General features: G+C 45.1%; 4 protein-coding genes, 1 non-coding gene and 2 pseudogenes across 5 annotated transcripts; 3 read left to right on the top strand and 4 right to left on the bottom strand.

Moving 5' to 3' along the window:
- The first annotated feature begins 3201 nt into the window (after positions 1-3201).
- Positions 3202-9571, top strand: LOC123184463 (L-type lectin-domain containing receptor kinase IX.2). The gene is made up of 3 exons (XM_044596568.1): positions 3202-4065; positions 8136-8285; positions 8383-9571. Exons 1-3 carry the CDS (start codon positions 3219-3221, stop codon positions 9345-9347), a joined length of 1962 nt encoding a protein of 653 aa, XP_044452503.1. The 5' UTR covers positions 3202-3218; the 3' UTR covers positions 9348-9571.
- A 658-nt stretch (positions 9572-10229) lies between these two features.
- On the bottom strand, positions 10230-19800 carry LOC123187175 (ABC transporter C family member 4). Its single transcript, XM_044598958.1, has 11 exons — positions 17655-19800; positions 15519-15839; positions 14932-15018; positions 14019-14630; positions 13765-13929; positions 13364-13658; positions 11896-12110; positions 11484-11789; positions 11310-11373; positions 10740-10979; positions 10230-10630 (listed from the first exon to the last, which is right to left on the bottom strand). The coding sequence occupies exons 1-11, from the start codon at positions 19740-19742 to the stop codon at positions 10515-10517; spliced, it is 4509 nt and encodes a 1502-aa protein (XP_044454893.1). The 5' UTR covers positions 19743-19800; the 3' UTR covers positions 10230-10514.
- Positions 19801-23638: 3838 nt separating this feature from the next.
- On the bottom strand, positions 23639-25499 carry LOC123184462 (anthocyanin 3'-O-beta-glucosyltransferase). Its single transcript, XM_044596567.1, has 2 exons — positions 24541-25499; positions 23639-24293 (listed from the first exon to the last, which is right to left on the bottom strand). The coding sequence occupies exons 1-2, from the start codon at positions 25486-25488 to the stop codon at positions 23739-23741; spliced, it is 1503 nt and encodes a 500-aa protein (XP_044452502.1). The 5' UTR covers positions 25489-25499; the 3' UTR covers positions 23639-23738.
- Positions 25500-34930: 9431 nt separating this feature from the next.
- LOC123187174 (uncharacterized) lies at positions 34931-40341 on the bottom strand (annotated as a pseudogene).
- Positions 40342-42616: 2275 nt separating this feature from the next.
- LOC123038375 (U6 spliceosomal RNA) lies at positions 42617-42719 on the top strand. The gene has a single exon (XR_006417827.1). It is a non-coding gene; the product is annotated as a U6 spliceosomal RNA (small nuclear RNA).
- A 5017-nt stretch (positions 42720-47736) lies between these two features.
- LOC123184461 (receptor-like protein 13) lies at positions 47737-51133 on the top strand (annotated as a pseudogene).
- A 4297-nt stretch (positions 51134-55430) lies between these two features.
- On the bottom strand, positions 55431-56565 carry LOC123187173 (probable long-chain-alcohol O-fatty-acyltransferase 5). Its single transcript, XM_044598957.1, has one exon. The coding sequence runs from the start codon at positions 56556-56558 to the stop codon at positions 55512-55514; it is 1047 nt and encodes a 348-aa protein (XP_044454892.1). The 5' UTR covers positions 56559-56565; the 3' UTR covers positions 55431-55511.
- Positions 56566-71761: the final 15196 nt, after the last annotated feature.

Below are 71761 nucleotides of genomic sequence, written 5' to 3'. Positions count from 1 at the left end.
CACACATATCGCATTCGGCAAGAGCGGAAGGACCACACGGAAATCTATGGCAGACGTTCGCACGGACTAAAATGTAACATTCGGAAAATGACTTCAGGATCACACACATATTAGCGTGCTGTGTTCTTTCGCAGAATGAGGCAAGGCCCAGGCTCAGCGCAAACTAAGTTTTAGGGATTGTTTGATTCAAATGATCTTCATAGGATTTGGATCCTTAGAAATTATTTCTACATAGGTTGTTTGATCGGCAGGATTGAAATCATCCTTAGGAAAATTTCTAAAGGATTGCTTTGCACCCTATATTGAAGGGTGCAATTTCTTTGTTTTCTTGCCGGTAGCACACACTTTGATTACAAATTCTTGTGATTTTCTAATCCTATAGGATGAGGCCCTAAATTATTTTACGTAAGGCAATGCTCAGCACAATCCGTCATCTCTCTCCCAGACTGGAGAGCTCACACACCCAACGACATCTATAGCCGGCCAGCTGCGTCCATCATCTCCATCATGCAGTGTGTAAGCGCTCCTTTTTGACTGGGCAAAGGAACTGGTCAATCTTCATGCACATGAGCACGCACGTCCCTCTCTTGGACGCAGAATTCCAGCTATATTCCTCCTTACTCTTCTGGTCCATCCACGTTGCACCGTATACCTCAAAGGCTACATAACTCCTTCACACTTCCGAAGATCAGCGACGAAAAGTTGCAGTACTAACTGCATGTATTCAGAGATCTATGTATGATGTTTATGTAGCAACCAAAATTGGACCACTCATTAATAATTTGTGGCCAATGTCTATCAATAACAAAAGTATGGGCAACCACGTCACAGCCATGACCGAAACCTCACACTCTAAGAGTTAATGGCGAATAGACTCTCATTGTATATATGTCCCACAAGGTAGTGAGGATGTCTCTGCTCTAGTCAACAATTTTTTGTTGCATTAAGGAAAATGAAAGTCCCTTGCAAAAAGATAAAATAAACAACACGAAAGACGTATTCACTTACTATGTGTTCTCCAACTCACCTCCTTCTACTAAGCCGAACCAAGCAAACACATGCACATGTAAATGATAGCCTAAGTCACTATTATTATGCCAGTACCATCATTATGCTTTTTAACTTATTTTCATTGCATTCTGGGAAAATTAATTCATACTGCAATACTTGTACTCGAGTGACTTCTAGAAGGAGGTCAACAATCTCTGAGCTCACGATGATCGAAACAAAGTAGTAAGAGCAATCGTCACTTCACCTTCACATATGACCCGTTCCCTCTCGAAATCTAGATTCTTCCTCGAAGATGGTCTGATTTCAAATTAGAATTGTACGTCAAAACTTTTGAAAAATCTTCTCAAACTTTTATCATGACATATTAATGCCATATGATGACACCATCCCAAAATTTTTTTGATGAAAAGGGGTTTCTCCCCACCCCATTTTTATTAAAAACGGGGCAAAGCACCCAAGCCAACATTTTCAAAGCTCTCGGATCTAGCCAGAGTAGCAGGATCAGAAAAGAAGCTACAGCAAATAGGATCAGTCACACAGGGCCTGAGCAAACTTTTTAAGCATCTCTTCTTTGCAACTTCTAGACGAGGGAAAAAATAAACTAGGCCTATTACATCAGCTTAGCTTTCCAGAATCAGCCCGAGTGAGCTGTCAGCATGAAGCTGCCTAGTCCAACCACCACGCCATCTCCTAGTTTTCGGTCCAGGCGATTCGCAGTAGCTCGCCTCTTCGACGGTCCTGGAGCAGGAGACAGCGCCATAGTAGTAGTACTGACTGATCGCCCGCACAAAGGACCTTCCACTGATGTAGTAAAGAGCTGGCTTTTCCCAAGATCACAAGGGTACTTGTCCACGGCACGGCCTGAAATAACATATCATTACGCATGGTCCAAATGCTCCAAATGGCAGCAACGCAAGCAATATTTACAACAGATTTCTTATTATTAGTACTCCAAAAACTAGATAACTCAGCCATATCCTCGGGATACTCCCAAAAGATTCAGCAATATCTTCCCAGATTTTTCGGGCTACTATAAAATCAAAGAACAAATGTCGGACTGATTCATTTTCACCACAAAATAGACATGTCATATTATTAACAGGATGCCTTTTACAAAGATTATCTCTGGTAAGAATTTTATTATGAAAAGCTAGCCACAAAAACACTAAATATCTATGTGGGACCAAGATTTTCCAAAAGTATTTCCACACAGGGGTAGAAACCCCACCATGCCAAATTTCATGTTTTTAAAGACTTTGTTTTCATTTTCAGAATTAAAAACCATTAATCTCCATATTGTTCAGAGTCGAGTCTTGGCACCCTGAGGTTTGGAATTCCTTTCCTTTTCTTGTAGTTCAAAAATTAATTATATGCACTAAATGACTTCAATATACTATCAAATAAACCCCAAAAAATGCCAAATTTTGACATGAAAAATGGTACCAACATGCTAATCTTTGTTAAAGAGTCGGTCCCAAAATGGGGATTTCTAATGAGGTGATCTAGGAAGATAGTTGAAGCTATCATAACATGCCAATTCGAGGGGTATACATTTCATTTTCGGATTTGCTAAACATGAAGTGCCTGAAAATTTTGCAAGCATCAGTCGATTCCACCGACGCTGAAGACGGTGCCAACGTGAGGAGCCCAACGGTGAGCATCAACTCTGGCAAGGCCAAGCCAGGACCTCGCTGGAGACGGGATGACACTGCAAGCGGTAGAGACGGAGGTGAGGAGGGAGGGGCAAAGCTTAGAGGGATGCCAATTAGAGGCGGCACGGCATGAGGAAAATTGGGTGTGTTTAGCTCTCATCTAGATAAAAAATAACTATGTATCATCTGTTGGATTTCACCATAATATTTGTAGTGATTTTTTTCTTTTCTTTTTTATTCGGTTAATCAAGGAGTGTAAAAGCTAGACTAGACTTTGTTAATTGTCTTTTTTTTTTGCGGGGGACTTTGTTAATTCTCATCTAGACAAGAATTAGCAAATCCATTTATATATTCTCTTAGGCATCCTTTCATTTATTTATTATATGTATAAACGTTTGACTTGACTAATCCAAATAGTATTCCTCGTCAAGCTTGCAATTGTCTCTAGGGTCTTAGTCCACTATACTTGAATCAAACTAATAAATACTTCACCCCCAGCATCGTCCTGCATGAGCAAGCCAAATGATATGTGCTGATCACTAGCTAGCTGCAGCCATGGCCCATGCAAGAAGCATCCTCATACCCACGTACTACCTGATCAGCTGCTACATCTTATTTCTAGCCGCCTACGCGACTCCTCGCGCCGCCGCGCTGTCCTTCGACTACGACTTCACTGTCCCGAGGGACCGCAAGCAGCTCAAATTCATCAACGCCTCCTACGCCGGCCGCGACCGGATCATCCTCACCGACGACAGCTCCAACCTCACCGGCCGCGTCGTGCACCGAAAGCCCGTGCGCCTCTGGGACGACCGCACCGGCAGGAGGGCTAGCTTCACCACCAGCTTCCGCTTCGCCATCGTCCAGGACAGCGACAGGACGGACAACCTCTCACGGGGCGACGGCATGGCGTTCTTCCTCGGGCCCTTCCCGGCGACGACCCCTCCACCCGGCTCGGACGGCGGCCTCCTCGGGCTCTTCAGCAACCCCAACAGCACGGGGACCGCCGACTCGCGCCGCCCGCCGCACACCCTCGCTGTCGAATTCGACACTCGCTGGAACCACGGTTGGGATCCCTCGAACGGGGACGGCGCCAGCGGTGGCGACCACATCGGCGTCGACGTCAACGGCATCAGGTCCAACCGGACCAGAAGCCTGCCGCCGTTCAGCCTACATGGAATCATGTTGGCGAGCGTCACGTACGACGGCGAGTCCAAGGTGATGAAGGTGGCGCTTCGGAAAACCGAGCTGGCGTCCGAGTCGAGCACTACGTACGAGTTCAACGCCACCATGGATCTCAGAGACAACGCCGGCCTTGTACAGGACGCCGCCGTCGGGTTCTCCGCGGCCACCGGTGTCCTTTGCGAGTCGCACCAGCTGCTCGCTTGGTCCTTCCACTCCACAGGTAACCCACTTCAAATCTAACGATGTCACACCAGCTGCATGAACGAATTTCTAATCTTCCCATAAGGTTTACCAATATATCAACGGTAATTGTCCCCGACGAACGTTCGCTGTAAGGGGGCTGGCAAGTGAACCATTTTTACCGTCAGTTTTAGTTGTAAAACGGGATCAAATGACCGCATTATTTAGACGAAAATTGCCTTCTCGGGAAGAAAATGTCATGTCTTCTGAAGAAAATGTCACCTCTCCCCACTTCATCACAACTATAACTGCCATCGAATTGTTCGCATGTGCCACTTCCGCTGGCGAACGTTCGCCAGTTAGGAGGGTCCTATATCAAAAAGACAATAAACCTAATGAATTGAGATTATCCCCAATAATTTGTCACTTTATGTGTGTAGCCTATTTGTTGGTGCGGACGCCATTCGACTTCGCTCACAAACAGCAGACGTCACGTACCAAGAGTCCATAATTGATCGCGTGCGACAGAAATTAATAAAAACATCCTGTCATCAGCGTACTTAAGTATATATCTTTCAGTACTATAATGGCTTATGTATTAACTAACCAACTATAATCATCCCAAAATTGATGTGACATTCTCATGTCTGTAGCTGGCCTCTTTACAAATAGACAAGTTTAAAACTCACCAGCCAACTTTAAATCCTCTTAATCTGAATTTGGCTGCATTTCCCTCGATATAGCTCTCCTGCATGCTCTGCTCTATTATTCTTCTGAAAAAACATAGAACAACCCAAATAATCACATGTCAAATTTGATGTATTTTCATCTATTAATTAATCCCCCGGTCTGATATTTTATTTGATACTTCCTCCAATCCAAAAAATGGGTCGTGGCTTTGGTTCAGCCACAACACATTTTTTGGATTGAGGGAGTATTTTCTAGATTGTAGTAGTTCGATGTTTTCTTTTGCATGTGGCAAGCTAAACTCAACTAATAAACCTAACCAACTATAATCATAAATCATCCCTAATGTGATGCGACATTCACATCACTCTAGCCCCTTGGTGGTGTGGATCCCATCTGATCGAGCTCCTTCTAGAACGTTACACATCACCAAGCAAGGGTCTTGATTGCATTATTATCGATCTTATCCCTAAGTCACGAGAATAAAAACATAAAGCTTCTTTTGCATATGTACGTGCACTAGTTGGTTTCCTATTGGTGCATGACAAAACGTACGACCCTGTTAATGTTGCATGGCAACATCATGCCATTATGTGCACCTGCCCCGGCTCTCACGTCTGTACGGTCAATCGTCTTCATGCTCAATTGCCAGTCCACATCATGATTCCTAAGATCTTAGAGCTGAGATTGAGGGGACCATGATGAAATCCATATTGTTAATTAGATTGATTTTTCAATGCAATTTCCGTGATATTACTTTTTCATTTAAATTTTGTTTATGTGAGAAAGAAGAACATATTTTAAGAAAGGAAGAAATTCACTCCCAATGAAGCTACTGGCTTGGCTCACAATTCTTTTGGCTCACATAAACTATGTCTAATATTACAGTAGATTCTTGTAAATCATAATCCTGTTTACCCAACCCATTTCCTCCTATTTATAGTGGTTGTGTGGCGATAATTTCATACTATTTTATAGAATAATCACATCAAAACATCGTTTAGCTACCTAAAACTAAGCCTTAACCTCTCAAAGTATCAAACACAAGAGCAATTTTCTTTTCCTCCATTCTCACACCCATCGACTAGCTTATGTAAGGACAAAATTATAGTAACAAATCCAATAAAATTTGAAATTTTTAATACATGTAGCTTACATGATGGAGTAAAATATGTGTGCATATATTGGTTGCAAAATATTAACATTTGTGATGTAGCGGTAAATATCTTTATTTTATTTGCATAGTTTGTAGATGGTCATACGTTTTGTAAGAATATGTGTATAAACTACATGATTTTGGATTCATATCTTAACATTTTACAACAACAAATTTTCCTTCACAAAGATTGGCAACATGATGATTTAGAGAGTTTGGTGAGCCTAAAAGAATTAGCTTATATATGCGCCAAGCCAATGTTTCAGGAGGGAAAAATGGACTTCCTATATATTTGAAATTTTGTGTAGGGTAAACTGTTAGAACTATAGTTAAGCTAGATTTATAAATAGTAGGAAAAATAGCTATCTTCACTAAACCTAATAAGTTGAGATTATCCCCAATAATTTGTGAGTTTACGTAGCCTATTTGTTGGTGTGGACGCCATTCGACTTCGCTCAGTAACAGCACACATCACGTACCAAGAGTCGAGATCGCATAATTGATCACACGGTGGAGACTAATAAAAACATAAAGCTTTTGCATCCTCCTGTCATTGGCGTACTTAAGTATATATATTTCAGTACTATAATGGCTTGTGTATTAACTTCATTTTTTTCCATACCAAAACGACCCAGCACACTATAATGGCTTGTATATTAATCTAAACTTCACTAGGATAAACCTAACCAACTATACTCATCCCAAAAATTATGCGACATTCTCATGTCTCTAGCTTAGCCTCTTTACCGATAGACAATTTTAAAACTCAAAACCCAAGTTTATATCCTCTTAATCTGAATTTAGCTGTTTTTTTCCTTCTTCACTAATGTAGATCTCCTACATATTCTTCTATTTTATTTTTCTTCAGGAAAAAGATAGCACAACCCAAATAACCACATGTCGAACTTGATGTTTTCATCTATTGATTTACTCCCACGGTTTGAAATTTAATTAGATATTTTATTTTGCATATAGGCAATAACTTAATTAATAAACTTAACCAAGTATAACCATCCCTAATGTGATGTGACATTCTCATCACTCTAGCCTCTTGTTGGTGTGGACCCCATCCGATCAACCTCCTTCTAGAACATTACACATCACCAATCAAGGGTCTTGATTGGATTATTATCGATCTTATCCCTATGCCATAAGAATAAAAAAAACTTCTGTTCTACCGTATATGTATGTGGACTAGCTAGTTTACTGCTGGTCCATCACAAAATGTGACACCTTGCCAATGTTGCATGGCAACATCACGTTATCACATGCACCTGAATCGACTCTCACGTCCGTTCGGCCAATTGTCTTCATCTTCAATTGCCACACATCATGCTTCTTAAGATCTTAGAGCTGAGATTGAGGGGACCATGTTGAAATCCATATTGTTAATTAGATTGATGTTTAAATGTGATTTGAGTGTTATTACTTTTTCAATTAAAATTTTGGTTATGTGAGAAAGAGGAATAAATTTGAAAAAAAAAGGAAGAAATTCACTCCCAGTGAAGCTACTAGTTCGGATCAATTAGCTTGTGTTTGATAACACGGTGGAGTCTTGTTAATCATAATCCCGTTTACCCAACCCATTTCCTCCTATTTTAGTGGTTGTTTGAATAGTATTTTTTCTTCTTGGAAAAATTTCATAGTATTTCATAAAATAATCACATCACAACATCATTTAGCGACCTAAAACTAAGCCTTAACCTCTAAAAGTACCATACCCCGGAGTAATTTCCTCCTTCCCCAGTTCTCACACCCACCGATCGGTTCATGCAGAACAAAATTATGCTGACAAGTCCTAAAATTTTGATTTTTTAATACATGTAGTTTACAAGATGAAGTATATTTGTGTATATATATTGGTTACAAAATATTAACATTTGTGATGTACACGGTAAATATCTTTCTTTTCTTTGCATAGTTTGTAGACGTCATACTTTTTGTAAGAATGTGTGTATAAACTACATGATTTTGGATTCATATTCTAACATTTTACAACAACAAATTTTCCATCATAATGGTTGGCAAACCGGGACATGATGGTTTAGAGAGTTTGGCGAGCCTAAAAGAATTAGCTTAATATATGAGCCAAGCCAATGTTTCAGGAGGGAAAATGGATGGTGCCTCGACAGAAATTGTTTGCAGTTTTGAAGTTTTCTGTAGGGTAAATTGTTAGAATTATAGTTAAGCTAGATTTATGTTTTTGTAATGACCTTACAATTTAGCACCAAAAATAAGACAATAATCGATTGTTATTTTTCTAACAGATCCATCTCACACAGAGACAAAAATGTGGGTGATATTCCTAGCTGTTTCGGCAGTTTTATTAGCCGGTTTACTAGCGGCTCTTCTCGCTCTTCTCTATACTAAATTTATGAAAAGGCCAAGACGGTGCCTCGATGGAAATTGTTTGCAAGGTAAATATATGTATCATGGATTTTATTTATTTAATTAGAAAAGTCACTCGATCAGTACCAACTAACCATGTTATTCAATCACGGAAAAAAATCAAAGTTGCAAGAAAATTCTCCTACTCTGAGCTGGTAGCGGCGACAGACAACTTCTCGCAAGATAGGAAGATCGGCAAGGGTTCCTTCGGTGACGTGTACAGAGGGTTGCTACTTGTGCCAGACCTGCGGGAGGTGGCGGTGAAGGAGATGCGGCATCCAACATTGAAGCAGAACCGGAAGAACTACGTGCATGAGATCGAGACCATATGCCAGCTGCGCCATAAGAACCTCCTACGGCTCATCGGATGGTGCGACGATGGTGGCCGGTTGGTGCTCGTCTACGAGCTCGAACCCAACGGTAGCGTCAGCGACCATCTCCATGATGGCGGCGCTAGTGGGAGAATATTGACATGGCCGCAGAGGTACAATATCCTTCTCGGTATCGCAGCCGCCATTGACTACCTCCACAATGGTGCCTATGACTCAACAAAGAGGTACGTGTTGCACCGGGACATAAAGCCCAGCAACGTGATGCTGGGAGAGGGCTTTGAGGCCAAGCTCGGCGACTTTGGACTCGTAAGACAGGTCATCCGCCATGGAGGCGGGGGTACTCCTCGGACAACCGTTATCGGGAGTACGGACTACATGGACCCCAAGTACATCGAGCTCGGCACGCTGAGCTCTGCCTCTGATATATACAGCTTTGGGTTGGTGCTGCTAGAGGTGGCCACTGGCGTGAGACCGTCCGTCCCGGGAACGGCAGCACACCGGAACACCCTCATCGCGGCCGTCACGGAGTCTCACAGCAGAAAAGCCATCCTCGAGATGGTGGATGAGCGGCTGAGAGGGGAGTTGAATCAGTGGTGGTGGCAGATGGAGCGTGTCATGATCACCGGGCTAACATGTGTCGAGACGGCGCGTGACGACCGTCCATCTATCAAAGATGTCATCGACCTGCTCTCCAAGCACGAGCAATCTCCGGCATCTAGCCATTACCTCAAAGATACTTCAATGAGGCACAAGGATTGATTTCCTTTCATACTAACTAGGAATGTGGCTCTCGCAAATGCAAGGGAAACATCTTTAGCGTAGTGAACATGTCCGTGAAATAATATGAGTTCATAGATATTAAATATGTGGAATTTTAAATCCTATAGCTCTATAGGCGTGTACAAGGTTAAGTTAAGTAAAATATCTCTAGTGTGGCAAATATTTTTGAATCACGGTAATTTGTGGGCACAATGGTTGTAACATTTCCGAAAACACCATGTCACTGTGCTTTGAAACTTCGTCTATTCTTAAAGTAGGGAGCGCTATTGTGATGTATTTTTCCGAGAGGACGTCGAGCGCACGGAGACACCTGATACGGGCAGGTACCCAGTGCCGACTCATCCAGATCTAGGGAGAGAGAGAAATACTGGACTGGTATCACTTTCAGCAGAATTGTGTATATTGTGTCTGGGACCCTCCATGTGGGGATATATTGTGTATATTGTGTATAGAAGCTGGGCATTGGGTGTAAAAATAGAAAGCAAAAACAAGCATGCCAAGTTAGATATTCAATGGATTTTAAAATGTTCACAGATTGTATAAATAATGTTTATATAATTAAAAATGTGTGTTAACAGATAAAACTATTAATGTAATTTTTAGAACTGTTGATGATTTTAAAAAATTGTTCATGAAATTTAGAAGTGTTCACGCATCCATTTATAAAAAATCATGTATTTTGTAAAATGTTGTATTTTCTTTAGATTATCTCTGGTCAAAATTTTAGTGTGAGCAGTTATAAAACGCATGTACCCTGGGAGGAACAGAAAATGCTTCTACAGAGCATGCAAATGCAGTCATAATACCTCACAATTTATCGTCACAAAGTCAACGAACTGAATGTAAGCAAAAAGCATGAAATTAACAAATAGAAAAATATCTTCTTCATTAGAGAAAACTATGTTCTCAGTAATATATGTATATGTCTAGGAGAAAAAACACCTTTGTGTGAAAATATGCATGAAGTGGGTTTTCTTTTACTTTGAATAAGAGACATTCCTTCCTCTTTTGATTTTACACATATGGCAGCAAAACATACCACATTTTCCTCTAGAAATCATCTATCACACCCCTAATTATATGCCTAAACTTCTGCCGCTTGTATCTCAATCTACATTATTCGGCTTTGCCACCAAGACATGTGCATCATCCATGGGTTGCCTGCTCGCTAGAAGAGCGGTTCGCATATTCCTGAACCATAGCCCCGAAAACCGATGGCCTTCCCATCAGCTTGGATGGAGCATCAAACTCTTTCACTAACCCTGAAACAGTAAAATACATTCAGAATTCAAACAGAAGCGCAATTTCCTTGTTGGGAAACCACTGTGGTAGAAGCTAGAAGTAGGTCATCCGTGTAAAGCCACAGCCTACCTGCATCCAACACCAGAACTCTGTCGCTGTCCATGACGGTCGGGACACGATGAGCAATGCTGATGACGGTGCACTCCCGGAACTCCTCCCGGATGATCCTCTGGATGGCCGCGTCCGTTTGGGAGTCGACAGAAGCGGTCGCCTCATCCATGAACAAGATCTGACTGCGCTTCAGTATGACTCGGCTGAAGCAGAGAAGCTGCCTCTGTCCCACGCTCCAGTTCTCCCCCATGTCGGCAACTACAAAACAACAAGCAACAAGTATTTGTCCGCTGTTATTACCAAAGAATAGGAAATGATTGCCTAGACTGCACTGAAAATCATCAAATTTGTGCATTAACCTATAATAACAATGTCATTTGGTTCCCTGCTGCAAAATACATTACCATTTGATGGACCTGTATCTATGCAAGGATTGAATTTGTGTATTTCAAGATCAGGATCACTATAGGATCATACCACAAACGTAGTGATTCTAGATATTATAAAGCCTAGACTACTATTTTGCATTGTACTATCACTTAGTCGTATGTTCTGCATAGAATCGAGATTCCCGTGTAATTAGCATACCTGGTGCATCAAGCTTCTCAGGTTTTGCAGCTACAGTGTCTTTTAGCTGGCAGCACTCAAGGGCCTGCATAGGAACAATCACATTAAGAACAATAGAACACATGGATTACTCGGCGTATCAAATGGGAAGTTTATGTAGTGAAACACACAGCGGCTATATAACCTGTACTGTACCTGCCATATCTCGGCCTCAGAATACTGCCCAATTGGGTCAATGTTGCTTCTCACGGTTCCTTCGAAGAGCGCAGGCTCTTGAGGAATCACGCCAAAGCGAGACCTCAGATCATGAAGACCCAAAGTGCAAATATCTACTCCATCGATGACAATCTGGCCTTTTGCAGGCTCCACAAGCCTGAACAATGCCTGGACTAAGGTTGACTTGCCACTGCCGGTCCTTCCCACAACTCCTATCTTTTCTCCACTGCGGATGCTTATCGTAATGCCTTTCAAAATCAGAGGTGTGTTTGGTCGATACCTAACCTGAAAAGAATAGTATTTTGTGGCTAACTTTTATCAATCACCTAGAAAATAATAGTGATAAGAAACACTTGCTAAAGGAAGAATCAACAAAGAAAAAAAAACTGACCTCTAGATCCTTTATGTCAATATCTCCTCGCTGCAGCCAATTTGCCGAGGGGAGACAATCTGACACTGCCCATGCTGCCTCAGAAGGAAGAGCGCTGTACTGATTCACCCTCTCCACCGAGACCATATCGTTTTCTAGCATACAACTTATTGAAATTGCAAAGTACACCAAGGAATTGAGAGAAAGGCCGTAGGAAAGGGACATGCCGACAAATTCTACATCAGAAACAGTAAATATCAATGACGGGATGACCTGATGCATTTGAAGGTCACAAAGAACTAACTATACAGTGCCTGAATAACAAACATTAAGAAAATTTGTCCAGTTCCTATGTTCACCAGTCCAAAAACCATTGTTAAGGAAATCGTTAACTGGTAGCCGCTTAGTTGGCTGGCGTGTAGGGGATTAATAGGCTAATTTTCCATTTAATCTATTAATCGGACGATTTATCAGTTTATCGGCTACTCGGTGACCCTACGAGTAGGGACTAATCGGCAAGTTAACTGCTTAATCAGACGAATTCTTGAATAGGGCCAAAATCTTTGCCACTGCACCAAGCAAGCACTTCTTCACTTCTTATGGTACACAGAACAGCTAGCACTAAACTTGTCTTGTTGGTTCAAGACTTCAAGTACACCAGAAAAGGCTTAGCCCAATCATTAATTAATGTTGTGTCACAATCAACAAGTGTTAGGCTGGTTTCATATCTCAATTGGTAATTACTACCAACTAGCTAGTCCACAAACATAGCTGTTGCACGAGTTAGTTTATCACAGATATGAATGTGCTACGATTATGTGCGTTAAGAAACTCTTGTGCAGGGTCTGGGGAAGGGGAGCCTTGGTGCAGCTGTAAAGCTGTTGCCTTGTGACCATGAGGTCACGGGTTCAAATCCTGAAAACAGCCTCTTGCAGAAATGAAGGGAAAGGCTGTGTACTATAGATCCAAAGTGGTCGGACCCTTCCCCGGACCCTGCACAAGCGGGAGCTACGTGCACCGGGCTTCCCCCTCTAATAAACATTTCACATAATCAAACTAGAATAGTTCCTTTGTATAGACAATTAACGAAGTTAGTTTCTATGCTAAATGAGTTGACTTGTTCTTGAGTAACATGAGAGTTGCAGATTTAGTTTGCTCGGTTCACTGCCCATCACTTCTAAGAATCTAGTTTGATGGAATCTCTCCGCTTTGCGAATCCGGCCACCAATTGAAGAATCTAATAATTGTGATTCACTGACTCCAATTCATAAATCGGAGTTCTCTATTCGTGACCCTGGTGATTTGGACATACCCTCAATGCTTAATAAGAATTGGCACAAGATTCAATTTTCTACAGAATTGATATCAGATTCGAGAAAACAAGTAAATTTAGACCAAGAAAACATATAGAACATGATGATCATAAAGTATACTCTGTCCTATGAAATGCAATTCTATAAATACTCAATTAATGGAGACTTAATAATACCTTTCTTGATGAAATTGCTAGGCAAGCTGATCATGAGAAAAGCAGTTATGGACAACACAAGAGTGCCAATTAGCTCCAGGCGAAATCCAAACCACTCATTAGCTGCGTAGTTATGGAAGGACATACGCAAATTTGAATTAATTCTGTCCAAGTTTGTTTGGTAAAATCCATCCTCCTTCCCAAAGCACCTTATAGTTGGAGCACCCAAAATGGTCTCCGTTAAGTGATCAATAACTGGTGCATTTGTGACTCCTTGGAGACGAGTTAGCCCTCGGGATGTTTCAATATAACGATTCTGAAACATAAAGAAAAGTTAGGAATCAACTTCCTCATTATTCAGTTAGGGGCTGGTAATATGAAGAATGAGTCCTCTAAGATGTATTGTAGTAGCTGAATTATACCCGGTACCAAATGTTCAATAGCAGCAGGGGAAGCACCGCTATGGCTGACGGCCATGCTACTTGGCAGGTGACTGCAATGCTGCTAACCACCGAAATGCACATCGATACACCAATACCCATATAGAATAGAAGGGCAGTGTCTATTTTAGTTTGGTCCGCTGATACCTGCAGAAAGAATACACAAGGGTATACTTCAACAAAAGATTGTATACATGACCAGTAACAAACAAAATCTATGTCTTCACAAGACGTACCCGGCTTAGAATCCTTCCTGAAGGAGTGGTGTCAAAAAATGACATTGGAGCTCGTAGAATGCTGTTAAACATCTTACCGAAAAAGGCCTGCGCTGATTTAAGCCCCAAAAAGGCGATGAAAAGAAGGCTGATAAACTGAAATACAACCGAAGCAGAAACTATTGACGCATAGACACCAAGAAACATGGAAATGTCAAATATGGTGCCTCCTGATGTTTCATATGACAGCCAGTAGTTGCTAGCCATTCTGGATCCCTCTGTCAGCACAGATATGGCTAGAATGAGCAGAACTCCCCACCAACCCCAAGCCTGTGTGATGTATAGCTTGTACACATGCCAACTCACTTGGCCACTCTCCTTTTCCTCTTCCTCAATTAGCTTAGAAGAACCAGCTTCATTGCTCGGAGCAATAGCGGTCGTATTGCTGTTTTCTTTAATGGGTTTGGAGTTACCCGTGGCTGGAGAATTCTCTGTGTTCTGAACAGTGTGGCCTTGCACCCCTGACCCTTCCATGGAACTGTGGTGAGCAGCAACAAGAGCTAGAAAATCTGAACATGAATCTAGCAAATCGCCATAGATCCCTGACTGAATGATCGCCCCATTTTTCGTTACCTGCATAATGCAGTTTCATCTCTGTTATCTGTCAATATCATCAGCATGGTATATGAAGTATGGAAAATGTTGACAGGTAAAGAAAATTAAAAATAGATTTGAGAAATACAAATAAAGTTTTTAGGGACCATAGTTATGAACACTAGATTTGTTCTTTCCCTATCCCTGAAACAAAGAAAACATTGCCACTAAATACAAATAAAGTTTTTAGGGACCATAGTCACTTATTTTCTACAGAAAGAATATATGTCTACTCTATTTCCTCCTAAAGCAATACACGCAGTTGAAAAATGGAACTTACGAATACAGTATCCACATTTCGCAAGAAATCCACTTGGTGAGTAACAAGCAAAACAGTCTTATTCTTGAGTAGGCCCTTGAGACATTCCTGCAGAGAAAGGTTACCTGTTAGTCCTACTTAATAGTAATTGGCTAAGATACTAGCAATATTCTAGTCATAGCCCTATACTTTCAGTTTCACACAAACCTTTATTTCTTTTCGCACTGCTGTAGTGATGAGAAAGCTAAATAAATAGCATTAGAAAAAAAAAAGATTTGAAAGAACAAAAGAAACTGATATTTGATGACCGGTATCAACAAAATTATAATTCAATGGCCAAATGCAGCATCCTTTTTTGTTCAAGTAATCGAATATGTCGCACGAATGCACTTTTCTCAAGATCTCAATTTCCATATCTGCACATTTTCTAAACCATCTATACTGTGGCAGCTGGTATCATGCTTTATCATTTGAAAATATATTCTCCAGGTGCTTCCCATGAACATTTAAATTGTGTTATTGTTGCATTTATCCCAAACCTAATCAACTATATGAATTCTGAAACAGTACATGAAAAGAAACAGGACGTGCAGCAATAGATTATTTACCTTAAAGATAGTTGAGCCAGTATGAGCATCAACTGCACTAAATATGTCATCAAGGAGATATATATCACAATCTTGATAAACTGCTCTTGCCAACTGGATGCGCTGCTTCTGGCCACCACTTAGGTTGATCCCTCGCTCCCCTATTTCAGTCTGGTCGCCAAACTCCATCATTTCTAAATCTTTTTGTAAGCAACAAGCATGTATGACTTTCTTGTATGTCTCTGCATTCATCGGCTGTCCAAACAAAATGTTTTCTTGAATGGTTCCATTCCGGATCCAAGCTGTCTGAGTGACACATGCCGTGGTCCCATACACGCTAACCTATGTATATTGAAGACAAAAAATATATAAATAAGACAGATGCTGGCAAACGCAGAAAAGTAATTAAACTGATTTGAAAAGAAGATAGTGATGCTGCTGTGTGTACATGTAATTCGGCTACAATACAAGAAGCAGATAAAGGCTACTCTTGTCGATGGACAAGTTCAAGAAGCAGATGCAGTGCCATTGTAAAAATTCCATGGTTTTTCTCCTGAATACTGAAATCATCATCGGCAAAGTATGACCAAGTAGCAAGAAAAAGACAGGCTGCTTGTGGAGCTAACGATCCGTATGATAATTTTTCCTAGACAAATATCCATGCTCTCCTACTGAACGTCTATTCCAACAGAGCTTATCTGCAAACCAAAACCAAAACTGAAAATACATAGACAGAGTGTGTCCGGAGTGTCTTCTAAGTTGTACTGCAATTCTCAACTGTCCACAACAATTTTCTACAGCCCTCTTGGATTTGTACACTTTACAACAAGGCATAGCATCGTTCTGGCCTTCTGGAGTACTAGCTCTGAAGGAAGGACATATGCATGCCATATTTTACAACAGATTGCGCTGTTCAGAGGATTCCGTATGAGAACATGCGTCTGGCATATGCCTCTGTATTTAACTATTTATACATTAGTCTACGATTTCTATAGGATAGGGAATCATGCCTACGCCCTGCCTGCTTGTTTGATTCTAGGTTATCATACTACTTGTTTGATTCTTCTCGACCACAAATATTGAAATGTATTGAGTAAGGTGGACCAAGAAACAGGCGACGGAGTACAAGAGCAGGCAACAGCTTTCAGGATCCAACTAGCATCCACATTACGGGTCAAGGATGTTTGCATAGGATACATCGGAAATTCATGGGTCAAGTCTTTGGACAGATCGGCTTCTAATCTAAATATCAAATTGGTCGGATACCGCGAGAAGGCGGCACGAACACGCAGGGAAAAAGACATCAGATCCAAGACTAATAAAGCTCCCAGCTGCATCGACGGAACAAACTAGCTTTTCCTCGGTTTATTTTTAGAATTCACTCCCGCCAATCATATTAATTGGCGCTGCTTTAGTACAACTTTGATTTTGAAGCAGAAGATTCATGTAGAGATGATTAATTCCATAGGAATTTTGGGGATACGAAAAATGAGGTCCTACCTTATGTTTTCCTTTCTTATGTGTCTTACAACATGGCGAAGTGTTGTAAGGCATATAAACAATATAACACTATGTGTTGTATATTTCAATGCTAAAGGAACACAACAACTACACTGAAAAGTAGAATATCCCTTAGTTTAAACTAAGTTGTTCTCGTTTACTTTGCACTCGTGGTTTTGACTAGTCCAACTACGCGTTTTTTACCCTAATTGATACTCTTGCCCCTAGAAGAAAAATAACTTACTATATCAAGGAGTGTATCTCCCATGATGGAAATGAAATCTCAATTAAATATGTGCTTTAAACTCTCATTATATTTGTAGATCACAATGTAGACGCGGGCCCTGATACGAACACTCACTCCTATGATCCATAAACATATAAACTCACACCTTACCACTATGAGTAACTTTGAGAGACCGAGTCGGTAAATCTTGAAATTGAGAAATCATCACAGGCTCTATTATGATCTATAAACACAAAAACACACATCCTACGACTATAAATTATCTTCGAGAGACTGAGCCGGTAAATTACCGTAGATCTTTGTGGATTTTTTATAAACTCAGTCAAACTAAAAGATATTTGACTTAGGAAAATACTAGAACTTCAACTATTTTGAAATGAGAGGGAGTAGACAAGAGTACATGCACTCACCTTGCCGGAGACCTTATGCATCTCTCCCATGATGCAGGACAGCAACGACGACTTGCCGGAGCCAACCGCTCCGACCACCGCCGCGAGTTCCCCCTTCCACACCTCCACCTCGATCCCTTTCAGCACCGGCTCCTCCCCTCTGACATCCTTCTCCTCGCCATCGCCGCCCTGGACGTCCCATTCGAACACTCCACATTGCACCTTCACGGCCACCTCATCCCCGGCGGGGCCACTGCCAAGACGCTCCACCGCCATGGTGTCGATCTCGGCATCCGCCAAGAACTTGTCCAGCCTGCCGAGCGACACGAACGCCTGCATGGACATCACGATCGTCTGCGGGAAGTTGCTCATGGGTCCCTCGAGCATGCGGAAGAAGGCGGTGGCCGTGAACACCTTGCCGGCGTCGAGCTCCCCTCCGGCGGCGAGGTACGTCCCGAACACGAGAACTGTCATGGCAATGGGCCCGCTGGAATAGACCACGTTGGTAGCGCACACGAAGAGTATCACCTTCTTCAGCCACCCCACCTCGGCCCGACGGAGCTCCCGCACCTTGCCGCCGAAGGTCTCCTCCCACGCCTGCAGCTTGATCACGCGCATGTTGCCGAGCATCTCCGTCAGGGCCTTGACGCGGCTGTCGCGGGCGCCGAAGAACTTGAACTGGTAGCCGAGGTTGAGCTTGTTGGCGAACGCGGTGACCACGATGACGCCGAAGATCACGGCGAGCGTCATGAGCACGGCGGGGCCGAGGTACGCGTACAGGAGGAACAGGGCTACTGCAATCTGCAGCGGCATCAGCCACAGGCCGTGCAGCCCGTGCATGGCGCCGGACACCATCGACGCGTCCACCTGCATGTAGTTCACGATGGCGCCCGCGCCGTGCGCGCGCGCCGCGCCGGTGGACAGCCGCAGCGACTTGCGGTACAGCGCCGTGAGCAGCGCGCCGCGGATGCGCATGCCCAGGAGCTGGCCCTGGAAGTTGTAGTGGTGCGACGCCAGCGTCTGGACCGCCTTGCCGGCGATCAGGATGGCGACCAGCCGGAGGCCCTCCCATGGCGTGCCGCCCCGGCGGATGAACTCGACGAACCGGTCGATGAGCGACGGGCCGACGTACATGGCCGCCAGCTGCACGAGCCCCAGCGCCGCGATGAGCAGGAACTGCGGCCAGAAGGACAGCCACAGCGCGACGCCCACCGGGCTCCGCCACCCTCGCGCTGCCGCCGGCCAGTTGGACGCGAGAAGAGCGTACGCAGACTCGGCGCGGTGGTCTGGCGACACCGGCGGGACGTCGGTGTCGGCGAGGGACTCGTTGGCGTGCCCCTTGGAGACCAGCGGGTTGATCCAGCTGAAGGTCGCGCGCGAGAGGAACGACGCAGTCACGTACGGCGTCGCCGCCACCGCCGCGCTGGGGTTCTGGTCCTGTTCGGCGGCCTCTTCATCACGCGCTGTGCAGGTGGTGATGGCCACGTACGCGAGAGGAAGCGACACGAGCAGGCCGGCGAAGGCGAGGACGTCGTCGGGGAGGAGCGGCGAGCCGTCGGCGCAGCGGAGGGCCGCGGAGACGGAGAATAGCACGGCGCCGAGGGCGGTGGCGACCCAAAACACGCGGAGGTGCCAAGGGTGAGCGGAGGCTCGTTTCGCCGAGGCGAGCACGGTCCACGCGGCCGCGGCGTGCGCGGCGCAGTGGGCGGCGAGGAAGGTGCACCCCGCGACGCGCCACGGCGTAGTGCCTGCTGCCGGCAGGAGGAAGATCGCGAGTGCGAGGAGGACGACAGACGCCGCGGAGGTGACCGCGGAGGCACCGAGGGCAACGGCGTGCCGGCCGGTGGCCCGGACCGGCACGTCCGGCGTCGGTGAGGGCAGCAGCGGATCCTTTTCAGGGGACGCGCCGTTGGCGCCACGGCGGCAGAGGGCGGCGAGGACGAGCGATGCGGCGAGGAAGAGGAGGTCGATGGCGCCGAGAAGCGCGCGCTGCGGGCACGGCGAGAGGAGGAGGAAGGCGAGGGTTCCGGCGAAGGAGCCGGATGAAGACGGTGGCGGCGAGCACCCGATGGTGGGCAGCCACCACGGGAGCCCGCCTTCTCCTCCCATCTCGCAGGTTTCAGAGGTGTTCGACCGGAGGAACGAGTGAACCAGGAGAAGTAGTTCTCAAAAAATCTAGGAGAAGTAGTTTTTTTTTTTTTGAGCAACATCTAGGAGAAGTAGTTTTTTTTTGAGAGAGAGAATCTAGGAGAAGTTGTTGGGTGGGAGAAATCGGAGAAGGTGGCGCATGCCCAGGAGATGGCCCAGAACAGTCAAACGCGACTGGAACTGGATCATTTTTTTTTCCTTCTTTTCCGGGGGCCGGGTTGTGCATCATCTTCTATGTCTAAATAGCTAGCCCCATTAATATATTTCTCTCAACATGCAAGTATGTCACATCATCAAGCAACATGCATGGTAAAAGGCCTACCACAACATGCATTCATGCATTAATATATTTCTCTCAACATGCAAGTATGTCACATCATCAAGCAACATGCATGGCAAAAGGCCTACCACAACATGCATTCATAGAATGCATGTTGTGGTAGGCCTTTTGCCATGCATGTTGCTTGATGATGCATTCATGCACATGAAAATAGAATGCATGTTGTGGTAGGCCTTTTGCCATGCATGTTGCTTGATGATGTGACATACTTGCATGTTGAGAGAAATATATTAATGGGGCTAGCTATTTAGATATAGAAGATGATGCACAACCCGGCCCCCGGAAAAGAAGGAAAATATCCACTCAACATGCAAACATATCTTACAATCTTAAGAAGTTGATCCCCACTAATAGCAATTCTCTCTACATGCACACTATCCACATCTGCGTTCAGTTTTACAAAAATCTGCCACATCAGCAGTGGTCAACAACCAAGCTGACATGCTCTGATTCTTTTTTTTTTTCCTGAGCGCAGTCTATTCCTATTCTCTCTGCACTCAGTTTTCTTTTAAATAGCAAACCATTACTATTCACGAGCGCAGCCCATTACTCCATCAACATGCAGCCCATTATTATTCACGATGGACAATACAGGAAACTGATGAATGCGTCCAAATTTTTGTGTGGTCGTCTTCCCTTCCTATTCCTGTGTCACAGCATGCACAATCTCTTTCCCTTCCTATTCCACCTCCTCACTTCTCACAAAGAAATAATATTGTAGGACCTCGCATATTTTCCTTTTTGTGTTCCGCAGATCCTGCTACCTTCTTGCCGACGTCCGGCCAGCGTCGGCCACAGCCCACAGGCACGCGCATGCTCAGTCCAAGAAGCAGTCGCGGCTTAGCAAAGGGAGCCCGTGGCATGGGCTGGAGAGCAGGTCTAAGCGCATGAGGAGGACGCCACGGTGCTACGGGAGCGGCCCGCCATGGAGGCCGGCGGTGCCGGGGACCAAGGAGCCGATCGAGCGAAGACAACCGCAGCGTGTAGGTGTAGATGAAACTCGAGACCGGCGGACCTTCCCCGCCATGGCAGCACTCTCTGCTTCGGAAGCCAAAAAGGGAGCAGCAGTGGCAGCCGCTCCCCGGCTCTTGCGCGCGGCGCGCACCGAAAGGAGTCAGCGGCGCCAAACACGCGCGCCAGGATCTCCGGATGTCAAGCACGACGTCCTCCGGCAGCCTCGCCAGCGAGAAGGCTTCCGGGTCCCTCGTCTCATCTCCCCCGCAAGGCCGCAACGCGACGTCCTCCGTGCTCCGGCAGACCGGCAGCCTCACGATGAGAGCGCCGCGCATGCGTGTGCATGCCGCTGCTGTTACTTGCATGCACACCTCTCTACATGCAGGCAAGCATTATTATTTATTTGCTACAGTATTTACCCTATCTACGTAGCCAATGGATCCTAGCTAAAGAGGCGCAGCAACGCCATACAGTATTTAATTTTTTTACTTTGGCATGCCATAAATTTCCCGCAGCAACGCGCGGGGTATCATCTAGTATTAGATATTTTACAATACATTAATCAAACACAATAAAGCATATGGATTTGCAATTTTAGTTTTCATAGTATCACTATTCACATTCCATAGAAATCACATATCATCGAAATGTATTGCAAATATTCCCGCAACAACATGATGGGTATCATCTAGTTTTACTGAACACTGCGTACGAGCGGATCATCGTCACCTCCGAGGCCAACTCGCTCATCTTCTCTCTCCTTTTTTTTTGCGGGGGAACTCGCTCATCTTCTCTAGCGACGAGTAGCTCCTCTACAAGATATTGTCGAGTAAATACATCGTACAGGTACAGTACCACCATGGCATTGAACCTTGATTCTCATCGAACATTGCCTAGACGCACTTTTTGTTTGCATGTACTATTCTTACACTGCTGCCCACGGTCTTCATCGGCAGCCATGAATCATTCATGATCAGTGCTGGTCGGAGGATTACTTCGGCCATCAAGCAGCCCAACCGCGAGGCGAGGAAGCCATGTTCCTATGGCAAGCCAGTGTCGACCTCACCGGCAGTGGCCGGCAGTGGCGGAGCTTGAAAGAAAAAACTGGGCGGACCAAACTAAGAATAGCACAATTATTTTTAAATTCTGAATGTGAAGCCTATGTTGCAACCTGTAAGATGCAGAGAACAATTGACTAGAAAAATCAGGCTCTCTAATGAAGCAATTGTAAACAAATCTATTCTTCTCTGAGTGTGAGTGACCTTGCCCGTGGCTACCAATGCTGCAATTTATACAAGACGTAAGGAACAAGTGAGTGGAAAAATATCTACCTATTAATTATCAACTGGCAAACTCTGGAATTTACCCAAGGAAGGTGAAGCGTTTCGTGAGGCGGGAGGAGTCGACGACAAGTAATGGCTGGCGGCAGCTTCATCACCTCATCCTGTTTTTTTTTTTTTTGCGGGATAAACTTCCGATCTACACGCACGTATGCAAGGGGTTGAAAAAGTACTCGCCGGTGGCAGCTCATCATTTGCTAATGTTTGCTTTGCCCTCTGCATGCACACATAGTATGTGTCTCCCTGTTGCACGCAAGTTAATGGTGTGAATCATGCAGGTTTGATCTATGCCCATCGTTAGAAACCCGATGTTTGATTATTACTCTGAGTATGCGTTGGATCTTCTTTTCAAAAAGAAATTATACTGATTTTTCTCTGAAGCAAAGCATATTCATACGACTGCTGAGCTAATAATTGAAAGCACCTAGCTAGGTACATATTGTTGGCTCACATCAACCCGAGATCGAAACCTTTTGTGAATTGGTCCTTGCAGTAGTTTTTTCCTGCTCGTACAATTTAGGTCGGGTCTGGTGAGGTGATAATCTTTGCCAGACAACATCGTCCGGATGTGGCCGTGGTGGAGCACGTCTACGACACGATGAGTTAGAATCAGAATCGAATCAAAAGCGAGGATAGTGGCTCGGATCAAAAAAGTCTCTCCTGTTTACAACACTAACTGCTCGCTCTTTCCTATTATATTATATTATACTTATATTAGTGGGAGGATGGAGGAAGGAGGATCATTATGCAAAGAAATTAATATTTGTTCAAAGTTCCAATTAGGCGTTCTCAATCCTGTCGAATATGAATCTTACCCAGCCAATTATGATTTATGGTAATTGACGTTGGCTCCATAGCGAAGCACCGATGAACCATGTAGTGGTTGTAGAAATATATGAGCCATTGAGCTTCCTTTCCAAAGGGCCAGTGCCTCAAGAAGGGTCTAATAGGGTGGACGATTGATTTCGGCTTCAGTTTTATTCGCATTGAGCGAAGGAGCAACGGAGGAGAAGACATGCCAAGGAGAGAATATTCGAGCCTCCTTTGAGAAAGTCATCTGGAAATACTAGAAGATATGGACATATGTGCGTTTGGGAGGGATGGGTTACGACATGCTTATTGAGCTATGACTGTGTGATTCTCCCGTTGCAACATATACGTGTACGGCCAGATGCCATTCTTGCTTTGGTTCAAACAGTGCATTTCAGGCAGCAGTACACATGCATGGTAGTCTCAATCAGGGACTGACAAAATGGTGATGACATATTGACATTGTGCTGCTAGCTAGTACACCGAGATACCGGTGACGAGCAAGAAGCAAACTCAACGAGCGTCGTGCCGTTGAATCCGGCGGTTCACGAGCTCGTCCATCAGCCGCCCGACGTCGCCGTACGATGATCCACCATTCTCCACCGCGTCCCTCGCTCTTGCGCTGAGGTCTCTGGCCTTTTTCTGTATTGCGTCGCCCTGAGCACCCATCACTCTCCTAACCGACTCGGCAATCACCGCACCGGCGATCACCGCATGAGCCTCTGTGAGCGACGCGTAGTCCTTGGCACCGACGCTGACCCCCGCCCCGAGTAACTCCACGACGAGCTTCTCATTGTGGAACTGGTCGGCGTGCCGCGGCCACGTCACCATCGGCACGCCGGCGCTTAGGGCCTCGAGCGTCGAGTTCCACCCGCAGTGGGTCACGAAGCAGCCCACGGCTGGGTGGTTCAGGATGAGCACCTGCGGCGCCCACCCACGGATGATGTACCCACGCGAAGCCGTCGCGAGGCCTTCCGCCATCCAATCATCTGAAGATGTTGTGGCGCCGGTGGCGGAGATGACCCACACGAAGTTGCTGCCCGAGAGATCGAGGCCGCGGGCCAGCTCCTGCAGGCAGAGTTAAAAATTTCAACGAAATTTTGATGTAATTTCCGAAATTTCGCATATTTTAGTGGGGTCCAAAATATTTTTAGCCCCGAAATTTCAAGACAGATCCAAACTAATTCCAAAATAAATTTAAATTATGTTAGAATTCCTTCAAATTAAGCGAAATTTTAAATATCAAAATCCGAAATGATTTTTGAAATATGCAAAATTTCCGAAATTATTTTGTTTTCGAAATTGAAAACCTTGCCTGCAGCTGCTCCGGCGAGAAGGTGGCCAGCGTACCAAACGCGACGTACACCACCGAGCCAGCCGGCTTGCCGTCGAGCCACTGCAGGCAGCCGTCCGCCTCCGGCGAGAGCGCGTCGGTGCCCCTCGACGCCACGCCCATGCTGCCGCTGGCGAGCGAGACCGGCCCCACGAGCCACGCTCGGCGTCCAAGCGTCGTGCGGTAGTGCTTGACGTAGTCCGGCTCCAGCTCGCAGAAACTGTTGAACAACTCGCCGTAACTCCTCTGCTCCGTGGCGTCGACACCTCGGAAGAAGGCCCACTCTTCTGGCCGCTTCATCATCTGGCTCCGCCTCATCTCCACGCGGTGCGGCAGTCCCGGCAGCGCCACCATCACGGCCTCCGGATCACTCTCACCGTCGGTGGAGGAAGACGATGGAGACTGCAAGTTGTCCAAGTCCGACGGGTTGCAGTTACGCAGCATGCTGTGGAAGCACGAGCAGGCGAACATGCTGCTGCCGGTGAAGCCGAGCCGTGGGACGCCGTGCTCTGCGGCGACGTCCACGGACCAGTGGAAGAGGCTGTCGGACACCACCGCGTCCAGGTCGGCGCGGTGATCGGCCAGGGACCGCTCCAAGGGCTCCCGGAGGAGCCGCACCGCCTGATTGAACATGTCGCGCTCGTCCTGGGACGCGAGGCCCATGCCGCTCTCGGCGCCCGGCGGAAGCCCGACGTCCGGGAAAGGAACGACGGAGATATCGATCGACGGTGAAGTAGGGTTGTCTTTGTTGGCGCGATCGACCACGGAGCGGATGATGGAGGCTTGGAACGGCGTGGTGAGGATGGTGCACCGGACGCCACGACCCGCGAACAGCGCCGCCATGTCGGCCATCGGAATGAGGTGGCCGGGGATGAGGAACGGGAAAAAGAGTATGTGCAACGGCGGCTCGCCGTCCTTGACAGGCGCCATGGCTGCGCCGGCCGGTTCTTCTTTGGTGGTTTGCATGCTTATGATGGCGTACTCCTCTCCCGCCCGTTTCTCTTTAATTTATAGGCTGTGGGCGCTAGAGTGGTGATTACTACGGACAACAACTCACATCACATCGATCGGATGCCGTGAATGGCAATCAACTCAAAAGGACATTTGAATTTTTTGCTCCTTTTTAAAACCATTCCAGTTAATCTTATGCTTGCCACGTTCTATCATAAAATTATTATGAATATGTGAATATCAAAAGAGATACTCTGTGGCATCCAAATGTAGATGCCATTTAGAAAAATCAGCATTATATTCCGTATTCACATTATAATAACTTGATCTGCTTGTGTTGCTCTATCAAATGCTGTCACTTATATTACTCTAGCATTTTTTCCCTCCCGCATGTTTCACCCGTTGTGATCTCGCCCTATCAAGTGACGTCACTTATAATAACTTGATCCGGTTGTGTTGCTCTATCACATGTTGTCACTTATATTACTCTAGCATCTTTTTCCTCCCCGCATGTTTCACCCGTTGTGATCTCGCCCTATCAACTGGTGTCACTTATAATAACCTGATTTGGTTGTGTTGCTCTATCAAATGTTGTCACTTATATTACTCTAGCATCTTTTTCCTCCCCGCATGTTTCACCCGTTGTGATCTCGCCCTATCAACTGGTGTCACTTATAATAACCTGATTTGGTTGTGTTGCTCTATCAAATGTTGTCACTTATATTACTCTAGCATCTTTTTCCTCCCCGCATGTTTCACCCGTTGTGATCTCGCCCTATCAACTGGTGTCACTTATAATAACCTGATTTGGTTGTGTTGCTCTATCAAATGTTGTCACTTATATTACTCTAGCATTTTTTTTCCTCCCCGCATGTTTCATCCGTTGTGATCTCGCCCTATCAACTGGTGTCACTTATAATAACCTGATCCGGTTGTGTTGCTCTATCAAATGTTGTCACTTATATTACTCTAGCATTTTTTTTCCTCCCCGCATGTTTCATCCGTTGTGATCTCGCCCTATCAACTGGTGTCACTTATAATAACCTGATCTGGTTGTGTTGCTCTATCAAATGTTGTCACTTATATTACTCTAGCATTTTTTTCCTCCCCGCATGTTTCATCCGTTGTGATCTCGCCCTATCAACTGGTGTCACTTAACTCTAGCAATTGGTCTTTCTACACGTTTCACTAGTAGGTCCTGCCCGTTACTATTTCTAGTCAAAAAAAGTCCATGTATGAGTATCTTTCTATATAAAAGTTGTCGGGATTTGAACAATTAATCCGTCATTGAAAAGTTCTCAAACCACTCACCAAAGTACGATAGCCCCTGATCTCCTGAATACATCAATTCCAGCCAACGATGACACTGTGATGTCAATTTGGTCGGCCTGGATGTAGTTTGGCCGTGGGAATTGCTCTTTAGAAAATAACCACAGTTCAGTTAGGTCCACTAGGTTTTCCACTTATTTCAAAAAACTGATTTCACTCATTTAAAACATTGAAATTTAAACATGTTTGAATGTATTCAAGATTGATCTTGTTCGAAAGGTCTTGGCGCCAAGAGGTCAAAGAAAATTAAACTGCATGGACTTTTGTAGGGATAGATCACATGCGTGCATACTATTATTATTATATGGTAGTCTCTCTTGCCTTCTGACAAAAAGTAGTGGCGGCAAGACAAGCCGGGTTGACAGAATGGGAGATACAAATGAAAGCAACGTGAATACATAAAAAACAAGCACGCATATCAAAACCTTTGTGTGGTGGATGCTTCACCGGCAGCTACGGCTTCCGGTAAGAAGAGCTTTGCTAACTGGAACATCTCTCCACTCCTCTCCCACCCTCGCGCCCTTTGATTTTTCCCTGCATGGGCCGGGCTGTACATCTGCTGTTGGGAGACTACGTAGCCCATATAACCAAAATTATATATGGCCCGAAGCCAAAATAAAGAATATAACCGAGAGCAACCATTTGTATAATGTATTGGAAGTCGAGAAGTTTGAGCATTTATCCTAAATAAATTGAATTGACCATCAGTTTTGCTGCACAAGAAAATCTACACTTGCTAAAAACAGATCACAAGTACCCTTCCAATGCTTTTATTTGCACAAATACACAAAACAATTCTTAGGATTAATAGTACATAAATAACCATTATATTACCAATAAATAACTCTTGACAAAAAGAAACCACAAAAATAAAAAAAGGGATCATTTTGCCAACACATCTCAAAATTATAGCACAACTAACCATCATTTTGGCAGGTTCAAGAAAGTCACGAATATAAGCAATTTGAGCATCATGCGTGGCTATATGAAATCGAAGGCTCATGTAACACAATTTGTTTCCCCATGTAACATCATTATCTTTACCACGTTCTGTCATGCTAACATTGGTGTTCATACAGTTATTAATATAAGTAAATATGTAAGTAGTTACAACAATGACGTACTAGAAACTATTTTGAATGGATAGTCCAAAAGTATATGCCCGCTAATCAGAATCAGTATATATAATACCATATCAAACAATATTTCTCACATACATGTTCTGAAAATAAATAGAAGATCTTACTTGTAGGCCAGTTCTCAGTCTGATGCTGACCATGAGGATTGACCACAAGCTTATTTTCCTAGTGTTTGTGTCACCTAGCATTGAACACAAAGTAATTATGGAAAAGTACATTTATATGAATACAATGGATGTGATGTCATACCACACACACACACACACACACACACACACAGAGACAGAGAGAGAGAGAGAGAGAGAGAGAGAGAGAGAGAGAGAGAGAGAAATACTTATCACTAATGCACACGTAATTGCAAAAATTAATATCGAGAGAGTGCACGGAAGTCACTCCAACTAACACATCATTTACAATCTGTAAAAAGGTAGAATATGTAGTTTAGACGGTATTTATTTGTTTGGCTTTCCACAAGTTGCAGGTAAACATGTAGCTAGGTAACTAAAGTTTGTAATTAGTTGTAAGGGCATGTACAGTGGTGCTATCTTAGAAGTGCCATGTAGGCTAAATTCTCACGTGGAGGAAAGAGAAAGCAGGAAAAAAAGTTTGATTTCTCTTAATCAAGAGACGATCTCTTCGCATAATATGTCTCACCACATATTTAGAATTAGCTTGTTATTGAAGATTAACACTAAGAGGTAATCCATTGTACACCCATATCTAAACTACCGACAAGGCTGAAGATAAGACTATCTTATCAACCAATGTACATGTTCTAGCAATCTAGCGCGTTCGGAACGGTACATACTTCCTCCATTCCAAAATATGAGTTCACTACAAGACATCAGCTTACTATGGTGAGGCAAATAATTTCATGGAATAGCCAAAAAAAACATCACAAAATACACCCCAATGACGTTTTATGTGCGTCGCAAGTAGTGTCACAGAATCCCCATCACAGATTACTTCTAGTGATGGCGCGCGCACTAAACGTCATAGATTACTTTTTTACAAAAAGGACTCAATCTATTATGAAGATTCATTAGAAATACAAAGCACACAACACATAATAAAAATTACATTGAAGTCCTTGAATCACCGAACAACCATTCCTGCCATCAGAACGAGCTGCTCCTTTACTGGAGCAGGCTTGATCTTGTCGATGACAGTCCGAAAGTAAAGAAAATAGCGTGTCGAATGCATGCTACTTACATGCTTTGGCTTAATCGATTTCTGGACTAAGATACTCTAGTACCAAATACATGCACCACATAGGTATACTAGTATCTATCACGTGGTATACACAGTGATATTGATCGCACACATGTGTACGTGTATCTTGTGGCGCACTCATCCAACTTTTGTATAATGACTCATGCTTGCTCGACTCTGTAAGCTTTGAAGCCGCATCTTTAATGAGCCTGAGAGACTCTACAAAGTCATCCAGAAGATGGCGATGATCTGGAAGCTTTTCCTCATCAAACGATAGAACTACCTTGATAGTGCTGCTATAACTTTGGTAGTTCAGAATTAGGCCCTACAAAAGCAATCAAGCTTCAAATAAAATACAAACCGAAGTAAAAGTAATAGTACAATATTTTTTTGTTCATACATATTTATTTTACATTTCACCAGTGAAACTTCAGTTGTCTTGTTACATGGAACCTGCCTATGGAAAGGTACAATAATATCCTCCGCAGCATTTGGAAGGGCCACAACATTTTTCTAGATGACAAAATCCCACCACCGTCATTGCCTAGAGCATGCCCGACCGCTGATATTATGTTGGGAAACTAGCGTTCCTCCCGCTCTCTCCATGAATCTATCCTCGAAACATGGGTTGGAAGTTTTATCACGTCATGGTAAGTTGCCCTCACAACCTTACCTAGAGCCAAAAGATTTAAGTCCATGTTGTTTATAGGCACATGCCGGTAACTCTTTTCTATCTTAGACATATTGACCATGATATTTGGACCATATATGCAGTTCGATGCGGAACCACGAGGGATGGATAGTAATGATCTACCACATCAGTTTGCTACTCTCGGTATCTCCCAAGCCCTAACTGCACTCAGAACGCTCGATCTCTACACTCTCGCCTTCACACCCTAGCCTCACCAACCTTGTCATTTGCCTTACTATCCACTTCCACACCGCCATCTGCAAGTCCGACCTAGTGGTGGAGCATTGTCGTCCATGAGCCTGATCCACGCCTGCATCAATTCATGCCCAAGCCCTACCTATGACCACATTGGTGCCGTATGGTTGAATCTAGCTACCGTGTCATCTACTACCTATCAATTCCACTACCCTCCCCTCCCTGCAGCACACAATATGAGGAGTCTATGGTTACCGGTGGCATGACCACCTCTCTATACATTGGCTTCTCCATTGGCAAGTCGTACACCTGACCTCGCCGCCTCCCCTAACGGTGTGCGACATATAATATGGCCCTTCCTTGTTGACGATGTGTTGCAACTACAGTTTCGTGATGTATTAATTGATATGCCCTGATCGATTTGCATTGCCATGTGTTGATTACTATTTATATGCCCTAGCCGAATTGCATTATGTTGACTATTTGTACATTGATTCTACTATGTTGCTTAATGGATGCTAACTCTGTTATGATGCTTCTATTTAATTTTGTTTATACTGTTATAATATGTATAATGGTTCATTAAGCATTGTGTATATTAATAAAGAAAGTATATTAGAAACATACAAATAAGACATATATGTTGATAAAAACATATCACCAGCACCCTTTCTTAAATTCTTATTATCTTTCTTTCTTACCACTCACATAATCTCGACAAATACTTAGTATTGTAGTAAGTGCTACTCTTAGAACTTGTGCCAATAAAGTTGTTTTTTCCAATGAAGAAAAAACTAATAATAATATGATTGTTATGTTTTTGGTTTAGATTCAAGTCTTCTAATTATAGTATAGTGAACCCCTTAAGCCTAAGCCCTAAGCCCTATCCTAGTTTTGGTAATACCGAGGCATGTAAACTGAGTACTGCTTACAACATGTTTTTAACAAACTCCTAGATACATCAAGATTTTTTTTAGATTTTTTTCTTCTAGTGACTTAAAGTGTCATAGCTCAGTTTCAAATATGGAGTTGGTTACCACACATACCATGTGGTGATATATCAAGATTTTTTAATGGGATAAAAAATTATCAATGTGTATGCCAACTATAACCGGGAAGTCCCCCGCAGAAAAAAGACTATAACTTGGAAGTAAAAGTAGAATTTTCTCAACTAATTAGTACCATGATGACATACCTCTCCTGGCCCGTAGACGCTAGGTGCAATGAAGGTAACCGTGTGCCCCCATAAGTCTATCCGTTCAACTGGTCCAATCATGTTGGAGAACAATAATGTCGTATTTCCGAGCATGCGGTGCACGATAAAGGATGTTGCCTGCTTTGATGGATAAATGCAGTGCAAGTAGAAACATGGAAGTGACGAGATATAAACATGTTCAAAGTTTGTGCAGTTCATGAAATATACCTTTACACCAAAACATTTGAGGAAAATTTCGGTCATCTTTTGTGTCATAATAACTTCAAGTGACCTCCTTTTCCGCTCCGCCATCTTCTTTGCTTCACGGATATATGCAATTTGATCATCGTGCATGGCTATACGAAATGGAAGGATGATGTAGCCCAATTTGTTACCCCATGTAGCATCATTACTCTTACCACATTCTACCATGCTATCATGGGTCTGTCCATGTAATTATAAGAAGCAATTAAGTAGTTAGATTAATGATATACTAGAAAACTATTACAAATTAATACTACCATATAGTACTTCATATAAGAAACAATTAAGTAGTTAGAGTATCAAATAATAGTCCTCACATAAGTCATACTTATGTTAGTTAAATATAAATAGGAGTACTTGGATGTTGCGGAAGCGCGGGTAATGGCGAAGCTGGGCCTCGAAGCCGGCACGGAACAGCGGTAGGTTTAAGGGCGTGCCGAAGCCGATCATGACGACGATATAGATACCCTCCATGAGCCTTGAGGTTGGGCTCAAGGGCTCCTCCTCCTCATCCTCCTCTTCCTTCTCCTGTGTGGAGTCATCTGGCAACTCGGTTCCGACTCGTGTTCTAGGTACGCGGATCGACATCTCTCGGCTTTGCCTAACATCTTCCGAGGGGCTACTGTGATCAGCGTCCATTACCAGTTATTCTGCTGATCACCGGCAGCCCCTTAAATTGGTGGTTCTGTGGTTGACATCTCCTTCTCTCCAGCTAGGGGCAATATATAGTGTAACGACTATGTAAGCCGAGTGCCGATTGATCACGGACATGAATGCCTTTGACGGCCAGGCTGTGTTAACGGAGATGCCACGTTGTGCAGGGAAATGTGCTACGCAACAAAAATTTTATTCACGCACATCACTCCCAGGATCATTATGGTGGTGACAAAATAACGATCATCTTCAATGTACTGACAAAAGACATGTACCCTATTCGCAGAGTGACAGTGAACAGTGGCATGCGTGGAGCTAGCGACGGCCGCGCACGGTGCGTCAAGCCCGGGAGAGTGGGTGGTACGTGGAAGCCGACTGGAAGCCGACTGATAGAGAAAGAAATGTAGATGGAGCAACAGGTTGTTGGGTGTTGGATGCTGGTGGTTGACAGACAACGGTACAAAGCAGAGCGTGTGGATCAAGGATGGGCATCAAGCACTGGGGGAACACGGTGAACCTCATGAACATGAATGGAACATAAACAGGATGTGATATATTCGGAAGAGACGACTGTCAAGGGTGGCAGGACCCGAGTACATCCTAGTATTTTTCGGGAAATACCCCTTGGCTCCCAGGTGTATATGCACTTGAGACGGGAAAAAAATAGTAATTGCGGAACAAGTCAAAAACTTCTGAAACTTTCCGGAATTAAACTCCACCTTCTGTTGCAATCCTATATTTAAAAAATCACGAAGGAAAAACTCCTATTAACTTTTGGACCAAAGAAAAGACAAAATTTCAAGGACGACAAGTATGAATAGTGACTTGTGTATAGTGTTGATTTTGCCCTTTTTCATCCAAAATACCATAAAAGTCATTCCCGTCGAAACTTTTTATACAAGTGCAACAGAAAGTCAAGTGTATTTTTTAAAATTTTGACTTTTTATAATTACTACTTTTTTAAAGATCAAGTGCATATGCACCGGAAAGCCAAGCATCGGCTTTCATGGGAGGCGGAAATTTGGAACCGGACGCATGGCCCAGTCCTTTTGGTCGATTCTCCCAGAATCTTAAGAACCCAACCTCCACCCAGCTTCTCCCAGAATCTTGAACCTATATTTTTTTAACAATCCTAGTTGTTTACATTCTAACTAGATAGGGTTTTCAAAAAAATATGGGTTCAAGATTCTAAGAAAAGTTGGGGGAAGGTCCGATTCTCAAGATGTCCTGGGAATCTCCGCCGCACGGCATGTGGTCGTGATGCATGCAGCATGTTTTTGAGATAGCTCACCGCTCATATGTCATGATGCATACGGATATCCGTAAAAAGGAGCGGGTATGGCTGCATTACGTATAGGGAGATGGTGATTCCTAACCCCTCAACCATGTCACAACGGCATTGAATGTTGTTGGCGCTCTCCTAAGACATATACTCGCATTGTTACATCATGGAACCTAGCAGCTGGACTGAACTAATTGGAGGCACCCTATGACGCTTCATCATCTAGGGTTTTGCCTCCCAACCACCAGTCGTCACATTCCCTCTAGCACCAAGATTATTGAGCAGAGAGCTCACGAAATCAGGCACCACAATATTTCTGAAGTAGTATGGTCCTTGGCTTCCATATTCAGATTTAATGTGTATTATGCAGCACAGCATGTGTGAACCTTGATTAATAATTATGGTCTTATGTATATGTCTTATGCTATGTGGGACCAAGTCAAGAAATAGAGATGAGTGGCCTCAACTTCCAGCTCAGTTACTTTCACTAGATGGACTACACCAGCACAACCTCTTATGTGCTTGACAGAACGGTTTGCCACTAGCCCACTACAACTTATTACACATATCGTAGGTTAAAACATGTCAAAAGTTCGAGAGTTAATTTTTTTAGTGCAAACACTTTCCTTGAGAATGTTCATAATATTTCCACTATTACCAATGACATGGAAAGAGAGAAAAAAAAGGCCATTCTCCTTAGAGGATGGCGGTTTGGAGCCCAGGCACAGGAGCTCACGCTATCCCGTTTTTCCAGATAAACTCGAGCTATGTGCTATCAGTGTTTACAAATAGATACGGTGTATGAATGTGCTAATCCCTTTACATGAAAAGAGAACGAAAGTGTAATACTGGTGCTATGATTGTGGCCCGTCCTATACGTAGCCATGGCATTTAGCAAATTTGGGCTGGGATGTCCCACTAAATTCACTTTACCATTTAGGCCTAGTCTTGGTATTCTGATGCTTAGGCAATGAATACTTTAGTTTCTAAAATACAAGTTTTTCTCAGTTTTGTTTAGAAAATGCAGGTCAAGACTTCTTTTCAAATACAAGAAATAAAACATGGCATTAGGGATACTACAGTTTATAAAGTGTGGTATTTGTTTATGTCAAACACGTCAAAGTTTTAAAACTGCGGCTTCTAGAAAAACAATAGTATTATTTAAATACCCCAAAAGACTGAGCTGCCAAACGCAGCCTTAATAAGGTATATTGAGAATGATTAAGTTGTATGACTACACAAATCATGGAAACAGATATTTTCAAAAGATTTTTTCCTATTTTTATTCAGAACTTATACATTTTAGTTGTTGTCTATCAAGATTCAATTTCACCCGACTACAAGGAAGCTGGAAAACATCTAATTCTTCACATGTTCTCATCAATTATGTAGCTTCCGTCCGAATACAGAAGGAAAGGAGTACAGTATCAGTAACAAATGCAGTATATATTCACATTTCCTGATGCCAGTATTCCTTGATAATCGATGCCTAGTTAAAGACTACTTCACTAAACATTCCAAAGCGAATAAAACAGCTCATTGCTTTTTCTCAAATGAGTAAGCACAACTTCACAAGTAGATTGAGATCAGATGCCAGTAAAAACCTACATGGCCATGCTGTATTAGACTATCAATAGATTTAATGTGCCATCCTCTAGGAATGCTTTTTGTCAAGTAGCCTACAGAATACTTGCACAGTTTTTTTTTAAATAAATACCTGCACAGTTCACTTGCGATAAAGAATGTCGCAGTCCTCAGACCGACACAGCAAGGTCAGCAATGGTGTGCCATCAGATAATAACAGGTTGCCACTTCCCAGCTCCAGTGGTTCAGGGGTTGAGGTTGAGGACCAGTAGCTTTGGACCATATGGAAAGCACCCTTCCCTGACTCTGATCGAGGGAAGAAATCAAGGCGCTTTACTTGCAAATCTCCAGCCATCAAGGCTCTGCCCAGAATTTCAAGTTGCAGCGGGATGCCAAGTGCATATGTTAAAGCCCTCATTGCCAACATCGTTGGTTTAACATCCAGGGGGCGCACCTCCTTGTAGCAGTACTGATGCCAAAACCATAAAATTCTCAACCTTGATAGTTAACTACATAAATAAACTTTTACGACAAAGACAAAGGATACATGATCCACTAGTTGATTGTCCGAGAACAGTAGTAGGGATAAGAAACTCTAACCTGATTGACATTCATATTTCCAGGGATAAATGATTTGTAATCAGCTTCTCGAGTACGGATCTGTCTCTGCCAGCAATCTTAGCAAAGAAATGACTGGAAAAAAAGTGTTAAGCGAGAGAGAACAAGTGGACAAACAAAACATCTAAGCAAGCTTGTAGTATCCTTACTCCTGAGTGGCATGATCTCCTGTAGACTTCTCTTGTACAACTCGTCAGAACTCAGACTGCAAAAGATAAAAGCAAATACTTTTAAAACCCAAACGTAACAACAAACAAGCAAAGGGATCTTGAAACTTAACGTCATTGTCCTCTCAGAGAAAATCACTACAAAATGTCAAGTTAAAAGCTCATACCCATTTGCAACAGAATTGACCAAATGATTCAACTCCTGAAAGAACATGAAGACAAACGGTTAAGTATATAATTTAAGATATATTATGAAGAGAATCATATTTGTTTAACATACGACATACAGCAGTTGTAATGGTGTGGCAAACAAATATTTCCGCGACATATCATGTCGATTGCGCCTAATGCTCCACTACTTTTCTAGTGAATGCTATTTCAGGAAACTACTTGAGCTGAATAGCATCCATACTTTAGCAAGAATGAAAAGTGGAGTTTTTGGTCAAGTGGAATATGATGACAGACCATAGCATTATTAAGGAGCTCTCAAGTTGGCATGGTCCTGTAGACCAGTACTCTCCACCATATCATATACTCGGTGTTTCAAAATTTAAATAGCGCCCTATAGCTTTTACAGCATGAAATTCTAAGCCATTGAATAATTTCCATGTCAGAGCTAATACTGATACATCCACTATTCATATAGCAGCTACGGCTCCTCCATGCCACATGTACCAAAACTACTTCAACTAAATAAATATATTTTCCTCTATACTCTTCTTAGATATCCTTAAGAAAAAGTAATACGGAAACAAGAAAATAAATATATGGAGAACTCCACAGCCCTCCCCTAAATTTACATGTATGGCAGAGTGCTCATAGGTTTTCCCTCTCCTCTCACTCTGCATACCCCCTCTGTTTTAGGTCGCATATTTTGGAATTCGCTAAGACCAAGGAGTTTAATACTACTTGGAACCTCATGCTATTCTTTTGATAAGAAATAGATTAGTTCAGGCTGGCTGTCTTAGTTCAGTAGACATGGCTCAATGTTTATTATATGTCTCGCTACATATATTTCATACTCGGAAACCGTAACAGTAAGCAAAGATGTGTACTATAGTAAAAAGTGAGAGTATATTTTAGCTTTTACGATGGCCCGCTATATGTGATAGATTTTTCCTATCCTTCATGTAGCAGACCACAAACCGCGATTACGACCTTGCATCTACTTCTTGTTTCATTTAAGTATGTAGTTCCATATGCTTTTTTTTTACAGAGGACAGAAAAACAGTTTCTACAGAGGAAAGAAAAACACAAAAACATTTTAGGCTGTGTTCGGTTGAGAGGGATTTGAAGGGGGTTTGGCAGGGATTGAAGAGGAATTAATCCCCTACAAGTCAACCCCCCCCCCCCCCCCCCCCCCCCCCCCAAATCCCCTCCGATCCTCTTGTGGAGGGGTGTAACTGAACAAGGCCTTAAGGTATTATTCTGTATCAAAGATATTTTCTGATGATGAGCATGGGTTCAGATAACTTCAAAGCAGATTCAGCAAGGGTACTGGACAAAAAAAGTAAGAGAAGAGGCTCGAGCCGAGCCTGACTTTGAATTAACAAAGGCATCAACCCGCTAGGATTACAGCCAACCACATCTTACAAGCAGCACTGGACAATTCAGGCCACATAAGGGACATCAAGTTATTTTGGCAAGTATTATAAATCATACGTAGTTTGTTTTTCACTAAATGACTGAACTAATAAGTATTACAAAAGAACTAGGGTTACAAGGTCAGAGAAAAAAAATGAAGCTTATGTAAGCAAGGAGAATACATACAGAAGCAACACTTGAAAAGTATTCTTCAGGATTTAAGAAGTATGCTTTGTCCCATTTCAGACGACAGAAACTCTCTCTGGACACTGCCACATGTTCCATTAGGCGAGTAACTTCAGCTTGACTATCTTGCATTTGTCCAAGATTTTCCTGTTTACAAGCATAGTCATATCAAACGTTGATGCAAAACAAAAAAGCAACAGCATAAAAAACCTAGAAACTTAGATAGTTACCAAGTAGGAGAAAAAGAAAGCTCTGTAGAAATAGTTGCCATCTCCGCGAGTTCGTCTGATGTGCAAATAGCGCTGACAAAGAATCTGCACAAAACTAGTTTTGCACATTAGTGTAGAACACTTAAATAATGAGAATGCTCCTATAGTGGCATGCAAACTTACCTTGATTATTTCCTGGAAAATGTCATTATCTGGATAATCCTGAACCAAATCCAAGAGTGGTTCCTGCCATACAAAGAATAAGTATCACAAAAAGGGCACTAGCGATTTAGTAGATTCATCTGAATTAAGGATGGATTCGAATAAGTAATGCTGAAGCACAAGGCGCAAAATTGTAAGCCTAAGAATTCTTTTATGGTTTTCACACATCAATCACCCACTTATTTGGGAGGAAGACGATATGAGGCCTTCGTGGGGAAAACCTATGTTACATTAGATTTGGATCATCGGTCACAATGTGCAAAATTATAACTTATTTAAGTCAGATAAGAACTTCTCCTGTACCCTAACTCGCATTATTGGTAAGACTTGAGACACATGACGTTATCACATGAATATCTGGTGAAAGTTTATTGTAGGTCATTGGAAAGGTCAGATGGTGTTAACTGAATGAGGAAAAGATTAAAAAATCAATGCATTGTTGTGAACAGAGGAGCTACAATGTTCTCACCTTGCATCCTAATGTCCTTGGGCGAGCATCCGGACACCGGAAAACGCCACTGACACTGAGAATACGGCAGTCCTTCGGTGGTCGGAGGTATGTTCTCTTGCCATCCAGCAGCTGATTCCAATTTTCCCACAGAGAAAAATATTCATTTTTGTTGAGCGGCACCGAGTCATGCCGAACAAGATCATGCGGGAGATTCTTCTTTTGAGCGCTCATAAACAATGAAATGTAGAATTTCTCCTCATCTGGTAATTCATCCTAAGTAATTGCAGACAGATAGTTGTAAAGGATACTTTCCAGCACAAATAAAGCCCATAAGTACCAAAAAAACACGCGTAGTAACAACTAAAACAACTGATTCAGACTCCAACTAATGCAATCAACAACTAGAAAATTAATTCCAACACCGCGATGACTGGGTGGCATCCTTCTCTGTGTTCAGAACAATTGGACAAATAACTCAACATGGAATTGAACTAAGAACTAGCAGGAAAGGAACACAATTTTTCACCTCATCCTCTTGCATAACCTCCCAACCCTCATCATCTTCGTCTTCAGGCCAATCATCATCATCCAGTCCTTGATCCTAGAAAATGGCCAAACATGCTTGTAAAAAAAATACTTTCCAGCACAAATGCAGAAAATAGTGGGAAACAGTGCAGTGATAACCAGGCATCATTAGAAAAACAGAAGGCAAGTGTAGTAGCAACCACGACAACTTATTCACCCCAACGTATACAATCAACAAGTAGAAAAGAAAATCCAACACCGTGATTGTGAACTGACGAGGCATCATTCTCTGTATTCAGAACAACTGGACAAAGAACTCAAGTCACCAACTCATGGAACTGAACTATAAGAACTAACAGCAAAGGAACACAAATTTCCACCTCGTCCTCGGGCCAGTCATCATCCTCGTCCTCAGGCCAATCGTCATCAACATCCGGTCCTTCATCCTAGAAAACGGCAGGGCATTGTAAAAAATAAACACTTTCCAGAGCAAATGCAAATGCAGAGAACAGAGTAAAAAAAGTGCAGTGAAAACAGAGCATCCGATCCAGAAAACAGAGGGGAATCCAACAGTTTTCAGTTATCTTGCCATGGAAATATCCAATCTATCTAGCTTTCCGGGTCACCCGATTGGACCAAGAACTCGCAGAAGAATATCAAAGGAACGCAATTTCTGAACAGAAACCCCAACGAACTAGTACATCTTTCCCTTTACAAAAGAATTCAGGTGCTACATAAGGCATCACGAAATTAATTGGAGGGCTGGCCAGCATACACGCAATCCATATTCCCAACAAGGCAAAAAGTACACCAATTCGAAGAACGCAGCCAAGAAAATGTTAACTGAAGTGCGACGACACCCGATCCTGCAGCAGCCAAGAAAGCACCCAACCACGAACTGGGCGCAAGAAACGCCCCAAAGCGGACCAAGAACGAAGCCGAGGTCACCCCGACGCACCACCTAATCGCGAGATTTCGGAGAAGTGATTGCCGAGCAACCATCACCGTTCGCCGAGGAGACTACAGGAGGAAGCAAGATTGCAAGAAAGAACTGACCGTGTACTTGACGATGGGGGTCAGCGGCGGCTGCCGTGCCGGCTGAAGCGGGGGCGGCGAGGTGGAAACCGCCGATGGATCGAGGGAGGGCGACGGCGCGAGGCCTGGCGCAGGCGGCGGTGTGGGTCCGGCGTCGCCGTCTCCGCTGCTTCCCGCCCTGTCGCTGTATAGCTTGACCTTGAATTTTATCCCCATTTCTTTTGCTTGCTGGGGATTCCCTTTCTGCTTCTTTCGGCTCGCACCCCCGGCTTCCTGTGGAATTCGGTAGCGGTCTTTTGCAAGGCCCCAAGTGGTACAGTAGATATCTTATATACTACTCCATCTGTAAATTAATATAAGACGTTTTAGATCATTAGTGACTCTACATGGTAGGAGAGTGTACCAGCAAATTGAGGATGAGGTGTGACTCTACATGGTACGAGAGTGTATCGGCAAAATGTCCCAACCAGTCACTCAAGCTCCCTTTCAGGCCGCCACCTCGGCCTCCCTTCCTCCTCCTTCGGAGAGTGACAAGAGGAGTGGGATCCTCTCCCCTATCTTTACATTTTCCTTTTGTAGGTCATTGTTTTCATTAGGTTCTGTTTCCCTAACGACATTGATGAGGTAGTTGCAGCGATGGCCCGTTATAATAAAGTATTTTCGGCCTCTCCCTACATCACGACATCCGATCTGGCAGCGACGGAGAGTTGCAAGGGTATATGTGTTGCCAGGTCTGTTGGCTCTCTTCGGATCTTAATAGTTGGCGTATCGGTATCAATCAAGAGAAGCAATGGTCTCGCTCTTTGGTGTCGTGATTTAGACCCCTTTTTTCAATTTACTTAGCGGCATGACTCGGTTTCTTCAATCCTATGGACAGGTGGTGAAGGATTGCAAGCCTGCGTTGTGTGGGTGATGAACAAAATCTAGTCTAGTGACGAGGTGGTGCGGGGCACCACCCACCGACCTTGGGGGAGGGCAGGGGGAGATAGATGGATAGAGTGCGACAGGTCAATGGATGGAAGACTTGCGCGTGATCCATTCGTGGGGAGAAGAACACAGCTAAGAGGTTTAACATGATGATCCAATCGTCCAGTTGCATCCAGGGGCTAAGATATTAATCTTTTCCAGGTACCAGGGTGTACACCGTCCCTTTTTTTCTTACCCTCTCCTATTGTGCTCCATCGAATCCACTTTCTCATCCCATTGATTCTCCTACTCAGCCACCTAGCTCGTGGTCGCTATCTAGTGCCCTTGACCTACCTCGCCATATTGTCATGTCACCGCCGACCATCAGGCAACGACCACCCCTCCAATGAGAGGGCATTGATAAAATCGTGTGCAATAGTTACCATCGTCCCCACTTCCACCCCTGCTACCCTCTTATGTATTCACTTTATAAGTTGCACATGTCTTTTGATATTTAACTTTGATCCTGTGATAGACCGATAATTTATGAATCATGTGACTTGTAATTATATTGAAAACTTCTTTCAAATACCCCCTCCGTTTCAAAATATAATGTGTATTAGTTTTTCAAAAAGTAAACGTTTCTATGTTTGATATAGCAAGATATATCAACATCTACCATACTACGTAAATAAATATAAAAATACATTTGTGAAGAATCTAATGATAATGACTTGGTATTGTACATACTGATACTTTATTCACTATAAAGTTGGTCAAAATTATAGAACCTTGACGTCTAAAAAAAATGATACACCTTATATTCTGAACCGGAGGGAGTATAAATTTGGTTTTATAATTTTTGTGACACATAAGAAAATTTCCTTGCTTAAATTCATGGTTTAACTTTTCCCGCGAAAAATAAGATTAAACTTGAATATCAGAAAATGTGTGTGCCTTAGCAGTAAAATTAAGGACCAATGGTTCACTGAAGTCTACTCCCTTCATCCCATAATACACATATTATGGGACGGAGGGAGTACATGACAAAACACAGAGACCGGTGATCCTAAAAAACACAAAGACCGGTTATTTGTAAAAATGGCTCTTTTGGTGATCTATATGAATTTTCCAAGGAAAAGACCAGGCACAAAAGGGAAAACTTGTCCAAGATCAAAATCTCACGTTTTGGAACTGATAAAAATGATGACCTTTTTTTAGGGTTAAATGGCAACCAAATAAGCGCGGAAGAACTGTGCCCGTCACGTGGATCTTCTGTTTTTGTTTTTGTTTTTTGGATCTTCTGGTTTTGGTCGCTCTCATCATGTACAGTGCAGAGTCTTTAAAAAAATTGAGTTTTAATTAAGAAGAGGTATTCGCATCCCACGTCAGTCACGTAGAAACCTGCCACTACTCTTTTTTTTTCTGAGCGTAACCTGCCACTACTAGAATAGGGCCCTGTGTCCGGTATGCATCGGCCAGTTCGCCTCCAAGTTGGGCCAGCGGAGGAAGAACCAGGCTGCGCGCAGATGCGGCCCACTGGCCATCCCGCGGTTCCTGCTGCTCGCGGGACACAGCAGCGCCCCCCAAGTTTAGTACCACATCGCGCAGCGAAGGAGCTCGGGACCGGTTTATAAGCGTCGCTCTTCCTTCCACATCGTCCCTTCGGGGACATCCGATAAAATTGGAACGATACAGAGAAGATTAGCATGGCCCCTGCGCAAGGATGACACGCACAAATCGAGAAATGGTCCAAATTTTTTTGAGATTTTGCGCGCCGGTCCCTGCGCATTTTACAGATACGTCCCTGGGCCATCTTCTCGTGCGGTTGCGGCGCTGTGCACTGTTCTTTCCAGCTAGGTCCTTCCACTGTTTGCGTCTCCTCTATCCAAGCCCCTGGCTTTCAATACTGTACTTTTTTTTTCATGTTATATACATCAGCTTCACGAGACCATTGTAGCTGGAGCAGCTAACAATCCATTTTCTGATTGTGAGTGTTTTATTTTATTTTCTTAATTTTGATTTCTCCAAAATGTCAACTGAGAATAAACCCACTCCAGATGCCGCAAAAACCCTGAGACAATTGTTGAACAATTTTGCCAATGTCATTGGACTTGTGATATTTTTTTGAAAAATTCTACTTTCATACATCTCGACGTGGACGTCATTCTAGCTAGGCACAACTACTTCCTCTTTCCCGCAGTCGTACGTAGGGCTCCCCCTACCCCCCACCCGCCCCCTAATTAAATGATGTCCGACAATGTTTCAATCGATATGACCGTTGCCTTGTCGCTTGCAAAAACCCTATCTATCTTCTTGAGCTATCCATCCGGTGATGATAAACACCATGAGTAAAATCATATTTGAGTCATCTCATCATAACAAATAGCATGAGTACAACTGTATGGTCGATGTGTCAGCCAGTGATTTTGAAATGACAAGCCCAACAAGCCGGTCAACAAGAAAACAAAATTAAGTAGAGGAAAACAATCGGATGGGAGGTGAAGGCGCCAGAACAAACTCCTCTTTGTAGAGATTACACGCACAAGGTGAGTTACGTAAATGACTGTCGGATATTGCCCAAACTGAGCTGCATCTTGTCGAGCCCAAGCTTCAAACGAAAACAACTTTCAGATTAGCCAGGAATTAGGAAGGACATCTCGGTGGATTTTTCTAATATTTGTTTACAAGTTTTCCTTCTCGCTTGAGTGTGTTTGGACAAAAACGTTATCATTTTTTTTTGTCCACAGGGTTTATCAATAGTTCCGTGTGTGCACGAAGGACCTAATTAATAGTTGTCAACGAATTAATCGGGCACATTTGTATCTCACTTATAGCGAGACAGGCGGTCGCGCCGCCTCAAGGGAGACTCTGGTGGGCGAACCAATAAGATCGTGTTGGTTTGTTACATAGGTCTGTTTCATTTTCCTTTTTCTTTTATTTTTATTTTTAAAAAACATAAATATTACTTACTCAAAACATAAATATTACTTACTCAAAATTTTGAAAATAAATATTTCAAAATTTTACTTACTCAACTTTAAAACATGGTCACCAGACATAATATTTTACTGTTTTACATGATAGTAAGTCACAGTCAAGCAATTGTGTGATTTAAACAAATTCATACCATTAAAAAATGTTCATGACATTTCCAAAAAATAACGTGTTTAACAAGTACATATGTTCATGATGTATTTCAAAAATGTTCAATGTGTGTTGAAAAAAATGCTCACTGTGTACCAAGAAAATGTTCAGTGTGCATTTGATAAATGCTCAACATGTATCTTAAAATGTTCTATATATAATATTAAACATGTGTATAGAGAAATTAAAGGTGTTTTAACAGAGAAAAAAAAAGGAATTTAGAAAAACAAAAAAGAATAGAAAAGAAAAAATGGAAGAAAACCAGTAAACTAGTAGGAAAATATTTAAAAGGAAAATAAAAATGGGCAAAACCTTCAGAAAAAACCGCTATTTCATGGATTCAGACTTCACGCATGTTATCTATGATCACTGTATTAGAGAGAGTAATCGAGTAGGTCACACAAGGCAAGCTGCCGAATATTGCCCAAACTGGGCCGCATCGGGTTGAGCCCAAGTAAGAAGCGTCACCGCACAGTCGCACACAGAGGCCTCCTCCTCCCTTCCCCACACTGACCATAGCCACGCCGGAGTAAATAACATAAAACTACTACTTTACACGCTAGTGTTCCAAAAAATTATCGGTTTTTAATTTTTCTCAGATAACTATTAAGTGGGTGGTCGGCTGTTTCAAAAAACCCAAAATCTTTGTTGTTACAAAATTAAACAGGTTTATGATAGGTCGGGCCCGCACCTAAACGATCCGTCTATTTGATCGTTTGTTTGACCGTTAACTGACATGTGGGTCTCACATGTCAGTGTCTGCAAACTTTTCAAAAATGCCATCAGGCCCATGCAAACTTTTTAAAACGCAATCGGGTCCCTGTAAACTTTTTTAAAAAGCAATCGGGTCCCTCCCATGGCCGTGCACCAGCAGCCGCCGTGAGGGTCGCCGGCCAGCCGCCGTGGAGCTCCCTTCCGTCGCGGGCGGCGCGTGGTGCTCCCTTCCGTCGCGACCAGCAGCCATGGCGCCGCCGTGGAGCTTCCTTCCGCACGGGCGCCAGGGGGCAGCACCACTCACCGGCGATGGCCGTTGCGGCTGGGCGCAGAAGGCGGGCTTGCGGGCATGGGAAGTGTAGGCCAGGAAGCTCGCGAGGCAGGAGCTCAAGCTCGAGCTTGAGCCTAGTCATGGCGGCCGGCCTCGAGAGCTTGGCCCGAGCGTTGACCACAACAACGGACGGGATTCGAACCGGGAAAGGAGGGCGCGTGGCTGGAGCGCCGGAGCAACCCCATGAGTGCGGCACCACACTCCACGGTGTCTCCCCTGCCCGGCATCAGCGCTGCCACCGACGCCATGGACGCGGAGCACGGTGGCCTCGCGGGCAGCTCGTGCAGGAGCATCCCGACCTCGCTTCTGCCTCCCGCTAGCGACCGATTCCTGCCTAGCTCACCTTCTTCCTCGGCTCCGATGGCTCGAGCGTGGCGGTTGACCGACGTCGGCGTTCATGGCGGCTCGGGCGTGGCGGCCTTGTGAGACGTGCCGCCATGGCTGCAGGCCGAGGCTGGCGTCAAGTTGGGGGAGAAGAGGCCACGGTGAGGAGAAGAGGTTCCAGGGAGAGGGGCAGTAGTGGAGGCGGAGGAGCGGCCGGCCGACGCCGACGAGGTGGAAGAAGGGGCGACCGGCCGACACTCCATCGATCTCCTGGGGAAGAATATAGGCAGGAGGAGTGAAGAGAATGAGGAAGAGAGCTCACATGTGGACCCCACATGTCAGTTAACGGTCAGACAGACGGTCAAACATCAGTGTTCTTACGTGCGGGTCCCAATTGTCATAATCAGGATCAACTGTAAAGCACTAGATGTTTTAGGTTTTTTGAAACAGCCGACCACTTACTTGGTAGTTATCTGAGAAAAATTAAAAACCGGTAGTTTTTTGGAACCCTAACCTGTAAAGTAGTAGTTTTATGCTATTTACTAGCCACGCCGGCTGGAATCCTCCTCCCTCCGCTTTCCTCCAAGAGTCTCTTCTTCTCCATCCCGGACCTCTCTCCGTCGCGCCGCCACGCGCGGAGTGGGGGACTAGTTCGAAGCAAGAGATAGGAAGGTGCCGAGCATCGCCGGCAACCGGAGAGGACATGCCGGCATCCTTCCGGCGCCGTGGGAGGCCGGATGTGCAGCGGAGCGGGGCAGAAGGAGTGAACTGCTACGAGTGTTTGGAATGGAGCTCTCGCTTTAGGTTAATTCTGAACTCATGCATTTCCTTCAGAAAGCTTGTGCAGTTCTTCATACTACTAGTATTTCTATCTGAAACTCAATCCGTGATTTACCCTTAATGTTTGCTTGCTGGCAATTTGCCACTGCCCATCATGTTCTCAATGGCACGCGTGATGCTCAACATGACTTACACTGCACCACTGGCGGAGCTACGTGTTACAAAAAGAGGCTACGGCCCGCCCAGCCGGTAGCAAATGCAGTGGAGGATCGAGGGTAGGCTGAGCTGTGAGAGAAAAAAATAGTGGATTCCTTTGTACTGGCACGCCCACCTTTGACAGCATAGCTCCGCCACTGCACCGCACAGTTTTGATTTTGATACCGATCTGTTTAGACATACCAGGGCTATAAGACTAGCCTCTGACAGAGCTACCCTGAAACGCAACTGAAACCTGTACCGGTAGGACTGTCTCCGAAGCTTGTTCCTTCCTACTGGAAGTCTGGAATGCAACCGAAACCCTGCAGCATTGGCTACTGGTTCTGCACTCACAAGTGAGAACCAGATTCTGGATGTGCTTTATAGCCAACTCCAAAGTCGTGCATATTTCTGTTCCGCCCCCTCGATCTTGGCCTGCATATCTAGTGCAAGACCTTTGGCAGTCAAGTCCACACGGTGTCCTGGAGGATAGTACGTATTATATATGCCCAAGATTAGTGCTTAATGGTGTACTCATGGTCCAAGTTTGGTCCTGGTCAGTGGTCACTAGTGCGATAGAGTATCTTTTTGCAGAGACTTTGTGCCAACAAAACGTTCCCCAGTAAGTCAACAATGGCATTAGCTCAAGTTGCTGTCCAACCATGCCTTTCCTGACCATGGACTAAGCTTTGTTTACGAAGCAAGTTTATAAACACCACAAGGAGGAGCAGAACAAGTAAGCATCCATCTTGTTCTCAAACCTACAGCCTAGAATTCACGGGATAAGGTAAAACCCTTCTCTTTGAAATGGGTTGCTCCTGCCATTAATATTGAGGAAGCATTGCCTGCAATTATTTGTCTACAGCAGTAAAAAGATCAAGCAATCAAATGGAGCAACTGGATTAGACAATGCATATTTCTGCCCCTTTTGGCCTCCATATCAAGTGCAGGAGCTTCGGTAGTCCAAGTCCACAAAGTGTTTGGACCCCAAATCAATATATTATCTATCCCCAAGATTAGTGCTTAGTGGCCAGTCATTGCCAATGTTTGGTCGTTTGTGCATGTCTGTGGCCATTCTCCAAAATGTTCGTCAACAAGTCAACAATGTCGCTAATGTTCCCGCAAAAAATATACAAAAATGCCACTAATGAAGTTGCTTTGTTGACTAAGTATACCTCCTTGGCCATGGACTAAACTGTGAGCTGGTCTACAGTATAGGGATGGCTAGTTATAAAGACCGCAGCAAGCAAGGAGCGGAAGAAATACGCACACATCCTGCTCCCAAACTACAGCCTAGAATTCACAGCAAAATCTGAGAACCTTTTTCTTCCAAATGGGCTGCTACTTGTTATGGAGATGTTTGTTCGTGGTCCTCTCTGTAGTTTGTCCCATGTTTCTGAGTTCTTCGGGCTGCTTGATGGAGGAGAGAGCAGCCCTCATGGATATTCGCTCTTGGCTTGTGAATGCAGAGTCCAAGGTTCCCAGTTCTTGGGGAGACGGTGGTGACTGCTGCTCGTGGGAAAGGATAACGTGCGACAATACCACACACCGAGTGTCTCATCTTAACCTTTTCCAAATCTACCAAGAAAACCTACAGTATAGCGAAGATGAATGTCCGAATCTTAACTTGACGATATTTTCTTCGTTTCGGGAGCTTCAACTACTGAATTTCTCTGGACACTACGCTTGTTCACAAAATTTCGAGGGTACGTAACTCCTGCTGCATGCATGCATGCAACTCTTCTTTTAATCTTCCAAAATAATTTTGATTGCAAATCATCTTATTCTGAAGCAAACAATTCCTCAGGTCTCCAAGGATTGAGTAAGCTAGCTCAAGTATCTCGACCTCAGTTACAACAGTTTTCAAGGTGGGGGTATCCCGGGATCTGTTGGCAAATTGGTTTCTCTAGAAGTCATAAATCTCAATGGAAACAACATAGGTGGGACTCTTCATAGTACAGGTACTGAAACAAAAAATATATATTCTTTTTCAGTTGTTACAATTATTATTTTTCCGCAAACAAAAAGTTACAATTAATTTTTACTTACTATAAGGCGTGTACCAATGGCAGACTTCAGAAATCTCCGTAATCTGCGTGAATTGCATTTGGGATCCAGTCAATTGAGGGGTAGCCTCCCAGCATCCATATTTGCACTTCCACGCCTTGAGTACCTGGATCTTTCATACAACCTCTTTGAAGGACATATACCTATAAACTTATCTCGGAACTTGCGCTTGCGAGAATTATATTTGACTTTCAATAGATTGGGTGGAGGCCTCCCAGCATCCTTATTTGCACTTCCACGGCTTGAGTACTTGGATCTTTCAGAAAACCTATTTCAAGGGCATATTCTTACAAACTCATCTTGGAACCTCCGAGAATTGCATTTGGGATCCAATCAATTGAGTGGTACCCTCCCAGCATCCGTATTTGCACTTCCATGCCTTGAGTACTTGGATCTTTCATACAACCTCTTTAAGGGACATATACATATAAACTCATCTTGGAACCTGCGAGAATTGCATTTGAGATCCAACCAATTGAGTGGTAGGGTCCCGGCATCCGTATTTGCACTTTCATACCTTGAGTACTTGGATCTTTCAGAAAACCTATTACAAGGGCATATACCTATAAACTCATCTTGGAAGTGTACATCATCGCTTCATACTATCCGGTTATCTGAAAACAGGCTAAGCGGTCAATTTGATTTCTTCTGGCTGAGAAACTGTACCAAACTCAAAGAGCTAGATCTATCTAGGAATACTGATTTGGTCATTCAAGTGAAAATGCATGGCTGGGTACCTAAATTTCAGTTGAATACACTAAGGCTCTCTTGGTGTAACCTTGATAAGAGCATGATTACCGAGCCACATTTCCTGCACACACAGAATCATCTGCAGCTTCTCGATTTGTCCAACAATAATTTGCCGGCGAGCATGCCCAACTGGCTGTTCACAAAGAAAACCACACTAGTTTACCTGAATCTTGCAAATAACTCACTAGTTGGATCACTAGATCTGATAGGGCAACCCCAAACTAATCTTAAACAGGTGAATGTATCACTGAACCTAGTTGAAGGACAGCTGCCAGCCAACATTGGTTTGATGTTACCTCATCTGATAATTCTTGATGTTTCCCGCAATACTATTTCTGGAACAATATCACCATCATTGTGCAACAGCAGCATACAACTTATGGACCTATCAAATAACAGATTTACAGGAAAAGTACCACCTTGCTTGTTCACTGATTGTTATGCAATGAATATATTGAAGCTCTCAAACAATACACTTGGTGGCAAGATACTTGATGGGGCTAGTAGCTTCTCTGCTAACCTGTGGGCAATACACCTAGGCAACAACAAATTTGAAGGGACTCTCCCTAGAAATCTGTCTGGTAATGTCCAAATCATGGATTTGCATGATAACAATATGTCAGGAGAACTGGACACTTCCTTATGGTGTCTTCCTTCACTGCAAGCTTTGAGCCTTGCTAATAATGGTTTAACTGGTGGCATTCATCCAGAAATTAGCACATTAACAAATCTTATGATGTTAGACCTGTCAGGCAACTACTTTACAGGGCGTCTCCCAAACTGCGGCACTATGGTAGACCTCATGTTTCTGAGTGTATCGGGGAATTCCCTGTCAGGCTCCCCGGGTGCCTTTTTCAACAGCTCCTTCATTATAGCTTTAGATCTCAGCAATAATCAGTTCACAGGCAACCTTGAGTGGGCACAATATCTTTCTCAAGTCAGTGTACTTTTGTTAAGCAGGAATGAGTTTGAGGGACATATCTCTTCAAATCTCTGTCATCTCCAACACTTGAGCATAATCGACATCTCGCACAACAGACTTTCAGGTTCCATACCACCATGTATTGGCGGCATTCCATTTGAACCCGTCGATCCTTACGAACATTGGCCCGCAGCTGGTAGTATTACCTATGGAGGAGGGGAATATGGCGCGGACTTTGTTTATACCAATAATTATGACCTCCCAGGCTTCACCTTCACAACTAAAGGGCAACCATACACATATGGACAAAACTTCTTCATGTCAATGTCTGGCATTGACTTCTCTTCAAACATGCTGTCAGGTGAGATTCCGAAGGAGATGGGGAATTTGCGCCATATCAAGTCTCTCAATTTGTCAGACAATTTCTTGACTGGACCGATTCCTGCAACCTTCGCAAATATGAGCGAGATCGAAAGCTTAGACCTATCCAAAAACAGGCTGAATGGATTGATACCATGGCAGTTGACACGGCTATCATCATTGGAGGTGTTCTCTGTGGCATGCAACAACTTATCGGGATGTCTACCAGACTCTGGTCAGTTTTGGCTCATTTGATACAGACTGTTACAGAGGGAACAACAACCTTCGATCATGCACTTCCAGTTCAGGTCCTGCGGCATGGAATGGTACTGCAGGAAGTGTGTCTGATGATTCTGACCCAATCCTCTACGTAGTCACTGCCATTTCATTCGTCTTGGCATTTTGGGCCACTATCACTTTCGTATTCCCCCATTCATTTGGGCGGCATGTTATTCTCAAACTATAGTATGTAAAGATGGAGAGAGGGCTAGTGATTAACAGTGATGATGTGTAAACAACACAAGGAGATCACTTTGGTAATCCGCTTTCCGATAATGCGTGTATTTGTAAACTATGTTACCTAGGTCTAATATGGAAGAGTTTTTGTGAAACTTTGTCAAGTAAGAATTACTGTAAAAATAGAACCCTGAATGGTGGCTGGAATTATCAGGGGTTGGTTGTTTTTGCTGCCTTTTCTTGTAAGTTCATGGTGCAGAATGGTGGTGTAATGTTGAGATTTTGGTGCTGCTTACTTTAGCATTTTTTTTTCTGAACTGAATTTTCTTTAGCACTAGTGAAGTCTCATAATGTTTGTAATGGTAGAAATATTTCTTTAGTTGAGGATTTTGGAGGGTATGTGCTGATACGGTAAGCTGCAAGATTGGGCTCGATATACTACATAGCCCCTTTTGTCACTCTTGGAGTCGTCTTCCTCTGCATCTCCTTTACTTTGTTTTTACTGTCAGCAATGCTGTTCTTGTGTCTATGGCTGTTGCAAACTATAGGCGGCGTTTTTCGGTCCGAAATTACTATGCACACGATAAGTTGCTGGACGATTTTCAGACGACGTTGTGATCGATGGCTGTGGCCCAGGTGAACACAAGTGATCGATGGCTGATACAGCTTGTCGTCTACAAATCGGGCACAGCCCATCGTCTGTGTAGCAGTTCTCTTTTCGGTCCGGGTAGTGACCATCCGTCGGTGCGTTTGGGGAGGATTTGAGGGGTCCGGTTGTAGATGCTCTAAGTTAGACATTGATCTCCACTTGGATACATATTAATTGACGTTGTCTTTTGTACAACTTTATCCAACTTCCAACAGCTATCTCTCAACTGTCAAACATCACTTTTCGTTTTCACTGAACCATCATAGAAGTTTACTTGGTGATGAATAGACAGTTTCATGGAAGCAATTGCTTTGCTAGCTACCCCGTTGACCGTGCAGCGACATACGGAATCTTCTGGCAGGCGTCTCGGGATCTCAAGTATCTCGCCCTCAGCTGAGAACAGTTTTCCAGGTGAGGGTGTCTCAGGATCTGATATGTCTGTCAACAGGAACGAGGTCAGCGATGAGGTCATCCTAGGAAGCGATGTCAGCAGTGATGTCATCCCGAGACATGTCGTCAGCGATGAGGACATCTCATAAGTCTCGGTTACCACTACTATAAAAGTGGTTGAGCTCCTCTTTGTTTCTCAAGCGATTCCAGCATCCAAGCAGGAGTATGTGAGCTGAGCTAGCTTCCAAAGTGCGAGGCTGTGTGTGTCCACTTGTAGTTGCTCTCTGATCCTCTTCCTTCAGTATCGGGGAAGCTATCTAGCTAGGCAGCTAGCCAGTAGTTTGTGTGACAGTTGACATCAGAGTGAAACCAAAACTTGTAGAGGCGATCTTGTATTCGGTGCGCATCGAATCGCTTTCTGTAAGTTTTCGTTTTGTCCTTGTTGTCCAGTATGCCTTGCCATGGGCCATACTTTGACGGCGTGGCGTGCGGCGGTTTGGTTCAATCGAGCATGCGGATGAGCTATTGAGAGGCGTGCCTTGCCGGGAAGCAGCACCGCCTGCCGTTCGTTCAGGGCGGAGATGTCCCTCGAGTTGGTCTTGGTCCATGGTGACCTCTGTGGCCCGGACACCAGGTCGATGTTGGGCGGAACGATGCTACATCCTACTGCTCGTCGACGACTACAGCCGGTTCATGTGGGCGGCGCTTCTCGCCTCAAAGGACGAGGGGCGGGGCAGGCCATCGTCAAATTAACGTGCTCCAAAAGCAATTTCTGAAGGGAAAACATTTCTGAACTACTGTACACTTGTTTCAGGCATAATACTGCAGACTTCCAATACCAAGCAATGCATCAAAAACAGGTGACCAAAAGGTAAAAAATTATGCTTGTTACATCAATCAAGCAATATTGTTATCGTAATCGACTGCCAGTACCAAGCAACTGCTAGTATGATTACTCCGTTGACCGTACGGCAATGGAATTCATCTTCCCGCCGGTGTGCTGGAACTGGAAGAAGGCCGCCACGGCAGCTCACTCCTCCAGGAACCTCTCCTTCTCCTCGACGCCGTCCTTGAGCAGCGCCGGGAAGAAGAGCCAGAACGAGGTGCCCGCCACGAACAGCCCCACCACCGCCGTCGCCACGGCGCGCGCCCACCGCCGCGCGCACCACCCCTCGGCGACGCAGCAGGCACCGTGCAGGGCAAAAAAGGCGGCCATCGGAGTACTCCTAGGCATGGCAACCGGAGGCCGAGGTGGAGATGGAGCTCACCTTGCAAGTCTGTAGCCGAGGCCGAACTAAGCGGGGCGCCGGGGTTGCGGTGTGCACGGTCCCGCCGGCGAGCTGGGCCACCAGCGGGAGGAAGGTGTCGAGGAGGAGCACCACGAGGCGCTGACTTCGGGGAAGAAGCCGAGCGGCCACCGCATCAATTAAGCCGAGCGACTAGGACATCCCATGGCCTAAGGGATGTTTGGTTCCAGAGACTTTTTTGTGTTGGGATTAAAAAAAGTCCCTAGCAAACCAAACAGGGTGGGATTTTTTTAAGGCTTTTTGCTAAAAGTCCTTAGAGGGTATTTGTTTCCAGGGACTTATTGGTTTAGGGACTTAAAAAAGTCCCTATAAGTCCCATCAAAACCAAACAGGAGAGACTTATAAGGACTTAAAGTGGGTATTTGGGACTTATGAAATAAGACTCTCAAGGAGGGACTTATAGGGACTTATAGTTATAATATGGTCTTACAGAGACTTATAAGTCCCAGGAACCAAACAGGTAGGGACTTTTTAGGGACTTGGGACTTATAAATTGGGACTAAAAAAAGTCCTAGGACTTATGAAACAAACAGGGCCAGAAGCACCTCCTTTAGATGATGTTTGTTTCCAGGGACTTATTGGTCTAGGGACTTAAATAAGTCCCTATAAGTCTCATCTAAACCAAACAGGAGGGACTTATAGGGACTTAAAGTGGGCATTTGGGACTTATGAAAGGAGGGACTTATAAGGACTTATAGTTGTAATATGGTCTTATAGAAACTTATAAGTCCCAAAAATCAAACAGGTAGAGACTTTTTAGGGACTTGGGACTTATAAGTTGGGACTAAAAAAAGTCCTAAGACTTATGAACCAAACAGGGCCATAGAGTCTTTTTTAAAAAGTTCTAGGGACTAGAAAAAGTCCTAGGAAGAACCAAACACCACCTAAGAGTACTCTGATTTTCTCTGCTTTAAGAAGGCGAGTAATTAAATCCTGTTGAGAATAAAGTTGGGAAGTCAAGAGATTGCCTCCTGGGGTCAGAATGCTACTTAATTTTCGTGGCAAAGTTGTGGAATTGTTGGGATTTTTTAAAGCTTGTTTTCTTTTGCAACAAGTATCATGAAGTGACGCGGAGTAAGTTTATCTTCTTACAGAGCAGGGTGGACTGAGGTTTAATCTACTTCCTCTGTAAACAAATATAAGAGCGTTCAAAACACTATTTTAGTGATCTAAACGCTCTTATAGTTCTTTATGGAGGGAGTACTTTTTTTAACAGTGAAGAGTTTTGTCGAACTTTAGTAAGTAAAATTCACTTTGAAAAACTCTGAATGGTGGCTAGGATCATCAGGGGGTGGGTGGATGTTTTTGCTGCTTTTCTGTAAGCTCAAGGTGCAGAATGGTGGCGTACGTGTGTGTGGTTGAAATTTTTTTGGGCTCATGATGTTCGTGACCCTAGAATTATTTCGGTAGCTGATAATTTTGAGGGTATTTGAATATTTGATGATGCTAAGCTGCAAGATTGGGCTCTATGCTACATGGCCCCTTGTGAATTCTTTGATTGAAGACTGTCTTCCACTGCTTCGACTTTACTTTACTTCTTCCTCTCTTGTCAGCAACTGATGTGCTTCTGTTCATGATGGCTGCTGTGTTTCTGAATGCAAACCTGTCGAGATATTTATGCAAAAACCAAAGACATCGTTTGGGTCGTCTCTTAGGGCTAGGCGAGTTTTGCCGTGTTGTTTTGCTTTGCTTTGGGCCGAGCATCCCACATCTTTTTGCTCTGGGCATCATGTCCAGTTCTTCTTACGTTCATGACATGTGTTGTATCATGTAGTTCTTTCTTCTTCTATCAATGGAGTGATACTAATGCTTAAATCTTTTAAGTAATATAAAGCGCCCTTTTTCGAAGAAAAAAATCAACGGAGTGATACGCAGACTTTGTGTACTCGTGAAAAGAAATAGAAGACAAAGATTGACTTGAGCATTTGCATTCCCTATTTCTGTTATCAGTTTCTTAGCCGTGATGGACTACTATTTGACTGATATTCGGGCGCCTTTTTAACAAATCGAAAAAATTCAAACTGTTTCATCCAACTTCTAACTGCTATCTCTTAACTGTCAACGGCGCTTTTCGTTTCGTTTTCACTGAACCATCAGAGAAGTTCACTTGGTGATGATTTGACTGCTTTCATGGAAGCAATTACTATGGCTAGCTACTCCGTTCACCGTACAGCGACGTACGGAATCTTCCCGCCGGCGTCGAGGAAGAAGGCCGCCACGGCAGCCCACTCCTCCAGGAACCTCTCCTCGACGCCGTCCTTGAGCAGCGCCGGGAAGAAGAGCCAGAACGACGTGCCCGCCACGAACAGCCCCACACCCACCGTCGCCACGGCGCGCGGCGGCCTCCTCGCCGCCCACCGCCGCGCGCACCACCCCTCGGCGACGCAGCAGGCGCCGTGGAGGGCGAAGAAGGCGGCCATCCCGCCGCCGGGAGGCCACCGCAGGCTGAGGTAGCACACCATGGCCTCGTGCATCGCCCCGGACACCGCAAACGAGGCCAGCACGCCCGCGGCGCCCCCCGCGCGGGCGCGCACGGGGTCGTACACCGACGGCCGGAGGATGGCCGGCACCATGAGGTTCCACCGCCGGCCCCAGAAGTCCCGCAGCGAGGAGGCCAGGTACGGCCGGTCGAACTGCGGCTCCGTCTCCATGCCCAGCGCGGCCGCGGCGGCGGCGACGCAGGGGAGGAGCAGGTCGAGGAAGCAGTAGGTGTGGACGCTGTACAGCGCCAGGCGCGCGTAGAGGTGCAGCCGGGCGTTGAGCCGGTAGAGGCCCACGAGGGCGGCCATGATGGCGACCTTGACCGCGCAGGAGACGAGCGAAACTGACTTGGCTCCGGAACCTCCATCGCCGCCGCGGCGGAGCTTGACGGGGAGCAGGGCGGTGAAGAGGAACGGGAGCACGGGGAGGGCGGTGTCGAGCGGGCCGCGGCCGGCGGCGAGGAGCGCGACCTTGAAGGCGCCGAGCCAGGCGAGGAAGAAGGCGGCGACGCCCCGGACGATGGCGGAGGAGGCAAAGGCCAGCGGCGCGGCGGCGAGGAGCGCGAGCACCGGGAGCAGCGCGGCGAGGCGCGGGAGCCCGGGCCGGAGGAGGGACGACGCCGCGCGCGCGTACAGCGCGGCGGCCGCGGCGGCCACGGACACCGCGGGGATGCTGTCCGGCAGGAGCTCCATGGCCAGCGCGCTCGCGTCCTGCCGATGCCACGGCATGGTGGTAAAGTGCGCGAGCAGAAGAGTCTGGCGCTGCCACTGTACTTAAGCAAGCATCGTCGCCCCACAGCCGACAGTGATATTCTCCTAGTACTACTAAATTCGTCCTTTGACACTGAGCTGTTCATCAAAGGAAGTGATGCTGACAAAAGTACTGTGGATTAAAAGCACTATGTACTCATAGGTTTGTCTCTCGCAATCAATCAAATTGTTCTAATTAAATTGTTTTAAAGTTAGCGGAAGTGCTGCTAAGATTCCATTAACAGAAGAAATGTGTCGACGCGATAATTGTTTGGTTTATTGAACAAAAGCAACCACATCGAGCTGGACGATGGCAGCATCACCACAAGACATACAAAGGCGTTGGTAAAACCTTTATCGACTAAACATGGGAGAGTAAAACACACCATAGACCATTGTTGTGTCATCATGCATCGCCCATCGCACTCTTCGTTCAACGACTTCTTCAATGCAACAACAATAAAGACCATTCCCTACCGTCCCATCGAAATCGGCCACAAGTGTGTTCTTCGACCTTGTCGACATCGAGAAAGAAGACATGTCCGAAGGGGTATGGACATGTGCGCTTTGATACCGACTAACAAAACTCGTCCAACACTGCCTACTTATCAAGTGTGCTCCTGCTGCCTACCACCACGTCCCAATGACCTGCCCAGCTGGACACGCCCTCGCAGACTCCACACACACCAGCCCCCGACGGCGCCGTACCAGCCATCACACGCAACCCATGTGTGCCCGCTAGGATCTCTCCAAAATGATGCTTCCAAGAAAGTAATGACATATCCATCGTGGATCTGACAAGGCGGATCTGGGTTTTCACCCGGAGAAAGGATCATTAGGGTGGGAGGGTGCTGGATCTTCTCGGCAATGCCTCGAGGAAGGAAAACGCTGCCCATAGATGTTGTCATCACTGGCATGACAAAGATTTTCATCTGGAGGAACCGCACCCCTACGCCGAGGACAACGTCCCAGCCACAACACCATCACTCGACTACACTGCATATCCCTAGTTTGAGCACTAACGACATCATTGATGGCTCGAACAAAGTCAGCCTAGGAGGCGACCGGTCCATGAACAATCATCGCTTCCACAGAGTGGTCTAAGCCTAGACCAACGCCGCCAAGGATGGTGCACCCACCGGTCACCGGAGTTGTCGACACCGTGCACTCCTACATTCAGCTGCCACCCGAGCAGCCAACGCACCTCTGATAACCAGAGCATCAGATCAGTCCGATCGAGCACAAGCCAGGCGCCCGAGCCCCAACACTACCTCGCACTACAGGAGCAGGACACAACGCACATCCGCAGCTAGCTCCCCCACGATGCTTCGCCATACGAGCCTACTTGAATGCGGAGGGCGTCGCCAAGGTGCACCCTCCACTCCCTTCACCTTTGATGGAAGGGTGGCAACAAGAGGGGATTAGGCACTAGGGTTTGTTAGCTAGGAGTTGGATCGCCTCCATCCTCCAAGGTTGCCCGAGCAAAGCGACCCAGGAGGCATGCAAATCAAACCAGTTTTTATTTAAGGGTTTTTATCATTTATGCCACCGGTTGTATCACACTACTCAGTTTTGCCACTAGGAATTTTAACTTCTTAAAAAATGTCATTGCTTCATTAGACACATACTCAAAAATGCCACCGAACACCATTATTGTGATCTCAAATCTCTTTTGCCATGTTATAATGATATAAATACCTATGAACCAACATGCCAGCTCTTCCTATATCTCGCTACAATAAAGTGTGGGCCCATTTGTTCCCAACAATGTTCTTATTTTCCTGTAAAATTATCCGCTTGGTTACTCTTCACAAGTGGAGCCACACTTATCATTGTGAGATGGATAGAATGGACATGTGGGTCTAGGCTTATTTTTGTCATATAAAATGGTCAACGGATTTGACGTGAAAATAATAATGTCTAATGGTATTTTTTTGAGCAAACATCTAAAGGAACGATGGCATTTTTGAGATATCTAATGACATTTTTGAGCAAACACCTCATGAATCGATGACATTTTTTAGTTGTAATTTCTAATGGTAAAACTGAGTAGTGGGACATAATTAGTGGCATAAATGATAAAAACCTTTTATTTAAAACGCAAAAATCATTGTTTTTAAAAGTAAATAGTGACTGTTCACTGTTTTCAAAATCTCGAAAGGTGTCCTTTTTGTGTAGCTCACGTGGTAAACATATATCATGGTCAAACTTTACGCACGTGTAGAATACATCCTTACAAATATGTGGATTTTTCTTCTTCTTCAAATTAACGAGCTTCAAAAGCAATTTCCGAACTACTGTAGACCTTTCAGGCAGAATGCATCAAATCAGGTGACCAAAAGGCAAAAATCATATACTACATCAACCAAGCAAGACTGCTATCGTAATCTACTGCCAAAACCAAGCAACTTCAGTGCTACTCAGAAAAGGGGTGCAAGATGGACATACAAAGTTTTTTTTAGGGAAAGATGGACATACTGTGACGCCCGGGTAATTAAGCTACAGTAATCCCCACTAATGATGCCACGTCACCTCGGTTACTGTGGATAAACTCGCGTTAGTTCGGAACCTAGTTCGAATTTCAAATTCAAAATTGAGCAAACAATAAAAATTTTCAAATATTAAGATTTAAATGTTCGGAGCGAACCAAATAATACATAGGTAATTATGGTGGAGAAACCAAACTTTGATAGAATGTTTAAAGGCCCTAAAACAATTAAAACAATAGTGAAAACAATTATTTAAATACCTTTTGTAATTAATAAAATGTCAAACTAATTTATTTGAGGATTAGACTTTTTGTGACTATGGACTAAGTTGAAATACTAAATTAGATGCTACGTGTGTATTTTAATAAAACTAAAATAATAGGAAACAAAACTAAAACAGAAAAGGTAAAATAAATAAAAGTAAAAACAAAAGAAAAGAAAAGGGACCCCCTACTGGGCCAACCGGCCCAGCTGACAGCCAGGCCAGCCCAACTGGCCCACCCGCACGGCCCAGCCGACCCCCACTCCTCCCTTATCCTCTCACCCCCACCCAAACCCTATCCACTCGCACCCGCACCCCCCCCCACGTCGTTCCCCCCCTCCCGATCCAATCCGGATCGGGGACGAGACCCCCGCGGCGCCCCGTCCCCCCATCGCCAATCCCGCCGCCCGCCGCGACGAACCCCCCTCCCTCGCGCCGTGCCACGGCTCCCCTCACCGGACCCCGCCACCGCCCATCGCCCCGTGCTGACGCCGTCGCCAACCACCGCCACCTCACCGACGCCGGCGCCTGGAGCTTCACCACCGGCCTGCCTCCTCTTCGCCGCATCGCCACCCCGCTGGAGGACGACCTCGCCGGCCTGCGTCGTTCTTCGTCGTCGTCTCCGACCACCGCCCCGAGCACCACTGCCCTAGACCCTACCCTCCCCCCACCGTGAGCTCCCTCCCTCTCCCTCGCGCTCACCGCGGCCGTCCCGACGCCCACGCACGACCACCGCGCTCCGGCCGCGCACTGGACTCACCCCCCTACTCGCCCGCGGCGTCATGCGGGCTCTGCCGTCGCCGGTGACCTCGCCTTGCACCGGGCGGGTTGCACCCCAGCGCGTGGATGCGCCCCACCTCCGACGCGCTGGCCCCCGCTCCAGTCCCTCCCTTCGCCGCTGCCGTACGCAGACGCCGGCCACGCCCACCAAGTCCCGCTCCGGCCTCGGCCTCGCCTTGCCCCCCCGGTCGGGCTCAGCCTCAGCGCGGGCGACGCCAGCGCCCGGGGCCAGTCGCCCGCCTGCCTGTGCCTGCTAGCGCCCGATCCGCTAAGGCCCCCCCGGGCCACTGACTAGGGGGCCCCACCCCATAACGTGTTAAAAAAAGAAAAAAGAAAAAGAATTATATATATATATTAAATGAATAAATAAATAATAATTAAAATGTTAATTAATTAATTAATTAAGTAATTAAATAAGTTAATTAATCCTGATTAGATTAACCTAATCACTAATTAAATTAACTAATCTGTAATTAAACTAAACAGAGAATGACAGGTGGGTCCCACTGGACCCACATGTCAGGTTGACCAAGTCAACTCTGTTGACTGCTGATGTCAGCATGACATCATGCTGATGTCATTAATCTGTTTTTCGAATTAATTAAATAATTAATCAAATTCCAGAAATTAATAAAATCTTTAGAAAATCATATCTTTTAATCCGTAACTCGGATTAAAATATTTTCAACATGAAAGTTGCTCAGAACGACGAGACAAATCCGGATACGCAGTCCGTTCGTCCGCCACACACACCTAACCTATCGAACTCGCAACTTTCCCCCTCCGGCTCCTCTGCCCGAAAACGCTAAACACCGGGAATACTTTCCCGGATGTTTCCCCCCTTAACCGGTACCACCTCATACCACGTTAGGGCACACCTAGCACCGCTCATTGTCACGTCACGCATCGTCGTGTTTATGTTTGCATTGTATTCATTGTTTCTTCCCCGTCTTATCTCCGGTAGACTACGAGACCGACGCTGATGCCACCGAGTACGACTACGTCACCGACGACCCCTCCTTGTCTGAGCAACCCGGCAAGCCCCCCCCTTGATCACCAGATATCGCCTATTCTCCTCTATACTGCTTGCATTAGAGTAGTGTAGCATGTTACTGCTTCCAGTTAATCCTATATTGCTGCATAGCCTGTCCTTGCTACTATTGTTGTTACCTTTACCTGCTATCCTACTGCTTAGTATAGGATGCTAGTGTTCCATCAGTGGCCCTACACTCTTGTCCGTCTGCCATGCTATACTACTGGGCCGTGATCACTTCGGGAGGTGATCACGGGCATATGCGATATACTTTACACGGTTACATTACCTGTGATACTGTTCGGAGATGGGGGCTGAAGGGGCAGGTGGCTCCATCCCGGTAGAGGTGGGCCTGGGTTCCCGACGGCCCCCGACTGTTACTTTGTGGCGGAGCGACAGGGCAGGTTGAGACCACCTAGGAGAGAGGTGGGCCTGGCCCTGTTCGGCGTTCGCGGATATTTAACACGCTTAACGAGATCTTGGTATTTGATCTGAGTTGGCTACGAGCCTATACGCACTAACCATCTACGTGGGAGTAGTTATGGGTATCCCAGCGTCGTGGTATCAGCCGAAGCACTTCAGACGTCAGTGACGGAGCGGCGCGCGCCGGATTGGAACGTAAGCCTGCTCTTGTATTAAGGGGGCTAGTTCTGCTTTCGGCCGCCCTCGCAACGTGCAGGTGTGCTATGGGCGATGGGCCCAGACCCCTGTGCGCTTAGGTTTAGACCGGCGTGCTGGCCTCTCTGTTTTGCCTAGGTGGGGCTGCGACGTGTTGATCTTCCGAGGCCAGGCATGACCCAGGAAAGTGTGTCCGGCCAAACGGCATCAAGCGTCTTGGGTAAGTTGGTGCACCCCTGCAGGGAAGTTAATCTATTCGAATAGCCGTGATCTTCGGTAACAGGACGACTTGGAGTTGTACCTTGACCTTATGACAACTAGAACCGGATACTTAATAAAACACACCCTTCCAAGTTCCACAGACAACCCGGTGATCGCTTTTCCACAGGGCGACGAGGGGAGGATCGCCGGGTAGGATTATGCTATGCGATGCTCTTGGAGATGCTACTTGGAGGACTTCAATCTACTCTCTCCTACATGCTGCAAGACGGAGGCTGCCAGAAGCATGGTCTTCGACAGGATTAGCTATCCCCCTCTTATTCTGGCATTCTGCAGTTCAGTCCACTGATATGGCCTCCTTACACATATACCCATGCATATGTAGTGTAGTTCCTTGCTTGCGAGTACTTTGGATGAGTACTCACAGTTGCTTTCTCCCCCCGTTTTCCCCCCTTTCCTTTCTTTCTGGTTGTCGCAACCAGATGCTGGAGTCCAGGAGCCAGACACCACCGTCGACGACGACTACTACACTGGAGGCGCCTACTACTACGTGCAGCCCGCTGACGACGACCAGGAGTAGTTAGGAGGATCCCAGGCAGGAGGTCTGCGCCTCGTTCGATCTGTATTCCAGTTTGTGCTAGCCATCTTATGGCAATTTGTTTAACTTATGTCTGTACTCAGATATTGTTGCTTCCGCTGACTCGTCTATGATGGAGCACTTGTATTCGAGCCCTCGAGGGCCCTGGCTTGTATTATGATGCTTGTATGACTTATTTATGTTTTAGAGTTGTGTTGTGATATCTTCCCGTGAGTCCCTGATCTTGATCGTACACATTTGCGTGCATGATTAGTGTATGATTAAATCGGGGGCGTCACAAGTTGGTATCAGAGCCGACTGCCTGTAGGAATCCCCCTTTCCAACTCCTTGGCCGAAGTTGAGTCTAGTCATTGCAAAACTTTTACTAACTTGGCTGTGTGCCTTACGGGCCCACGTCGCCATTGGGTGGTATTAGGATCTTTTATTTCTCGACCTATACTCTGGGACTCTGATCTCTCTTCTATTCGGGTTAAATGATTTTTGCTAAATCTAACATTAGGATCTCGTCATCACTTTCACCCGGAGAGCCCCTTATTAATGATGATCGTCTGCGGCATGTGAAGACCCTGAAGATACTCTCCGCTGTTAACCCGAGAACTTATGTTCATCGCATTTGCAATTCCCCTTCCACCGTCAACCCTTATGGATAACTACTTGCAGTTGTTATTTTTACATTCATCCCCAGTTGGTCTTGTTATTACCAGATACCACGAAACACTCGTCGTTGTTTCGATAATCCTTTGAGCTTATCGCCTTGTTGTTCTTTGTCACCTGAATACCCCTATGGGTAATTCTCGCACTTATCGAGTATCCGCTCATCCCCCAATTGATCATGTGTTTCACAATGGTCTTCGAAATACTATTCGATCCTCCAAAAATCCTTAGTAGCTTATTGCTCTGTCATACTTGTCTACTTGCATGATGGATGCTTTCCATATGTCTGGCAATATTCGTTAGTATCCTTAGGCATCGTCATTTTGATCCTTTTGATTCAACATGAGTGCGAATGTTCACAATCATCAGTCGAGTCCTAGGATTATCTTTCCGGCTCAGACGTCATTTTGATACTGAGCTGGTTCTCGACCAAACTATCTGTCGTCGATTGTGCCTCTGGTATATTCAAGTAATCCATCCTTGACCGGAGCGTCTGCTTCTGATACTTCGCTTTGTAGATCATAATTCCTTTGCAATTGCGCTCTAAGTTACTCAGTTGTTTCTATAATCCAATGTCTTTGCATTGATTCTTCCTCTGGTTGTGAGCCGATACTCACATCAGATCCTTTATGGACCATCAGAACCTTGTTGGACTTTATCCGACAACGTCTTTCATATTCAATCACTTTGGAAGTTCTTTCCCTGATACGTAATGCCTTTGGAAAATTGTATCCTCTGCCTTGTGAACCATGCTCTACTTTTGAGCTTGTGTTAATTACTTCAAAAAAAATTTGTGGTATATGTTCCTAAGATGCCTCGATAGGTTGAACCAATGCCTTAACTAATCTATGTGAGCCCGAAAGATTTCACGGGCCATACTCATCTGGTACTTCACCAGGTAAAACTTTCAACACTAATACCATTATCAAAACGAGAAGTGAATGTAAGGTTCTGCTTTGGAGAAGTGGGAGTCGACCTTGAACTTTGTGTTCATGCCCATGGACCCGATGTGGAATCTATCATGAAAGCTTCTTGTATTAATAATGGTCCCCTTGTTATAAGTTCATCTTGTATCTATGTTGGTCCTTTGCGACCGTGGTTCGGACCATGATTGTTCTCCTTTGATTCTATTTCTCGGACAAGTTAAAACAATTGTCTTCTATCGATCAATACACCAGTCCAACCTTTACTTTGATCTTGTGTCGAGTATTACCCCCCTGGTATCTCGAGATTATCATGGAACTGCATAACTTTTTATGAGTTATTCATCAAGTGCTACCTTCCCACTGATTCCAATTTTTCGTGGGCTCTGTGTTACTGAACACTCAAAGACACCGATAACTGAACCGAGTCTGCTCTACGGTTCAACAACTCTTCAGTAAGCTTCTATAAGTATGAGTTTGTACCCGATCACGACATTCCTAGCCTGTTTGGCTATATCATTGTCGTGACGATTCTAACGGTGCTACCTGGTCCTTATTCTCGGAGCACCAATTTGCGATGATAGCTAAGCTTACGTCGATTTTCCTCGTCATACCCTTTCACCTTAAAGAACAAGCTCGATTTCGAGTTTGTGTCGTAACTGTGGTTCCAATAACCTCTTGCTTCATCATTCCCTTGACTTGATGTCGTCGCTGAGTGATTACTTCTTCATGAAATCTCTCAACAATTGTGTCGTGATCATCATCAACCTTACGAGCTCTTCCAGAATATCAATTGAATTTATGTTGAGAAAGACCATCCTTGCCCTCGATGATTAGTGTTATCATCGACCACTCTACTGCCTTCCCTCCAACACAAACTTGTTTGTGTTTTGTGTTATACCTTGAGTTCCTTGCTATCCAGCAATTGTTCTTCTTTACCTTGGAATATTACCACCTTTTATGTCAAGAATGTCGTGGAAATTTCACCACCTCTTAAGAATTCTTGGTATGGTGATACTTCTCACCATCACCATTCTTTCATGGTCCTCGTGTTGATTCCAACCGGGGTACCAACAAGTGAACGGTGCTGTTTGAATCCTGCACTTCTAGCAACCCTATTGCTTTGAAGTTAATGGTCGGCCGTTCATTCTTAGTCTATTGATTATTGAATCACCATTCCGACATTGGTCGTGCAACCCAACCCATATTCGGGTGCACCTTTCAACCAATGTTTAAATTGTGTACGTTTTCCTTGAGCATACATCATTATACCATTTGATCTGACAAATGTTATTTCCTTGTTCACATAATTGTGGAAATCCATCTTTTTGGAAATCTCGATGAGTTGTTGCTGAGCATCAGCCACCTCCTCATCCTCTCCTTAGTTTAATGATGAACTCTTGTTTCGGAACTCACTCCCATAGTTCATTTCCCGAGAATCTTGCAATGTCATCCCGTCAATTGGTGTTGCACCTTTCTTCTCAGGCATCCTGAGCCTGAGGTATCCTGACACCAATCATACCTGAATCTCCGTCAGATATGATGGTTAGGACAGCTTTCCAAGAGTTATGATATTTGATCCTTTGATGACCCGGTAACATGATGTCATGCCTAGCACCCCCCCCCCGGCTGGAGGACCTATCATTATAGATTCCTTTTCAGCAAGGTTATCCATTCACCCATGAGGAAATTGTAAGACTTATTCTACAAGTTATTCCTGATGGATCCTTCGTGTTTCCAAAGTCTGATCTTCACCTGATGACCATGTCAATGCTATCTCAAAAGCTTGTTTGTGATACTCCGATTTCCAACAAGAACATTTGGAGCCCAAGGCTAAAAGTTTCCTGCTCAATTATCCAAACACCGTTGTATGGGTAGTGTCATGAAAATTCTCTCCCCTACCTAAAGAGTTTTCTACATTATATCCTGTCATGGATATCATGCTCTGCTTGTCCTTGGGAAGGATATACCCCTGAAATATGTGATTAAACACATTTTCCTTGTCTTTGTTTTGTGTAATTTGATAACCATATTTCCTTTCCGTTGTTTGGTTTAACCTTTCTTGTGATCTATATGATCTAAGCAGCAATATTCTACTGTTTATGTAAACTCCTCGGTGTGCAATTCTGTCAGTAAGACCCTGTTACTATTGTTGATGACATTCCGGTAGCCACCGATGGACGAGAACCTTGCCTATTGGTCCGCCTCGTTCAACGAGCAGGAAAGTGGTTCTCTTCGTCCCTCGCCCTTGGTACCAACGTTGATGCCGACATAACTGACTTGGTACACTCTGACATGCCTTGCTATCATGACCGTGAAAGATGTCACTGCTCCTATTAAAAAAAACACATGGTGGGCCCATAACCCACAGTTCCACAGGATCGAAACCTGACTGTCCTGTACACCCCCTATTCCCAAAGTTATTCCTCGTGTGTGGACTCGTATGTAATCCACGGGCCACTGTCCTAGTGGTCTATTCTGGTATCAGACGCAATACTTACTCTCGCTACTCTGAACCCCTTTCTCACTCTGGTTCAGGCTTCGAGCAACTATCTATCCGCTTGGAGCCTATTATGGTACCTTCGTACCTTACTCTCGAGGTATTTCATATGTTCAACTCGAGAGATAATCTTATACTAATTCATGGGTTAACCCCAGATTGTTTCCCTCAAAAGCATTATGTCGTAGTGAGTTGCCCCTTATCTTTTCGTAAGTACGATGGAGTTCCCGAAGAAATGATGACAAGTTTATCATGATGCATCGGAATAAAGGATTGAAGACATCAACGAAAGGAATTAACTTCTTCGAGAAGATCCGTTAGAATATCGTAGCCAGAACTTTCCCCTTACTACCCTCTTAAATCTCGGGACGAGATTTCTTGTAGTGGAGGAGAATTGTGACGCCCGGGTAATTAAGCTACAGAAATCCCCACTAATGATGCCACGTCACCTCGGTTACTGTGGATAAACTCGCGTTAGTTCGGAACCTAGTTCGAATTTCAAATTCAAAATCAAGCAAACAATAAAAGTTTTCAAATATTAAGATTTAAATGTTCGGAGTGAACCAAATAATACATAGGTAATTATGGTGGAGAAACCAAACTTTGATAAAATGTTTAAAGGCCCTAAAACAATTAAAACAATAGTGAAAACAATTATTTAAATACCTTTTGTAATTAATAAAATGTCAAACTAATTTATTTGAGGATTAGACTTTTTGTGACTATGGACTAAGTTGAAATACTAAATTAGATGCTACGTGTGTATTTTAATAAAACTAAAATAATAGGAAACAAAACTAAAACAGAAAAGGTAAAATAAATAAAAGTAAAAACAAAAGAAAAGAAAAGGGACCCCCACTGGGCCAACCGGCCCAGCTGACAGCCAGGCCAGCCCAACTGGCCCACCCGCACGGCCCAGCCGACCCCCACTCCTCCCTTATCCTCTCACCCCCACCCGAACCCTATCCACTCGCACCCGCACTCCCCCCCCCCCCGTCGTTCCCCCCTCCCGATCCAATCCGGATCGGGGATGAGACCCACACTCGCCCCGCCCCGCTCGCCCCCGATGCCGCCACCCGGAGCTCCTCCGCCTCGACTCCGTCGACGTCGTCCCCGTCTTCCGCCCGTCGCCCCGTGCTGACGCCGTCGCCAACCACCGCCACCTCACCGACGCCGGCGCCCGGAGCTTCACCACCGGCCTGCCTCCTCTTCGCCGCATCGCCACCCCGCTGGAGGACGACCTCGCCGGCCTGCGTCGTTCTTCGTCGTCGTCTCCGACCACCGCCCCGAGCACCACTGCCCTAGACCCTACCCCCCCCACCGTGAGCTCCCTCCCTCTCCCTCGCGCTCACCGCGGCCGTCCCGACGCCCGCGCACGACCACCGCGCTCCGGCCGCGCACTGGACTCACCCCCCTACTCGCCCGCGGCGTCATGCGGGCTCTGCCGTCGCCGGCGACCTCGCCTTGCACCGGGCGGGTTGCACCCCAACGCGTGGATGCGCCCCACCTCCGACGCGCTGGCCCCCGCTCCAGTCCCTCCCTTCGCCGCTGCCGTACGCAGACGCCGGCCACGCCCACCAAGTCCCGCTCCGGCCTCGGCCTCGCCTTGCCCTCCCGGTCGGGCTCAGCCTCAGCGCGGGCGACGCCAGCGCCTGGGGCCAGTCGCCCGCCCGCCTGTGCCCGCTAGCGCCCGATCCGCTAAGGCCCCCCCGGGCCACTGACTAGGGGGCCCCGCCCCATAACGTTTAAAAAAAAAGAAAAAAGAAAAAGAATTCAAAAATATATATATTAAATGAATAAATAAACAATAATTAAAATAATTAAAATGTTAATTAATTAATTAATTAAGTAATTAAATAAGTTAATTAATCCTGATTAGATTAACCTAATCACTAATTAAATTAACTAATCTGTAATTAAACTAAACAGAGAATGACAGGTGGGTCCCACTGGACCCACATGTCAGGTTGACCAAGTCAACTCTGTTGACTGCTGATGTCAGCATGACATCATGCTGATGTCATTAATCTGTTTTTCGAATTAATTAAATAATTAATCAAATTCCAGAAATTAATAAAATCTTTAGAAAATCATATCTTTTAATCCGTAACTCGGATTAAAATATTTTCAACATGAAAGTTGCTCAGAACGACGAGACGAATCCGGATACGCAGTCCGCTCATCCGCCACACACCCCTAACCTATCGAACTCGCAACTTTCCCCCTCCGGCTCCTCTGCCCGAAAACGCTAAACACCGGGAATACTTTCCCGGATGTTTCCCCCCTTAACCGGTACCACCTCATACCACGTTAGGGCACACCTAGCACCGCTCAATGTCACGTCACGCATCGTCGTGTTTATGTTTGCATTGTATTCATTGTTTCTTCCCCCTCTTATCTCCGGTAGACTACGAGACCGACGCTGATGCCACCGAGTACGACTACGTCACCGACGACCCCTCCTTGTCTGAGCAACCAGGCAAGCCCCCCCTTGATCACCAGATATCGCCTATTCTCCTCTATACTGCTTGCATTAGAGTAGTGTAGCATGTTACTGCTTAATCCTATATTGCTGCATAGCCCGTCCTTGCTACTATTGTTGTTACCTTTACCTGCTATCCTACTGCTTAGTATAGGATGCTAGTGTTCCATCAGTGGCCCTACACTCTTGTCCGTCTGCCATGCTATACTACTGGGCCGTGATCACTTTGGGAGGTGATCACGGGCATATGCGATATACTTTACACGGTTACATTACCTGTGATACTGTTCGGAGATGGGGGCTGAAGGGGCAGGTGGCTCCATCCCGGTAGAGGTGGGCCTGGGTTCCTGATGGCCCCGGACTATTACTTTGTGGCGGAGCGACAGGGCAGGTTGAGACCACCTAGGAGAGAGGTGGGCCTGGCCCTGTTCGGCGTTCGCGGATATTTAACACGCTTAACGAGATCTTGGTATTTGATCTGAGTTGGCTACGAGCCTATACGCACTAACCATCTACGTGGGAGTAGTTAGGTATCCCGGCGTCGTGGTATCAGCTGAAGCACTTCAGACGTCAGCGACGGAGCGGCGCGCGCCGGATTGGAACGTAAGCCTGCTCTTGTATTAAGGGGGCTAGTTCTGCTTCCGGCCGCCCTCGCAACGTGCAGGTGTGCTATGGGCGATGGGCCCAGACCCCTGTGCGCTTAGGTTTAGACCGGCGTGCTGGCCTCTCTGTTTTGCCTAGGTGGGGCTGCGACGTGTTGATCTTCCGAGGCCGGGCATGACCCAGGAAAGTGTGTCCGGCCAAATGGGATCAAGCGTGTTGGGTAAGTTGGTGCACCCCTGCAGGGAAGTTAATCTATTCGAATAGCCGTGATCTTCGGTAACAGGACGACTTGGAGTTGTACCTTGACCTTATGACAACTAGAACCGGATACTTAATAAAACACACCCTTCCAAGTTCCACAGACAACCCGGTGATCGCTTTTCCACAGAGCGACGAGGGGAGGATCGCCGGGTAGGATTATGCTATGCGATGCTCTTGGAGATGCTACTTGAAGGACTTCAATCTACTCTCTCCTACATGCTGCAAGACGGAGGCTGCCAGAAGCGTGGTCTTCGACAGGATTAGCTATCCCCCTCTTATTCTCGCATTCTGTAGTTCAGTCCACTGATATGGCCTCCTTACACATATACCCATGCATATGTAGTGTAGTTCCTTGCTTGCGAGTACTTTGGATGAGTACTCACGGTTGCTTTCTCCCCCCTTTTCCCCCCTTTCCTTTCTTTCTGGTTGTCGCAACCAGATGCTGGAGTCCACGAGCCAGACGCCACCGTCGACGACGACTACTACACTGGAGGCGCCTACTACTACGTGCAGCCCGCTGACGACGACCAGGAGTAGTTAGGAGGATCCCAGGCAGGAGGTCTGCGCCTCGTTCGATCTGTATTCCAGTTTGTGCTAGCCATCTTATGGCAACTTGTTTAACTTATGTCTGTACTCAGATATTGTTGCTTCCGCTGACTCTTCTATGATCGAGCACTTGTATTCGAGCCCTCGAGGCCCCTGGCTTGTATTATGATGCTTGTATGACTTATTTATGTTTTAGAGTTGTGTTGTAATATCTTCCCGTGAGTCCCTGATCTTGATCGTACACATTTGCGTGCATGATTAGTGTACGATTAAATCGGGGGCGTCACACATACAAAGTGGACATTATACAGGACTTAAAACAACAAAAATTACATATCCTAGGGCCCTCGTGTTTGAGCTGTTTTACGAATGGAGCTTTGAGCAAGGAGATAAAAAATGGCAGCAAGATGAGCTAGAATACGTGTTTGAGCTGTGGCATGATTTTTTTCTAGAGGAAGACGAAGTGTGTGGGTGCAGGAATAAGTGGAGGGGACATACGTGAGGTCCACGAGGCAGGGGCGCGCCCTAGGGCCCTCGTGGTCAGGTGGTGTGACCCCCTGGTGTGTTCTCAGCGCCAATAATTTTTAAATATTTTAGAAAAAATCATATTTCATTTTCAAGACATTTGAAGAATTTTTATTTTTGGGGTATTTTTTGGGGTATTTTTTCTTTATTTAATCTAAATAACAGAAAGTAAAAGGAGGGTAGAGAGAGTTGTGTTTTCTAACTTCATCCATCTCATACTCATCAAAAGGAATCCACTAATAAGGTTGGTCAAGTCTTGTTAATTTCCGAATAACATGAAACCAGAGAATTTTCAAATAACACTAAGTTAGCTCAATGGGGATATGCATGTCCCCAACAATAAAATATCATATTATTTTTTAACAGTAGGAAGAGAAAATTCAAAATCTCCAATAATGCATTCTTCTTATCATGATTTGCTCCATTTCTCCCCTTGTTGTCCAAATTGGGGTCGGGTCATCTCCCTCCCCTATGCTCGTGGGTTTAATTAGAACCCCGGGATATCTTCCCCCGGCAACCAAATTAGCCCCAAATGTTTCTCTGATCCTTCTTTTCATGACATGCATGCATGTTAAAGATTTAATTTTATAAAGTCCTTCTTTTCGCCTTAATGGTGATTATTGCAGCTTAATTTAATTGCTAGCCTCCAGGTAGCTTTTGCCAATTAGTGGCTTCTGTTTAGTAGGACT

This window comes from Triticum aestivum, chromosome 2A (genome assembly GCF_018294505.1).
Source record: "Triticum aestivum cultivar Chinese Spring chromosome 2A, IWGSC CS RefSeq v2.1, whole genome shotgun sequence".
In the NCBI taxonomy this organism is placed as follows: Eukaryota; Viridiplantae; Streptophyta; class Magnoliopsida; order Poales; family Poaceae; genus Triticum; species Triticum aestivum.
This window is presented reverse-complemented; position numbering and strand designations above follow the sequence as displayed.

Bases quoted from the DNA above. Each gene is read 5' to 3' on its own strand.
- LOC123184463 (XM_044596568.1), top strand. From the start codon at position 3,219: ATGGCCCATGCAAGAAGCATCCTCATACCCACGTACTACCTGATCAGC. The intron at 4,066-8,135 runs GTAACCCACTTC...TTTTTCTAACAG, and splicing joins TTGGTCCTTCCACTCCACAG to ATCCATCTCACACAGAGACA. The intron at 8,286-8,382 runs GTAAATATATGT...AAAAAATCAAAG, and splicing joins CGATGGAAATTGTTTGCAAG to TTGCAAGAAAATTCTCCTAC.
- LOC123187175 (XM_044598958.1), bottom strand. From the start codon at position 19,742: ATGGGAGGAGAAGGCGGGCTCCCGTGGTGGCTGCCCACCATCGGGTGC. The intron at 15,840-17,654 runs GTGAGTGCATGT...CAATATACATAG, and splicing joins TGCATAAGGTCTCCGGCAAG to GTTAGCGTGTATGGGACCAC. The intron at 13,659-13,764 runs GTATAATTCAGC...TTTATGTTTCAG, and splicing joins TATTGAACATTTGGTACCGG to AATCGTTATATTGAAACATC.
- LOC123184462 (XM_044596567.1), bottom strand. From the start codon at position 25,488: ATGGCGCCTGTCAAGGACGGCGAGCCGCCGTTGCACATACTCTTTTTC. The intron at 24,294-24,540 runs GCAAGGTTTTCA...CTCTGCCTGCAG, and splicing joins TCTCGCCGGAGCAGCTGCAG to GAGCTGGCCCGCGGCCTCGA.
- LOC123187173 (XM_044598957.1), bottom strand. From the start codon at position 56,558: ATGCCGTGGCATCGGCAGGACGCGAGCGCGCTGGCCATGGAGCTCCTG.